General features: G+C 41.6%; 1 protein-coding gene across 1 annotated transcript; it reads right to left on the reverse strand.

The window, feature by feature from the left end:
- Positions 1-27,615: 27,615 nt before the first annotated feature.
- IDO2 (indoleamine 2,3-dioxygenase 2) lies at positions 27,616-55,120 on the reverse strand. Its single transcript, XM_075207216.1, has 10 exons — positions 54,987-55,120; positions 48,903-48,998; positions 45,559-45,678; positions 41,066-41,184; positions 40,780-40,794; positions 39,421-39,520; positions 37,029-37,146; positions 36,291-36,342; positions 29,412-29,560; positions 27,616-28,425 (listed from the first exon to the last, which is right to left on the reverse strand). The coding sequence occupies exons 1-10, from the start codon at positions 55,053-55,055 to the stop codon at positions 28,061-28,063; spliced, it is 1,203 nt and encodes a 400-aa protein (XP_075063317.1). The 5' UTR covers positions 55,056-55,120; the 3' UTR covers positions 27,616-28,060.
- Between the last annotated feature and the right edge of the window lie 5,828 nt (positions 55,121-60,948).

Here is a 60,948-nt window from a genome sequence, read left to right on the forward strand (position 1 = left end):
TAAATCATTTGATGGTTTTCATGTTTCTCACTTCCCGGGAATAGATTTCAATGTTCCAATGGATCGGGAGGATATAAACATGTATAAATCCCTATAACTAATAGGTGGAAACACACATGACATGAAACTACTTATAAATGTATAATTACTGTCTCCTACCAAAGGTGACTTTCCCCTAAATCCCAATATTGGGTATAATAATTGTGTAGACTAATAAATGTGGATGAAAGAAAACTCTTTTTAAAGAAAAGAGAGGTTGAAATGAAAACACAAGTTTAAAGGACTATTTTATTTATGTAACTTTATTAAACAGGAACCACATTATTACATTAAATACAGTTATAAAGATAATATAGAACTATAGCAATACAGGTTAAAGTTGATAAAGTATATGGCAATAACTAATACAATAAACTATAAACAGTTCATTCCGGGCGCATCTAAAGGTCTGATCTAATGTTAACTGAGCAATAAATTTCTCTCTGTTTTTCTGTTATCTTTTATTTTAAATATTTTGTCATTATAGACCTATTAAATGTGAAGATGTGTATACATAACCTCTTAATGTCATCAATAAAAGTGGTTTTAGAGTTTTATTGGGCTGGAATGCCTCCTTTTGCCCAACTCTAGTCTTGTAGTAAAGAGAATATAAACAATAAATTTCGCTGGGGCAGGGTCTGATGTGAATGATTAAATATTCTCTGTAAAGTGCTGCGGAATATATAGGGGCTATATAAACAATTGCTACTAAAATAATAAAGAAATAACATTTTAAAAGTGTTGAAGGACACATGTAGGCCCTTAGGTAGAATTTTAGATTCAAATGATTATAAAACACAACTTATTGTAGACATCTGTTGAACCATATTGTGGCACAAAATATATCACAATCTACAGGATGACCGTAGTCGGGTGGGTATCTACACTAGCAGTTTATTTCTGGAACAGGGAATTTTCCTTTGTCAGTGGCATTTTCATACTATAAATAATGCTGGTAGAAACCTGGATATAAGCTGCACTAACTATATACACCTATTTGTATAGCGTAAAGTACAGACACTCACACTGCGCATGCCCAGAAACTGTCTTGCACGTATTTGCCACTTGCGCTTCCTTACAACTGGAGAGGTGGGATGGCGGAGAGAAGGGGCAGAATAGAGTAAGGATGTGTCCACCCAAATACAGCTCAAGCAGACATTCAGAAACACGTATATAACCAGTTAGGCCTGTGCAAACACACGCTGATGATGATGACTTGGTATGTGTAAACCCGGTTAACACGCACCAGTTTATGCTGCCAATCCGGAGCCAGAAGCATCTTGAGATGTATACGACTCTGCATATGGCCAGAAATATGTTATTTTTGGGTGTGCTTTTTCATCAAGTAATTTGTGCCCATTTTACAATCAACTCTCCTGTATACAGTTGTTCTGATGGGCCTTTTTGTAAAAAGAAGACAGATTCTCAACTCTGCATCACAGAAATGTATATTAAATAACAATAGTAATAAATTGATGTTCTATTCGAAAATGGCCCAGCATTCACCACTTAAGGGTCCCCCATTTTGACTGACCCTGAACACTTAGTCTCTGGAGAACAGTTACATACCCTGGAGGAACACTGTCAGTCAGTGGAGAACAGTTACATACCCTGGAGGAACACTGTCAGTCAGTGGAGAACAGTTACATATCCTGGAGGAACACTCTTAGTCAGTGGAGAACAGTTACATATCCTGGAGGAACACTCTTAGTCAGTGGGGAACAGTTACATATCCTGGAGGAACACTCTTAGTCAGTGGAGAACAGTTACATATCCTGGAGGAACACTCTTAGTCAGTGGAGAACAGTTACATATCCTGGAGGAACACTCTTAGTCAGTGGAGAACAGTTACATATCCTGGAGGAACACTCTTAGTCAGTGGAGAACAGTTACATATCCTGGAGGAACACTCTTAGTCAGTGGGGAACAGTTACATACCCTGGAGGAACACTGTCAGTCAGTGGAGATGAGTTACATACACTGGAGGAACACTCTTAGTCAGTGGAGAACAGTTACATACCTTGAAGGAACACTGTCAGTCAGTGGAGATGAGTTACATACACTGGAGGAACACTCTTAGTCAGTGGAGAACAGTTACATATCCTGAAGGAACACTGTCAGTCAGTGGAGATGAGTTACATACACTGGAGGAACACTCTTAGTCAGTGGAGAACAGTTACATACCTTGGAGGAACACTCTTACTCAGTGGAGAACAGTTACATACCCTGGAGGAACACTGTCAGTCAGTGGAGAACAGTTACATATCCTGGAGGAACACTGTCAGTCAGTGGAGAACAGTTACATACCATGAAGGAACAATCTCAGTCAGTGGAGAACAGTTACATACCCTGGAGGAACACTCTCAGTCAGTGCAATTGGCGCTAGGTACAGAGGGGAAGAAGTCAGAACACACTGCTCACCACAGAGAAGAAACTGACAGCTGGGAAAGAGTGACATCAGACCTTCTCTCTGCTGTCATGCACTCCCATGGTCTTGTCTTCCATCGGCACAGAAGATGTGAACTCTGGTGTCCTCCAGATGAACAGTAAAGTTTTCAAAATGATACTAGTTCTGGATCCTCTCTTGAAATTGAAGAAGTAAAACATGTGAATGCAAAGAGTAAATTAAGGCTTGAGGTTGCTTTTTTTTTATTTTATTCTTTTCTATATGTTGATTTTGTTTATTAAGATATACGTTTACATTAAATTGATTTATTTGTTTTATTGTTCAAACTATTTGTCAGCCATAGTAATATTGGGTTAATACTGGGATGTTTCTCAGAAACCAAGTAGACCCATTGGGCAAGATTCATGTTCTTACGTAAGTCTGTTTGCGTGCCATATCTTGTCTGAAATAGCTCTGCACATGCTCAGAAACTGAAGGCAATTAATGCAATTGCATGCAAGTCATGTCCAAGCACAAATGACAATTAAGGTTGTCTACGTCTTGAAGGCCAGAACGGAGGTGGGAAGGACGGACATCGGCAATGTGCAGTAAGGGTGTGCTGAAACATATGCAGCTGATTCAAGTGCTGGTTTTCTCATAAGTCTGCTTGTTTCAGCCATATCATTTGCACCAACTACAGGTGTAGGCCAACTGATAGTGATGATTGACACAGCATAGTCTTTGTTTGGAAAAGTACACATTTATGTGCCACTAGCTAGCACAGGACATGTGTATGCAAGTAAGATAGATCTTGATTTATGTATTTAATGTAAAAAAAAAAATATATATTTTTTTAAACCAAACATATATTTATTAATGATTATACTGTTTAGAGTTGTTCATTTATTTTATTATATATTTTTTTTGTATGCATTCTGATCTGATATTGCACTTATGCTTGTGCGTGTCTTGCACTCTGTTCTGTCTGCTAATATACGGCAAGTATTGTTTAGGAGGAGCGTACTTACACCCAGATTGAAATCGAAACGCATCTTGAGATACGCTTGGATGCGTGCAGGTTGGGCTCCGATTTAAATCAGGCCCATTATCTTAAAATTAGCTGCTGGGTAATTTCTGTGTCCTTCTGTCTCCTAGATTTGCCTCCTGAATGTTACATTATTTTGTCCACCCCTTTCTTAATGTTGTATATTATTGGTATATTGAGAATTACACAATTACACTATCGTATAGACAAACAGTGCTGTCAGTTTCTAGTTTATAATCTCCATCATGTTCTGTTTCAGGCAGTAACTACACCCACAATAAGCAGTAGATTGATAATGTGTCTATGCTGAGTGTGTATAATATAAAGTCTCTCACAGGGCTTTGATTTTGCTGTAAAGTCTGTATAAACCTATGAACACCTTTGGATATAACCCTATGACACAGTCTGTCTCACTAACTTCACACAGGGTTTATACAAAAGATCATTAGGTTTATTATTCAGGTTTGACAGCAAAAGCAAAGCACTATGAGTGCTTATATTGCTGTCTGTATCCTTTACCTTATAAGGAGCCCCCAAGCCAGACCATTGTAATATGTTTTTTGCCATAGTTACACTTTCTACTTTCATTTCCCGTCTATGTTTTTTTGCCTGTTCAGTCCGGAAACAATCTTCTCACAAACTCTTTATTGTCTTTTTATCTATTTATTACAGTATTCTAATTTGCCAAATCTCCTCTACTACTAAGACTTCCTGTATAATCTGCCAGCACCTCTCCGTGAAAGAGAAGAAGGGGCACACCAAGGGCTTAGGCCTTCCTAGGCCAATACGTTCCCAGCGCTCCCTTGTCTTCCATGCCAGGCTAATATGCGATAGGTAAAATCAAACTTGTAACATAGTAACATAGTAACATAGTTGATTAGATTGAAAAAAAGACACCAGTCCATCAAGTTCAACCTATTTTGGATCTCCTGCGATCCCTCACTTATATTTGAAATTGATCCAGAGTAAGCAACCGCCAATCTGTTTCCAGTTTCAAGTCCTATTTTTACCCTATGTCCACTACTATCCTTCATTTTAATTAACGGTCGTATCCCTGGATACACTTTTCTGCAAAAAAAATTGTCTAACCCTTTCTTAAACATCTATTGAATCTGCCATCACAACCTTCCCTGGCAGTGAATTCCATATCTTGACTGCTCTTACTGTAAAGAACCCCTTCCTTTGCTGGTTGTGAGATTTCCTCTCCTCTAAACTCAGGGGGTGACCGTGAGTCCTGTGTATAGTAAACTTGACCTTAATTTAAAATCCCAGTTCCTTCACCCCCTTCCCCCACCAACCACCACCACCAATGTTTATGTTCCAGTGTTTTTGAAGCACCGCTCCACTTGGTTCCGTAAAAGGATCACTGCAATCTCTTCCACTCATGTTGTTACTTAGGGTGAAAATGGGGAGGGAACTGTGATGTCTGCATCTGTCGTCATCCTTGTCTCTCTTACTCGGTTATCCTCAAACGTCCACCCCAGGATGACTGACTTCAGCCTGTACCATGGGAATATGTCGAGTAAAATCTTACCACATTTCTCTTTCATGTTTTATTTTTACTTTGGAGAACAACGATTCTCCTATATTTTAAAATGAATTTTATCCCATACTTGCCAACTCTCCCTGAATATCAGGGAGACTCCCTGAAATAGGGGTGATCTCCCTCACTCCCTGAAGAGTCTGGCATTCTCCCTGATGCTGAGCCAGTACAAGACGTGGTTGGCTTCGCCATCTGTGGCATGGTGACACAGTTCCGAAATTGTGTCCTATGTCCATGTATTGATGCCTATGGAGGTGGCCATTTTCACTGAGACCTAGATTTAATCAAAGACTGACAGGTAAGACAATATGACTTCAGTAATGGAGACAGAAATGTAAAAGACACTTCAGTCTCTAGAGCTTCATTAGCTGCTTTTATTTAGGCATAGTTGCTTACTCTCACGGAATGTCCGGGAGACTCCCGCATTTTTGGAAGACCTCCCGGTTCTCGTCCCCGCAATAGACAAGTGGTGGGGGCGGGGCTTAATGGCACAAATATTGTGTCATATTAGCCCCGCCCTCTGCTGTAATTGGCCAAAATTGTGACAATCTTTTAGGGGGCCAAAATGATGCGATTCGTCAAGCTCTGCCCCTGCACGCCCACCTCCCCCGGGATCTCCCTGAAGCCAACGAGGAAAAGTTGTCGAGTATGATTTATACCCTATCCATGCCACAATTTTGCACCCTAAATAATGTTCCGCTCCCCGTTCAAAAGCCTTGCGCTCTAGGCTGCAGTCTAGATGGCCTGTTAGATAATCAAGCCCTGAATTCAATAAACCAATGTGTAAACTGACATAAATCAAATGAATGCAGAATAGAACTTCAAAGCCAGTAGTAATTCATCAGAAGTGTTTGCAGGAATTACAGCAATGCAGAAAAGAATGTTAGTGCAACACAGTTCATCCAGGTGTAAATTCACACCCCCTAGGTGTATTTGCTCCAAATTCTAACTGAAGCCCACAGTATATGGTTCAGGTTGTGGATTGATATAACTCCACCCTGCCCCCACTATATATAGGAGCCAACTTATTAAAATGCCATTTTATGTAAATACTGGTGGTGCAGTGGCTGTTGTACTGTCAATTGTAACTTCAGTAGGTTTCACAAAGGTTGGAAATGTCCACTAGTAACATACCATTTTTATTACATCAGTGGTTCAGTGGTTAACACTTCTGCCTCACAGCTGGGGTGATGAATTGGAATCCTGACCATGACCTTATCAGTGCAGAGATTGTATGTTCTCCCTGTGTTTGCGTGGGGGTGCTCAGGTTTCCTCCCACCCTCCAAAAACATGCTAGTAGGTTATTTGGCTGCTGATAAAATTAACCCTAGTCTGTATGTGTGTGATCTGGAATTTAGACCTTAAGATCCAATGGGGCAGGGACTGTTGTGAATAACAAAATTATTCTCTGTACAGCGCTGCGGAATTGGTGGAGCTATGTAATGATGACTAGTATTTTTTTTCTAATATAAGGAAGATTTGAGGCAGTTATCAGAACATCCAGTTCAACTCTTACAATGGATACATTTGTCATTTATAAAACTGCAGAAATAGAAACAGAATGTAATGAAGTTGTAGCATCTGAAGAGGAAGTTCATGAGAATTACACAATGCAATCGCATGATGCTGAATAAAAATGTCAAACTAAGCAGTAATAATAGCAACAGAGGCAGCAGTATACTATCAAATTCCATCTGGCTATATAATAATTAATATGTCTTTTACAGCCACATCATGTATAGGAAAGGTTCAGAAAAGCTCGGCCATGAGCAAAGCAGCAGGAATACAAAATAAATTGCAATGATGAGTGATGCACAGCAAGAAGAAATTCAGGTTTGATGGTAAAAAAGCCTTGTATCCAAATATATTGATGTTTTTGATATTGCATTGATTGGTTTGCATGACAGATATAACATTTACTTCTGCTGAGAAATTGAGAAAGAACCATTAGACAAGAGTCCATGAATAGCTTTACAATTCACAGGACATTATGACATTTTTCAGGTCTGATCCTTTGATTCCCATTATGTCTCCTTAGATGTTTAAGGTTATTCGACTAATTCCCACATTCCCACTCGCAACATGCACCAGAGAGCGGTCTTTCTCTGCACTACCCTGGTTAAAGACATTTCTCTGCTCAATAATGGCTCATGCAAGACTGAGTATCATAGCTGTGCTCTATACTCTGGCACCTAAATGGTGCCAGAGACAGATTAAAATACAGGCAGGGAACACCACATTGGTGCTGGAGGAATTGGAGGGAACACCTGATAGGACAATCTTGGCGGTCATTGATATCACTGACTGCTGACAGCACCGGAGAGCATCCCTACTGCTAAGCAACAGGGACGCAGCTGGCGTGCATGAGCGCTGAAGAGGACCAGGAGGAGAGACAGTTAGATCCTGTTGCTAAGCAACAGGACGCTTGTGGCCGCTAGAAGTCGGGCGTCCGTCCCCAGCAGCAGCAGTGGAACTGCAAGGATGGTGCCTGACACTTACCTTCCAACATTCCAAACGGCTAAAGAGAGACAATTACAGATAAAAGCTCACTCTACCATTATTAAATTTGTTGGCACTTGCACACATGGGTGGTCTTCTAACACTCGGTAGCCTACCTTTGTAGTAATCAAAAAACAGTTGTGCAATATGAGACATGTTTCCTTATAAATGTCCCCCAGTGTCTCAATTCCTAATAAAGTAACTCATTGGGGTAAATGGGGTCATTACACAGACAAAGGGGTTCTCATATGCATCAAATATTTAAATCTCTCCAACACCTGCTGTAAACGCAATTAACTTAGTTTCCTGTCATTGTGCTTCATAGTACTTTTACTTTCAGTTATTTCTTTCTCACAGATTGCACATCAGGGAATATAGAAATTTATTTCAATGCACTAAAAGACCCTATCTCACCCATCAGTCCATCCCTTATGTTCCTTTGTGATGGTCTCCATATCCCATCATCACTAACCCACACTACCCAATATTTCCCAGAATTACCCTATCCATGGAAAACATCTGTATCTGTTCTTGTCACGTAGCTCTCGTCCCATTCTGAATATTCCAGGATCTCTTCTCTCCCAGAGTAACTTGTGGGAAAAAATGCTAATCAGTTGGTCTGAAGACAGCGCTGAAAGACGTGTACCTCTAACACATCAAAACTAGTAACAGAAGCCCATGCAATTAATGGCACTGCCAGCTATCTTCCGCTTCAGCACACATCATCTATTATGTGAGCAACATATAAACGGTTTTACAGACATAACAACACAATATTGTGTACAGAACAAATCTCTCAGCCTTCCCGTGGTTCCGGCCATCTGCGGCCATCATATCCTGTAAGAATCCACTAATGCTGGGTGAGAGGTGCCCACTTCTGTAGCCAGACACGTGCCTATTCCTCTGAAGTGACTGGTGTGTGTATTAACATGCGAAATGCCTCCTGCGTACTGAATTCATGGCACAGCTCAGCGCTCCAACCGACCAATCTTTGCAGGTATCTACAAAGCAAATATTTAAGCCTCCCTTTTGGAGCCAGTTATTTGCAGCCACCATATTTTTTAAAAATATTTAATTTATATTAAAAATAATATATATATATATATATATATATATATATATATTTAAACAAGTTAACCCGTGCATAATACTCATGCATTCTAGTCAAATCAAGCTACTTAAGGTGTTAAAAAGGTTCTTGTCATGCATTTGGGGCTAGGCCAGGCCTCCTCAGGGGAAGAGCGTTACTTCCCGACGTTAGCGCCCTTTTTTAACGTGGTTTTGTCCACATGTCACCACCTCATCATTTTTCTCCATCACCTCATCCTTCATCTTTATCGCCACATCTATCCAGATGTCTATCCAGACACAGGGATCTCTCTCAGCGGTCCTGAGTATCACACTCCTCTCGCTCTGCCATCCCCGGCAACCACCAACCACTCCCAACTGTCACTTCTCCTTCAAGAAATATATATATATTTTTTTAAATCTTTATAAACACTTTTAACAATTAACAAATTAAATTAACAAATTAAAAACATCTTAGTATACCAAATTTCAGCCCTTTCTGAGTTTTTTTTCCACACACACTAAGAATTTAGTAGGTCAGTGTATAACTCCGCCCAGCAGGTGGCGCTGCAGCAAATTTCAGCCCTTTCTGAGTTTTTTTTCCACACACACTAAGGGGCATATTCAATTAGCTTTTGGATTCGCGGTAACGCGCCGGAACAGCCGCGAAACGTAATACACGGTACCGCAATAACGTGGATTTTCGTTCGCAGCCCATAGGGTTGCGAATGAAAATCTGCGTTAATGCGGTACCGTAATACCCGCAAGAACGCGCACTTTTCGCGGCAACGCGCGTTACCGCGAATCCAAAAGCTAATTGAATATGCCCCTAAGAATTTAGTAGGTCAGTGTACAACTTTGCCCAGCAGGTGGCACTGCAGCTTAGGGTTTTTTTTTCCACACACAGACACACGCCACTAGGCTTTTATATAGTAGATATTATTGATATTTTAAACAATGCCTAATTCTCAGAGCAAAGCATTTAATGATTTTATCTCCATCCTGAGATGATGATACTGAGATGATAGATGAAGGCAGGGATGGCATTGACGATGACAATGTTATCACCATGCATTGGGTGATACAATTCCTATCAGCTGTTTTTACTGGCAATTTGGCTCTTCATCCATTGGTGTATTTGTTCCATAGTCTTTTTTCCACTATAAATTAATTATTTCATCTTACTGTACTGCCCTTTCAATTGCCAAACAAACATTCTTCAAGTCTCTAATAACCACCCAGTCTTCTAACCCACATCGCCTCTTTGCCACCTTCAACTCACTTCTCTGCCCACCTGCACCTTCATCCCCTTCCTCCCTCACATCATATGATTTTGCCACCTATTTCAAAGACAAAATCATCACCATTCGACTAGATATTTCCTCATGCCAAATTCCACTCACTCCACCCACTCTACCTACCTTTACCTACACTCCCCAATCCACCCTTAATTCATTCTCTCCAGTAACTGAAGATGAAGTAGTTGAACTCATCACCTCACCCTACAACCTGTCCCCTTGACCCTATTCCCTCCCAACTTATCTGCTCCCTCTCCTCCACTACATGCCCACCTCTATCTCACCTATTAAACCTGTCTCTCTCCACTGGCACATTTCCATCCTCTTTTAAACATCTCACCAATTCTAAAGAAACCATCTCCCGATCCAGCCGCTCTCTCCAACTACCGCCCTATTTCTCTTCTCCCTTTTGCCTCTCTCACTTTCTCTCCTCTCATTCCATTCTCGACTCTCTGCAATCAGGCTTCCGCCCCCAACATTGCATTGAAACTGCTCTCACAAAAGTGATCAATGATCTACTTACTGCAAATTATAAGGATCATTTCTCCATACTCATTCTCCTGGACCTATCTGCTGCTTTTGACAACTATTGATAACCCTCTTCTCCTACACACCTTTCACTCCATTGGCCTTCGTGACACAGTTCTTTCTTGGTTCACTTCCTACCTTTCGAACCGCTCCTTTTAGGGTGTTTACCTCTAGCACACCCTCTCTTCCACTCCCACTATCTGTTGAGGTCCCACAAGGCTCTTTTCTTGGCCCTTTACTTTTTTCATTGTACACCTCTCCTCTTGGGGCACTAGTTCGCTCATTCGGCCTCCAATACCACCTCTACGCTAATGAAACCCAAATGTATATTTCTTTCCTTGACATTTCTCCTTCTGTATGATCTTTTGTAACCAATTGTCTTTCCTCTGATGGGGCAGTATTCCTCACATACAGACTCTCTCCCAGTCCTGTCGATTCCACCTTAAAAACATTGCCAGAATACTCCCTTTTTTTACTCAACATGCTACCAAAACTCTTATCCATCCTCTCATCACCTCCTGTCTTGACTATTGCAACCTCCTGCCATCTGGCGTTCCTGACACCCATATATCCACACTTCAATCCATCCTAAATGCTGCTGCAAGACTGATCTCTCTCTCTCATCTCTCCACATCTGCGTCTCCACTTTGCAAATCCCTACACTGGCTCCCTGTGTCCTCCAAAATCAAATTCACATTACTCACCCTTACCTACAAAGTCCTCAACAACACTACACCTGCATACATCTCAAATCTCATACTGTCCCTCTCGCCCTCTCAGATCTATCTCTGACCTACGTCTTGTCTTGTCTCTGGTAACTGCCTCTCACTCCCGCCTACAAGACTTCTCTCGTACGGCGATGTGGAGCACTGTTGCGCCTTACAAATCTACAATAATAATAATAATAATTTTATAATTAAAACAATCTAACAAAAATGCTTTTCGTTTGGTCTAAGGGAAAAATTGAAGACAAGTCCAGGGTTTCCCAACTCCATACAAATTATATTTTGATGGAATTCCTATCTAGCCACAGGTACATATGTGGAAATGCCTAAAGACTTGTTTATTTATTAATTCCCCCTAGTGATTCAGAGTTAAGGACCACAGTTTTGAAATAAAGCATCTGGAGGAATGTAAGAGGGATGTTGCAATATACAATTGCATATTTTTGGCTTTTTCTTTCATTGCAGTAATAAAGATGTTCCATGAAGTTTATGTAGGTTATATGATATTCTGCCTGTACTCTGAAAAAGTTGTAGGGGTAAATTTATCACACCTTCTCTAAAGGAAAAGTGGAGGTGTTGCCCAGAGCAATCAATCAGATTCTAGCTATTATTTATCTTGTACATTCTAGAAAATGATCTGATTGGTTACTATGGGCAACACCTCCACTATACCATTTAAAAGATTTGATATATATGATCTGCCCCTTAGACTAAAACCCTGACCAGAGGTGATTGTTCTCCATAGATTGAAAGATGTGCCACCTGCTATCCTAGTGCACTATGAAAATAAAAATAATAATATTGCAACAATAAAAGCCCAGGGGATGTCTTGAGTAAGATGACAAGCCTTTTTCTGGAACCAGTTTAATTGTTTGTGTGACAGGTACAGTGGAAATAACATAAGGTTTATGTAGGAAATTGGAAAAGCGAAGTACAAATGCTATTTTGTGACACCACAATTTTTCACAAAAATGCCATGTTTTTATGGGTAACTGCATGGACTTGTAGGCCAAGCTAGCACCTTATGATGGGAGATGGGCAGATTGGGAACCTTACTTGATGAGTTTGGATTAGGTGCATGAGTGAGCCTAGTTCTGTATCCACATGCCAAAATGAGACTTTGCAGGACAAGATTGTTTCAATGATGTACAGGGTGGAGAAGGTGCATTTGGATGGTGTTCCCTGCTTGGCGAGAGGGCACACAGATTTTATCTCTCCACAAAATTACTTTATATTTTCACTACCCAGGGACATTTCATGAACTTGCTGGACCCTATAGCAAAATTCAGCGGGAGGGGGACGATATGTGTCTATCTGTTCATAGGCCAGAGCTCTGCACTTCTGAGCATGCATGGGAGTCATTATGTGTGTAGTGAAGCCCCAAACTGAAAGCCCAAACGGGGGCATCACTGGGCATGCACCTGCCCCCCTTCCTTATGCCCAGAAGAACAGAGCAAGGGCATGCATAGCAATTGGACTGACATCACCTAGTCCTTCTAACCTCCCGACCAAACAGCCTTCACACCCCTTGCAATGGGTATATTTCTGCTCCTGCCAGCACCCATGAGGTGGAGGAGATTGGATCTAATCCCGTTCTTTCCATGTGATGCATTTTACCATTACAAGGACTAATATACCTCTCTACATGTTAGAGAGATCACCCAGATGGACTACAAAAATGTACACACACAGTACAGTATTTGTATGTATATGTGCTTCTATATACAACCCAAACTGCTCTAAATTCAAATAAGCACATGAAATATTGCACCAATGTTAGGGGATGAGCAGGGTAGACTGGTCTAAGCCATCCAATCAAGGCTGGATTTGACTGACCCAAAAGACAAAGGGCCTGATTCATTAAGAATCTTAACTCAAAAAACTTCTTATTTCAGTCTCCTGGACAAAACCATGCTACAATGCAAGGGGTGCAAATGAGTTTTCTGTTTTTCATATAAGTTAAATACTGACTGTTTTTTCATGTAGCACACAAATATCAACTTTAAATTTCAGTGTACAAATAAGCTATCAAGTATTTGTGTGTTACATGAAAAAACAGTAAGTATTTAACTTATGTGCAAAACAGAAAACTCATTTGCACCCCTTGCATTGTAACATGGTTTTGTCCAGGAGACTGAAATAAGAAGTTTCTTGAGTTAAGATCCTTAATGAATCAGGCCCAAAGACTTTATGAGCATGCCCTGCTCATTTATCCCCCTGGATTTGAATGAGGGCAGACCTCCCTTAAGCTAATAGGAGAGCTTACAATACAGTAATTATTACATAATAACGTTTAGCATTAGGGAATAGCTATAGTCACAGGGAGTAATGAATTATCTAAAATTGGGCAATTGGGATTTAATTACAATATACAGCAATCTGTAATTTAACAAATAGCTGTATGCGTCGTTATGGAGACATTTCCCAATTTTCTCTAACACACACACGCACACTAGATCGCTTACTAGAAAATGAATGCAGTTGACAACATGATACCTCCCCCTTAACCTAATTAACATGGAATTTCCTGTTTCAGTTTTATAAAAATATGCTGCCTCAAAAATGGTAATACCTTCATATGTATTGCTGCACCAAGGAGAAAAATACATTTATACAATAAGTAATTTCTTTTAATCTCCACGTTGAGATCTAACCACATGGATCTATAAATTTACAAACCCAGGTGTAGATTAATTAACATTTTTTTTTAGCAGTGCAGAACATCTGCTTTGAGCAACACCCTTTAGGCAAACCCATTCATTGAAATAACATATAATTTTATAAAAGAAAAAAATAAAACAGAAAAATCTTGTGGGATACTCTATAGTGTGGGATATCACCTAAACATTTTTTATGAACCACAAAACATGCAGGCGTGTATGCCTAATTGTCTAGCTCACTGTCAGAATTAGGAACAGACTCAGGTGTTCCAAAACATCTCCGGCTGTTTAAACTCTTTATAATGGTTGCCATGACAACCCACTGACTACAGTTACTCTGGTGCTTGGTATTACTATTAGTGCTGAGAGGGCTGATTGATCCACTGTAAGGATTGGTCTCTGCTGTTTTATAAGGCTGTCTGCAACATTGACTCATTGGGCATATTCAATTGTTGGCGGAAACGCCGAAAATCTCGCGGTCCGCGCACGATTACCATTATTACGGTAATCGTGCACGGAAAGCCATTAATACGGTAATTTTCTCGCTGGATTTCAGCTCGCAGCTCCCTGAGCCGCAAGCTGAAATCCAGCTAACTATTACCATATTAACGGTAATAGTTTTTCTACGGCGCGGAAAAAAACCAATTGAATATGCCCCTATTGTCTGATAAAATGTTTGCTCACTTTGCTCGCATTGTGCCCTGTTTCAGTTTGCTTGTGTTCCTGCTGCTTCTGATTTATTCTGTGTCTGCTGCCTGTGCTTTTTGTATTGTTTATGAGATATATTGCCTGTTCTACTACTGGTTCCTGTGGGTTTTTTTTTACCTGATATTTTCCTTGTCTCCACAACTATTAATCTATTATGTATGCACCAATATAAACCTATATTCATGCACACAAATCCTGGAAGCAACAGAGTACCAGTGAACACATAGCCCTCTATCATCATCACCACCATTTATTTATATAGCACCACCAATTCCGCAGCGAAGTGCATTGAATATTTTTTCATCTCACATCAGTTCCTGCCCCATTTAAGCTTTAAGTCTAAATTCCTGTTTTTGGGGTGTGGGGGGAAACCTACGCAAACACAAGGACAACATACAAACTCCACACCGTTAAGGTTACTGTTTAGGAGGAAATATCCAGAGGGCCTAGATTGCTGCTTCTGGCTCCTAGAACCAAAAATGTACCTCCCTGACCAGCTTACTGGTGACTGGAAAACTTTTAAAAAAATTAAAAAAGTTTTATTTTAGAAGTTATATTTTAAGCTCAGACCACGCTCCCTGGACTACAGAGAATTGGGTTCATCATTTCACTATTCCGGGATGATTCCCAATCGTGGGCATTTAGTCTAGCGTCCCACCACAGTGCAGTTTTTGAGCAGTTAGAGCTATTTTATGACGACCCTGACCCAGTAACCTCAGCAGAATTGCGTAGACCATTTCACTGAATGTGGTTGGAACAATCCAGCGTTTAAGAGTCAATTTTGTCTGGGTCTATCCAAGTAGGTTAAATAATTTTCGTTACAGCATCCAGCTCATCTGGGTGACCAGGTATTGGCCTACACAAAGAACATGCTGTTACTGCCTATCAAATTAACATTTGGGAAATTGTTGATAATGGTCTGTATCTTTCATTGATAGTGGTTCAGGAGGAAATGTTATGGACGTGACTTTAGTACAGACACTGAAGATAAGCACTTTACCCCTTGAGCCGGGTATCAGTCTATTTGGGTTGGATAGCAGCCCACTTTCTGGGGGTTCTATTGGTTTTTATACTACTACCGTTATACTTAATAAGGAAACTATCATTTTTCCTCTTGCATACTTCTTAATTTCCTGTTCTTACTGGGATTTCCATGGTTATATACATATAATCCTGAGATTAAACTGCAAAGAGAAAGAGATAGAATGATGGGGTGAGGAGTGTGAGAATGTATGTTTATCCCAGCCTGTCCAGTTCACTACTACATGTATTAAGAATGTTCCTGACAAAAGCCGAATTTAATTATGTGTTTTATTAAAAATCTGATAGATTGTCTCTACAACAAGACTTTGACCGTGCCATTGAACTCATGCTAAGCACTGCAAAAATAAGATCATTTTCTTTATCCAACCATGAGTTCCAGGACACAGAAACATATATCAAGGGTTTACGTGATAAAAAAAACATGAAGAATTGCACCTCTGTATTGATTACTGGCGGCTTAACAAAATCACCATTAAAAATACCCTATTCCATTAATGTCAGAACTCATAGAACAAATTTGGGAAGCTACTCTAAAAATGACCTCAGAAGAGCCAATAATTTGATGGAAGACAGCATTGAGCACTTATTGGACATTACAAGCACTTAGTGATGCCCTTCAGACTATGCAAAGTCCCAGCGGTCTTTCATGATTTTGTGAATGAGATTTTTAGAGATTATCTAGACAAACTCCTAGTGGTTTACTTGGATGACATTGTAATATTTTCTTCCTGTCTTGAGAAACATCATGATCAGGTCAAAATGGTACTGAAAAAAATAAATGAATATCAATTCTATGCTAATGGTCAAAAACAGCACTTTTTTATATATTTAATCGATTCAGGATAGATTACTATAAAAATATATTTTTTAACAAATTACATACATAGCAAAAAGTTGAACATAAAACTAAAAACTAAACACATCGAGAAATACCTTGAACTCGACTGCAGTTCTTAACGATTCTGGACCTATAAGTATATCAATACACCATTGGTTTATTTGTATGCATAAATAACCATTGTGCCAAATGTCTATAGTATATTTGACATTTGAAAATAATGACACTTTATATTGGTGTCACCAGACTATACATACTTTCTTCATTTTTACAGCTGTCGCTTTCAACCAATAGAGAGGATTTGTAATAGCAATGTCCTGTAGCGTGCCAATAACAAACTGGTTGTTAGAGCTAAAAGATTCAATAGACAATGTAAGATTACTGGTTTCTCTGCATTAGGAATGCAAGAATCCCTGTATCATTGGGTGTTATTGCAGAAAACAGGATAGGGCAATTGCTCACCAAACTCATCAGCTCCATATTAGTACCGTCCTCAGTCTCATGTTCGGTACGATACGATATATAATTAACTGGCCAATTTTCTTTTTACAAGAAATTCCAGCGCTATTAGGCCAGTTTTTAGAAGTACCAATTTTATTCGAAACCTGATAAATGTGAATTTGAAAATTTGAAAGTGGACAAGGTGGCTTTTCTGGGTTGTATAATTTCCCTTAGTGGGTCCACATACGGTTCAAGCTATTATCGATTGGACATTGTTCTGTAATCTCAAGGTCATACAGAGGGTTATGGGTTTCTTTAATTATTACAGACATTTTATTAAATCATTCTACACTATAGTGGTCCCCATCACTGCCCCGACTGAAATGGGAGCTGGTCCATCTGTGTGGTCATCCAAAGCTTTGGCAGCTTTTAAACTGCTAAAGGATAGTTTTATCTCAGCCTCTATTTTGCAACATCCTGATACCAGTTTACCATTTGTTAAGGTGGATGCCTCAGAAGTGGGCACTGAGGCTGTGTTGTCTCAGAATAGTGGAATTCATGGTAAATTATATACTTGTGCATTCATTTCTAGAAATGTTACATGAATTATGACATGATAACCAATTATTTGTACCCAAGAACCTGTCTTAAATGAATAAGGTTCCTAGAAGCAGACCAGCAGTACAGCTCATACCTTTGCCTACTAGACCTTGGACGCATCTGCCCTTGGACTTTATAGTAGACCTACCTCCCTCTATAGTTTAATTTTACTAAAGCAGTCTATAATAGTCACTTTTTACCTCTGCAGGTTTAATCATCGGCTGCGGTATTAGCCTCTGTGTTCATCCAGAATGTGGTCCGATTCCATGGTACTCCTCTTAATATAGTGTTTGATCGAGGCTCTCCTTTTGTGTCTAAATTTTGGAGAGTGTTCTGTATCAAGTTGGATATTCTTGTCTGCCTATCACCCTCAAACCAAAGGACAGACGGAACAAACCAATCAAACCCTTGAGCAACACCTCTGTTTGTCAATGATTTACAAGGCGATTGGTTTGAATTTCCATCATGGGCAAAGTTTGCTCATTATTCGTCTATGGTCCATATTAAATTATCAATCCTGTGGCTGTAAAATTGCAATTACCTCCATCTATGAGAATGCCAGACATTCGATATTTCCATGCTTAAACCAGTGATTGGGCATACTTGAGAATTTTATGACTCTTTCCTCTTGGAGATCTGTGAGGAGAGGTCAAGTGGCAAGTTCTTGGGGCGTGGTGTCGCAAATTACATCATTTTGGCCCATCTATGGTGAAATGGCCCATGCCGGTGGTGATATGTTGCCATAGCTTCATTGCTCTGCGTGGCTGGGGACAAAATGGCGTTATTCAAAGCAAATTACATTATAGCGCCGTGAGGCCAGATCAAAATGGCACAATTTGTGGCAAATTGTGTCATTCAGACCCCTGTACCACCTACTTCACTAGGATCTGGAAGAAAGTCCTGCTCTCCTGGGGGTCCGGGAGAACTTCCTGAAATTTGTAAGTCTCTTGGACATTCTGGGAGAGTGGGCAAGCATGCAGCTAAACCTGCTCCTGTTGTCATTGAAGGTGAGAAGGAATATGAGATTGAAAGCATATTGGACTCTAGATGGTCCAGGAAGTAGTTACAATATCTTGTATAGTGGAACAAGTATGGTCCTGGGTGAAACTCTGTTCATGCAGAGAGACTAAAAAGAGCATTTCATAGACATTTCCCTGAAAATCCTCATTACAGGGGTCAAGAAATGAATATTGTCAGGATTAGGATCAGATTAGGATCAGAGGCTGTAATAGAAGCAGTGGCAGACTCAAATTACTGGGAATGGGACAGTGTCAGGGCAATGTAGCAACCACACAGCGGGACCACACAAGATATTTAACAGAACTAAAATAAAATAACTTGAAACAGAATAAATGGAATCCAACCTCAAACTCACCTCATCAGATGCTATGATAGATGTATAATAGGACTGACTTCATACAGGGAGGAATCATTGGTAACACAAATCCAGGTTTATCCTTAAGGAGGACGCAGCTGCTGCCAGGCTTCCACTGTTCTCCACCTATATCCCCATGGTGGCATGTTATTTTAAGAACGTGGATTAGTAATGTTATATCAAGGCCATTTTCATGAATTGTCCCTCATGTGAAAGGTTACGAGTAGAGATGCTCGGGCTTGGTTAACTGAAACCCATCCGAACTTAGGGGATCGTGAGCCGGCTCGGTGTTTTTGCGTGTCCTCGGATCTGAATCGAGGAAAAACGTCATTGTTGTGTTGTCAGATCTTGCGGGTTTTGGATTCCATAAGTACCTCCCTCCCCAGGAGATTAAGCGCCACAGCTCGCACAGAAACAGGAGGGGTAGCAGTGTTCTTGTCACTCTCCAGTGACATTGCTCAGTGCCATTGCTCACACAGAAACAGGAGGGGTAGCAGTGTTCTTGTCACTCTACATTCTCCAGTGACATTGTTCAGTGCCATTGCTCACACAGAAACAGGGGTAGCAGTGTTCTTGTCACTCTCCAGTCTCCTGTGGCATTGCTCAGTGCCATTGCTCATACAGAAACAGGAGGGGGTAGCAGTGTTCTTGTCACTTGACAAAAATTGACTGGAAATGACTGGAAATTAATGTTATTCAGGTTAATAATAATGTAGGAACAAAAAAGAGCCAAATTATGTGATTTCAGCAAAAAAAGAGAAAAAAAATAGGGATTCAAAACCAAAACAGGCGAGGACGGTTTTGCCAAAACCAAAACACAAAATTAATCCAGATCCAAAACCAAAATCAAAACACGGGGGTCAGTGAACATCTCTAGTTACCAGCCAAGGTGAGCTGGAGTCTATGTGTGGATGACGAGTAGGAATAAGGAAAACAAGGAATTGATGGACTAATGGGGAAGATGAAACAGGTGGAGGGATTTTTTGACCATTGACCAAGCACGCTCCAACTCAGTACTGAGTAGGTTGGACTGTTCATTCCAGTTATCAGATGATCCATGGATGTGCTCCATAATCATGCCTGTGTGTTACCTATAGTCATTTTAATCCATGAATTGGTCCCTCCAACTACATTTCCTAATAGGGCTTCATACCCACTGCTTTAGCTATGCCCACCTATTAAACACACAGAGTGAGGTGAGATACCAGTCAATGCCAGTTACAGTGTTTTATGTGTCCTTCTTCACAGAAACACAACCAGTGTTATTTGACTTTGCATTCTGCAAGCGACTCCATAGGGCACAAAGTCACAGATGCTGGGAAGTGTCATGCGTGCGAAACCTGACCGCATCACAGACACTGTGTGTGTGCAGAGTTATGAGACATATCTGGACTCCAGCTACACGCTCAGAACTGCCAGGTCACCTGATTATTCTGGGACATGCTAAAAACACATGGATCAGGTTGTGTAAAACTAGCCCTGCATGCATCAATCAGACCAATGACTTCATTTTATATTGTATTGTTCAAAAATGAATATGGGTGAGTGACAATTGATCAAATGCAATCAATTATATAGGCGAAAATTGCGTATTGATCTGATTGTACAGAAATGCTGAGTAGTTAAAATGTGATCAGGTTGCATGCAGCCCTAGAAGACTGATCAATTAGTTGATCACAAAACGTTAATCTATTTACCTATGGTGTCTACTAAGAAGAACCTTTTTATGTATATTATTGGTTTCACATTCTACTAATAATACGTAAATGATTAGAGGAGTAATCTCTGGATCTGGGGAACCTTGACAGACACACGTTGATGTATTCCACACAGCATCACATATGAGGAAACCAGGGATAGCCTAGAGCTACAGATAATTATACTAATGAGAGATGCCATTGATGTATTGTGGAAAACCACAAACAAATCCCAATGCATTTCATGATCGCTTCCACATGGCGACAGATGCCATGTATTGACCATGGTGACCTGTTATGATGCATACTGGGAACAATTGCAGCAGTTTCCCATCGAACACCCCCGCGTATGGGAAACAGACATTCCTTGGCTCCACGCCATTCTATTTTTAGAGCAAGTACCTAAGACAGCAAATAAATCAGATGTGACAGACATTACTGGAGCTCCAGGTTATACAGATTGTACAGCTTACAAAAATAAATAAGTCAAATCAAAGCTTGCGGTAAAAAGCGATGAATCACTAATGATGTTACACAGAGATCCATTTATTACTAAACAACGACTACTCAATAATAAAACACTTTAGACTCGAGCCAAACACATATTTCTACAAATGTAAAATTTGGAAGTAAAATTCATAATGTCTCATTAACTGTAAAGAAACTACACACAATCTCTTCTATAAGAAATGCATACAAGATTTTTAAATGCACTAAGATGTTCAAATACAATTGTTCTTTGATGTTATTAACCAAGATCAGTAAAGGATTATTAGGAAATATAGGGGTCTGTTTATTAATAAGAGACAGATTCTGGTGCAAGCTAATATTTATTATCACTGACAATCGCAGTGATAAAATATAGCTTTGTCACTATTTAACAAAGTTTGCTGGCTGGGACAGCTGCAGTCAGGGCCTGATTAAGGGTTCTGGCCGCCCTAGGCTAATACGGCCGCAGCGCCCCCCCCCCCCCTCCCCCCCAACCTCCTTCGAATATATAGGTGTATAGGAACACTCCTGAATATGAATGTTCAGGTGTATTCTCCAGCATTCAAATTTAGACAGATTGTACCATTGTCTCTTACCTGTCCTTGCTCTTCTCTCTTGCAACTTTGTTATCCTGTCGCTGGCTTCTGGAAAGTTGGCGTCCTTTTTTGAAAATGCAAAAATGTATTATAATGCAAACCCTGAATGATTAGGCCCTTTAGTTAAAACAAAACACTCCATTATGGCCAGCTAAAAGTATCCCATTGGACAGGCATATATAAGCAATATCTGAATATTTGTTGTCAATCAAATACAAACCTCTACCAGCCCCATCTCACTAATATTTAGTATTCTAGTGATTGCTGAGACCACCCATGTGACCACCACACAATCATGAGATTCTGCCCCCCAAAGCTGCTCTATTTTTTAAATACCCCCTGCAGCCATTTTCCTTAACCACAACCCCCCCCCCACAGCCATTTTCCTTAACCCCTGCTGCAGCCATTTTCTTTACCTCCGACCCTGCATCCATCCCCCTTGCAGCTATTTTCCTTACCTCCACTCTGCTAGCTAGCTATTCCCCCCCCCGTAACATCAAAACTCCCCCAGTCACATATATCAACCCCCCTCCTCTGCCCTCCTTCATACATATCAACCTCTCTACCTCCCTATAGATTTTCATGGCAGCCCCCCCCTCCCACCCTATAGATTTGTATGACAGTCCCCCTCTCCCTCCCTATACATATGCATGACAGTCCCCCCTCTCCCTCCCTATAGATATGCAGGGTAGTCCCCCCCCTCCCTATAGATATGCAGGGTAGTTACCCCCCCCTCTCTATAGATATGCAGTGTAGTTCCCCCCCTCCCTATAGATATGCAGGGTAGTTCCCCCCCTCCCTATAGATATGCAGGGTAGTTCCCCCCCCCCTTCCTATAGATATGCAGGGCAGTTCCCCCTCCCTATAGATATGCAGGGCAGTTCTCCCCCTCCCTATAGATATGCAGGGTAGTTCCCCCCCTCCCTATAGATATGCAGGGCAGTTCCCCCCCCCTCCCTATAGATATGCAGGGCAGTTCCCCCCCCTATAGATATGCAGGGCAGTCCCCCCCCTCCCTATAGATATGCAGGGCAGTCCCCCCCCTCCCTATAGATATGCAGGGCAGTTCCCCCCCCCTCCCTATAGATATGCAGGGCAGTTCCCCCCCTCCCTATAGATATGCAGGGCAGTTCCCCCCCCTCCCTATAGATATGCAGGGCAGTTCCCCCCCTCCCTATAGATATGCAGGGCAGTTCCCCCCCTCCCTATAGATATGCAGGGCAGTTCCCCCCCTCCCTATAGATATGCAGGGCAGTTCCCCCCTTCACTTACCTGTAGTTGTGCCAGCGTCGCTCCTCTCCTCAGATCAGCAGATAGGAAGTGAAGACGTCCTGCTTCCTGTCTGCTGCACAGCAACAGGCAGCCTGGCGATTGGCTGTGTGTTGCTAACCACTGACCACCAATGCTTTTGATTGTCGAGCCCTCCACCCCCCCGCGGCGACCCCCCCTCCCCCACCCCGAAAAAAAATATGAAGAAAAAAAAAAAAATTTAAAAAAAAAAAAACAATTTAGAAAAAAAAAATAATAAAAAAAAAAAAAAAAAAAATACCCACAGTGCCGCGCCCCCCGGGACCCAGCGCCCCAGGCTGCAGCCTGGTCAGCCTAGTGGTTGATCAGGCCCTGGCTGCAGTGAAAACCAGCTATCCTGCGGGAGTCTTCCTGCAGCAGACAGAACCTCAGCTGCGATGTATACTGCTTGATACTGCACTAATAAACACATCACTGATCAATGATTTCTCCAGCGTTAACCTCTTGATAAATTGAGTGAAGCAGTAAAAGTGCCTTTCTCTAGAGAAAACAGCTGTTTTCAACAGAGTTTAGGTGTTTCACTGCTTAACAAATAAACCCCTTATCCAGAATACGAATGGCTATAGAACAGTACCTTTTACAATGGTTTCATACAATGGAATTAGAACTGAGGGATGAATTAAACCCGAGGGAGATTAAAAGCTGAGGTTTGGCCCATTAACTAACCAAGAATGACTGTACAGGTCATGGTGAGGGTAAGATAAAGGGACAGACCATATAAGGGTAAGCAGGAGTCAAGTAATTCTCTTCGGATCCAGACAAGCATCCCTCCCACCCATTCCCGACTGGTGGATCCAGTGTTATCGATGCCCGGGTTATAGTTCTGGTCCGAGGCTGTGTGCTTGGAGGTGCAAGGCCTCAGGCCAGAACTATAACCTGGGCAACGATAGCACCGGAGGTATTATGGGCCACTTGGTGCCAACTCGTGGTATAGTCCGGGTGTGCTGGTCTAGCCCTGGAAGTAATGTTGGGCCACATGGTGCACAGGCCAGGTATGGTACGGGTGCTGGAGCCCTGGAGGTAGTGGGCCACTTGGTGCGCAGGCCGTGGTATAGTTTGGATGTGCTAGTCTAGCCCCGAAGGTGATAGGCCACTTGGTGGACAAGTCATGGTAATCTTGCGCAGGACAGGTACAGTACAGGTGTGTTGGTCTAGCCCCAGAGGTAATGGACCACTTGGCGCGCAGACCAAGGTATTGTAAGGGTGTGCTATTCTAGCCCCGGAGGTATGTGGAACCATCGGGTGCACAAGATCGCTGCCGGGACTGGAGTCCTGAGACTGGAGCAGCTTTTGGAGTTGCAGGAGAACACTGTACAGATGATAATCAAGGTTGGTAAAGTGCACATTGATGCTAGCCAGGCGTTTGGAACCTGTTCACTTCAATAAGTCAGCTTAGGTTCGGTGCAAGTACAACTCCTCTGAGCTGGCTTGTGGTGTATTACGATTAGCTCAGAAGAGTTCGGTTTCCAGAATACCTGGGGATTATTGTCCAAGTTTAAGGATACACTACAGCTGTGCGCTTAAGTAAAATGGCTGATAATACGGATGTCCTGAGGATGGGTGACTCACGATGGGACATTCTGATTAGTAGTGATCAGTAGCCAAGGCTGAGTACAGTGTTCTCCCTCCACCATATCAGTGCAAGGTTAATTTAATAAACTGAGTTAATTACCAACAAGTCGGTGTGGTGTCTCCACATCGGTTTATGGTTATGTTATTAACCGCTAAGCATTTTAATAATTGACAGCTTATTTGTTCCTCCTCATTCCAATGTTTGCCACTTCGATGTTAAGCTCAAACATGCTATTCCATTAGCAGGGATAACCTGCCATTTGGTGAATCTATAGCTTGCTTGGTATATCCTAGAATTGATGCTGTTTTGAAGGCAAAGGGTGGTCAAACCAAATATTGATTGATTTATATTTCTCTTCTGTTCATTCCCTTTGCAAATTGATAAACATAAACTATTAACACTTCTATTTTTGAAAGCATTCTACCTTTGCAGTATTTTTTCCACACCTGCCTAAACTTTTGCACAGTACTATATATCTATACCAATCAAGCACAATACCGCAGTTAGTCAACCACCATTTGTGATTCAGCATATACACATTAGTGTAATGAACTTTATTACGGTTATCATGGAAAACTTTAAATAACTATTAAAACTCATTTTAGAATACATAATACAGACAGAATACAGATCAGACTTAGAAAATATATAAGAAACACTTTAAATATAATCGGTTTGTATATATTTAATCAATCTCTCTATATGACGTTCACCATAAAATTATTAACAATTAGCTCAAATGCACTTTCATACATATCCCATATGAAACGGGGCAATACAATCCTGTATGTTCACGTACCCAAATTGGATGTTTATATTACTAATACAATACTGATATTTATATAATACCAGTGGACAACCCCAATGTAAGTAACCTATGATCTTTAAGTCCACCATATTTTAATGAAATTACCACTATGTTCGATGCAATAAGCGATTGAACTAACCAGTGTTAAATCACCAATCACAGAAGATAGCTGAAGTAGAACAGCACTGTTTAAACCCTCTGCTAAGTCACCCACTAAACAGGACATTGAATATGTGCATATAAATTCCGATTATGTTGTTGCGTTCCAACTTCTCATGTAGCCCTTCTGGATGTAGTGTGCTCATTTTATACATCCAGAAGAACGGTCACCTCCTCTCACTGTATTTTGATGGCCACTATCTCTATAAATTTTAGATTTAAGAATATTTGTACGGTGCTCCAAGAACCTACATTTTAATGTTCTGGTGGTCCTCCCAATTTACTGCAGATGCAAACTATGACCATGTAGAGTATGTAAAATTGTGAGTGTGACACAGTTTGTCATTTATGTACATGGATTTACCAAACTATGAAAATCTGTAAAATGTCATCTTATATCTTCTATACCAATTATGTGGGAATAGAGAATTGCTTTGAGTGATATTATAAAACAATTTGAAGTATAAACTAGAGTTGAATTTAACACTAGTTTTCCTACACAATTTTGATAGGAGATTCACATCACTTTCTGTGCTGTTGGAGGACCCTGCACCTTCCACTATCTAACTCTCAGTCTGTGGCTTCCTGCTTGCCTCAATTCCCCTTCTCACAGGAGTCACTGTCACAGGCAGCTTTGACATCACCTACACAAACAGTGGCTCCCACAAGATCAGAACACTCATCTCATGAAATACTTTGTACTGCAGAGATCCTGACTACAGGTTTTCCTATTCCTGTCCACTTCAAAACTGATGATGTTTTGGTCGAGCCAGAATTAAAGGCTGGATACTATAAGGTGCTCAGACTCTAATCGACAGCTGCTTCACTATTTTAACAACTCGAGACAAGATGTGTTATACTTAGCCAACATTGCTATTCAATCGGAGTGGTTCTGTCATTTTTGGTTCTGAATTTCCTTTGATGTTAGATCCTATTGACTCTATGTATATTACTCCTAAATGATTACAGATTTTTTCTTACCTATTGGTGATTTTTAAACTCTTATTGGGAACCGTAGATACAACATACACAGCTGTCCGATACAATATATCTCAGTATATTCTCAGCACTCTATTTTTTTTAAACACGGTGCTGAACCCAGTTAAACCCACCTTAAAGAAGAGCCGAGAAAATGCAATGATGGGAAACATGACTGGGTTAGGAATAGGGTTAATAGTGGTAACGGGAATGTCAGTCGATAAGGTTAATGATGGGGATTAGTCAGAAGTGCTTGGGGATGGTTTTAGACACAAGAATATATATATATATATATATATATATATAGGGTCTAGGGTAGGTCTGACCCTAGGCAATAGTTTGCAAGGTGACAAGCATCTACATGGGCTAAGGCCTTGGTGGTAAAGTGCAAAATTCCAAGATATCTGACATTGAGGTGGTGCTGGCCCAACAGTGGGTCACTGCTTTAGTTAGAGGATTCAGAGCTACCTTGTGTGGATCCTCCAGGTGCACCTGCTGAACAGAGCATGGATCCAGCAAGTAAGGAGGGACAGCCTGTGAAGAGCCGAGAAGTGGAGAGCCCAGGAGGAGCCAGGAGAGAAGAGAGCCCAGGAGGAGCCAGGAGAGAAGAGAGCCCAGGAGGAGCCAGGAGAGAAGAGAGGCCAGTTGGAGAAGAACAGAGTGCCGATAGCGTGAGTTAGGAAGAGGGAAAAGCTTGGTGGGGGGATAGAGTCTGCAGCAGTTCTCTTAGGTCCGAGAAGGAGTCGGCCTCAGGCCTAACACTATTTTACATGAAATACATAAATCATGATTTTTTTAAAGCGTACTGTACATAAAATACATTTTTTTACAGTCTTTCTTGGAAACACATGTCCTAGCACGCATCTGTGTAAGTCATCATACCTCAGAGTTACCAGAGATTGAATACAACAGATGTTTCTGTGGTCGAGCTCAGCGCGCCCTTACTGTACATCGCCTACATGCGTCTGCACCATCCCTCCCCTGTACCGCTGATTAAATCGTAAGAAGTTGGAATTGTAATTTGCGTTTGGACATAAATTGCATGAAATTGCGGTCACTGGCGAAAAAGTCTGTTCCTGATCATGCGCAGGGCACCTTTGCGCAACATACGGCACACAACAGGACTTGTGGCCAAAGATGAATCAGGCCCTATGCGTGTATCTACATATAATAAATAATAGATAAAAGAAATAACACACATGAGGCATACTAAGTAAAGTAACAGTTTACTATATTACATTGATTACACTGAAAGACTAATAGTGTAATGATCATGACACATGGAGCTTTATCAGAATATCAGGTTAATGTCAATTTCTGTAGAGATTATCAACTCTTTTTAATAAATATGGCAGTGGTGCCAAACCTTGGGCAGTAAATCTTATAACAACATTAATACAAATAACCTCACAATTAATGTAACCCACCACCTGTGTATAAAGATTACATATCACCTGGAGAGCACAAGCTGCTGGCCTGTATTGGTCAATGGACATATGGTGAGTGCACTTGCAATAGACTATGAAGTTATTGTACATTGCCCTAAATGTGTGCTTGCCACTGCCTATAAGTAAGCCTTTCTCTGGTTCAAGGATCCATCATGCCATATTATCACTTTGTGAGCTACTGTAAGTGCTGCGAGATTCGGGATCACATCAGTGGTCCCCTGGATTACTGTGCCTCAGCATTCCCTCCTTACAGGTGTCACGGACACTCTTTAGGAAACTTATGGCGTGTGACCCGCCAGTACCCCTCTCCTGCTGTTCCTGCCCCTGTTGTCCATCTTGGCTCGTTTTCTGTCTTGACCGTATACCCGCTACGTTCACATATTTGGAGACAATGCGGATGTGGAGGGAACGGTGCTGTGTAAGGGCTGAGATACATTGATTGAAAGCTGTCAGGAGAGTAGGATCCTCAGATCTTAGTACGTACGCGGGGAGACCTGGCACCTCCTGAACCCATTTAATAAAACCCCTGTGGGCGGGCAGCATGTACTGGCGATTCTGCCGGAGAAAATCGGCTGCAGGAGGAAAAGAACAATATGAATAGGATACAATACTACTCAAAGCCCTCACTTATTAATCATTGCCGAAAAATCCAGGATTATCATCACTGCTCCTTTCTTTCTAAATATAGTAATCTCAAACTCCTGGGAGTTAGAGTATTTTAAAGGAAGTTTATTTGTAATTTAAGCTAATACAGCAGAAGTCTGTTGCACACATTACCCTATTATTAAGGATCAGTCAATAATCTCACAGATTATAATTGGATTCATCAGCCAACCAGATTTTCTATGATGCTAGATCATATCCTATCTGATTATATTTTAATTGTCTAGGACGGAACCACACATTGTATAATGCTTATATAAGTGCTTCAAAATGTTTGGTTGAATGGTCCAAATAGATGGACTAAAATCTTACTGTGTGGGAAAATTATACTTATTTTTATTATGAGATTCAATCAGAAATGAATTGAATTGCATCTAATCAAAAGATTAGCTCCACCACACACACACACAGAACTTTAGGAATATCTTGTCAGAACACTGTACACTGCAGTGAAACATTCTAGAATTATAGCAAACACACAATTTGATTGCATTAACATAAACATGTTCCAACTTAAAGTATATCAATTTATACAATGAATTCTGCACAATTTGGTTGTATCATTTTGATTAGATTTAATTGCATGAGCCATACAGTTTGAATGATTTTTGTACAATTCAAAATAAACTTGTATTAAAAAAAATGATAAGTGCTTGGGTGCCTCAAGCTTGTCACTAATATTAATCTTAGGGGCATATTCAATTAGCTTTCCAGTTCGCGGTAACGCTCGTTACCGCGAAATCTGCGCAGTATTTCTGGTAATTCGGTACCGCAATATCGCGGGTTTTCGTATGCAACCCTATGGGGTGCGAACGAAAATCCACGTTATTGCGGTACCGTGGATTACACCACTTTCTGCTTATTTATTGCATCCACTTATCAAACCCGCACTTACCGCTCTCCGGCAGGTGTTGAATTCCCAATAGTTCATCTAAAGCGTGATACACAGAGCTCTGTGCGGCACTGCCCCCCGAGAAGCATAAGGGTTCCTCTGATACACCTTCGTAGATCAGGCCTCCTGGCATGTTTGGATTATTCTTCCAACTAAAAGATGAAATACCATGGAAAATGTTAGCAGCAGATGATTCAGAACTTTGGGCATGTTGAAGCTAAATAATAGGTTTTTATTGTACAGCAAATCTTATAATCTACACTTAATTTTATATAAATCTTATAATCTACTTCTTACACTGCAGCAACACACATCTAGCAGTCGCTGACAACTAATTATCTTGTGAGTTCTATCTTGGTTATGAGTTCTTCAAGCTTGGATGGTGGTAGAGGATTTGTCAAAACATCAGTTTTAATGTTAAATTAAACAAAACAGTCCTATTATTATTATTTATTATATTATTATCATTAATAATAATAATAATAATAATAATAATAATAATAATAATAATATTACCCTTTAGTGATATAGCACCAACACTTTATTCAGGCGGAGAAGTCCACTGAACTGTACAATCTAATTTCCCTAACACAGACACACAAATGCACACACATTCCAGGATCAATTTGTACAGAATCCGATTAGCCTGCCAGTATGTGTAGAGCCCAACTCAAACCCCGATGACTACAGAAAAAAAGTAATACCCTTAAACACAATTACTGCCTGCTACACAGACATATCACCATGACTTTTGGTTGTTAGTGGGTCACATTATTTTTGGTCCCCATGGAAATATTTAGGATGTTTCCAAAAATAATCTTGTTTTCCGGGGGGCTTGAGAGAGGGAGGAGGTAGCTAAAATTATCTTGAAAAACAAAGTCTTACAGTTGTGTCTAATTAGTAAGGACAACGTGCCTGGATAAGGGAAAAGAGGAAGAAAGACATTTCTCGGATAGAAGAATTAGAACTGCCTTGAATGTGGGTCAGTCGTGCTACGCAGATGCTGTGCAGATCAAAACACTACCAATACTTATTTTCCCAAGTAACAGCAATGGTCTATCTAACTTGTTTGACCAAAAATAACCAAAATTACCTGCTGCTTTCACACAAACCAAAAATATTCTGTTCTGATAAGCTCCTGAAAAGTTTAGATCTGTCAATTTTACTAGTGCCTCTTTTATATAAGACAACTTGTACATTTGGTTTACTAGTCCTTTAAAAACTACACTTTTTTTTTTTAATGTGTAAAATTAAATAAAAAAAGTTTGAGTACGCCGCTCATAAGTGTTTGAAGTTCTTCCAAACCAGTCATTGATGAGTAATGGGAATTGTGCTACGCTCAGTATTTTTCCAGTCTTAATGTAACCTCTCATCCTCCTATATAATATGATTCGAGACGGACTATGATTATCTACTCTCCAAAAATAGAGGGGAGGATGGGAGCAGGATTTCTGCAAGACCCCCCCTTAACTTTCAAATCTAGTATCTCAGGCAATGTAGCTGGTCAGATCTTCAGTGAGAGTCCATACATTTGGGCCATTAGATGAATGCACTCAGAGGGGACATCCATAAAATCTGGCACGCAGGAGAATTTCGGAGGTGCACTGGCTTTGAGCCAAGACATCAAAAACTTGGACAAGCTGCAGCAAGCAAAGAATCTGGAGGGTACGTATGTCAGAACCAGCAGGGGTCTCGCAGGAAGGACCCTATAGTTCGGCTAGTGCATCCAGGTCAAACTAAATTAAGCTCTCCTTTAAAGTAACCAATAAACTATAATTGCATTAGAGGAATTATAAATAAAACAAGACATGGTTTTCCAGTTATAATTAGCACATCTTCCTGGGAACATTAATGTGGGTTATAAAACACATAACCACAACCATTGCAACTTATAATTAAAACTGAATGAGTATCTTAACCTTACAGAGTACATAAACTAAGCCAAAAAAACTGATTGTGGAAAAAAGTGTCTAACACATTCAGTTATTTATGGTCAAAGTGGGATGAAAACGACCAATGCACATTGTACTGTGGAAGAGTGGTCCTAAAAATGCTCTAGTACAGTGCATCAAGGATTGTCTGCAGATCCGCCTATCATACTGTGCTAACAGTGCCTATTCTGTGTACCACCGCACACCTCTATGCGGAGCTCCGTAGGAATAGGTCACAGTTTGCAAACAGAATTCTCTGACATTGTGAAAGAACTTGCGGGACATTTACACTGAGCCAATATTTGGGATATTACTCTCATTATATCAGAATCACCGTTTTAAAGGGATGACACATTTGATAAACAAGCTGCACACTGAAGAAGAAAAGGCGATTGTTATTTGAAATACGGGAAATAAGCATTTCTTTTATTATTTTCGTATTCCTATAACAAAGAAGAAGTAGTGCTTGGGTCTGAAACATCTCAATAACTGACAAGAAGATGACACACATAAGAATTACCATATTCTAATTGAATTTATTCTTCTGAAAACTATCTTAAGGGAACCAGCAAGACAGTCCCCTATACTCTCTGACTGTCCCATGGAATATTTTGTGCATGAGTAACTAATCTGAAATGTCCCTTATTTTACCAGGATGTGAAGAAATTCCATTTATAGAACTGGTCTGAAGCCTATCTCCATTGCATGTCATTTTGATGGAGTTCAAATCTCGGGCTGAGAAACAGGATTTCTAAGAAGCCACTGGATGATCCAGCACCAAGTAATACTTTCAGTATAAAACCACTTAACTAAAACTACTTTTACTTGAATAGCTTAATTTGAATGAAGACTCATCATCTGTCTTTGTTAAAAAAACAAAAAAAACACAATAAAAAAGTTTATTAAAAAGAGTGGTTGATGTGATTTAACAACCTGCCTGCAGGTCGCTCATCCTCATCTACATCTTCTGTTCTTGAACCAGAATAGTCCAGCATAATAGATATAAAAACAAGTTTTTGTAAACAGCCAGAAAAATGCACCATCTCTCAGTCAGGGAAGGTGCTGAATTATTCAAGCCTGAATAAATTACCTAATAAACTACCCTCTGATTGGTTGGTAAAGCCAACTAATCAGATACTTAGGAAATAGATGTACCACTATTCCCATGTACCTGGTTGGTATAAATGTACCTTCAAACAGATAAATAGTAAAAATTTCCAGCTAATTATAGGGAAGTTTACGTTTTTATCCCTGTTGAATAATTTAGTGCCAGCGAGTGGATGGTGTATTTATTGTTATTGGTTTGGACAGGGTTCAATAAAGAACAGAAGCACAGTCAGTTCTCATTTTATGTTGGATCAAGAAAAAATGATTTGCTTCTATTTATGATCTGCCTTGGTTTTGTATTGGTGCATGTGGATGAATCGCCCAACTCACATCAAGGTGCAGGCCTACTCTGCACCCCCCGGGAAACACCTTCAGAAACTATAGGTGCACCTAGGTGTGAGACGCACTGCGCAAAAGTGTAAATATGACGTCTAAGTCCATTCTCCTACCAGATTATCACCACCCCTTTCACTATATCAATCCTTTTGTCTCCTAAAATACTGCTTTGTTTAGTCGCATTTATGGATTAAATTAATCATGAAAGTTAGAGGTCACCGGGACTGTTATTCATATGTGTCACCTCAGATTACCTCAACAAGGAGGCAAATAATGGGTCGAAATTAAAAGAATAAGACGAGATCCAAAGACCACCAGCTCTGAGGTGACTCAGTGTTCAAGTGTTTATATGGAGTGAAAATATCCCTCCACCACTTTATCTCGTTGCAGTAATTAGATCACACAAAGAGCTGCCATCTTGGTCTCCAAACCTATACGTGTGGCTAAACTCTCGTCACTCTTACGCCAAAGCGGATTTCACACTGCGCCTCATATATTTTTTTTGCTTCGTAAATATCTCCCAATATATTTGAAAACATGTGGGCTCATTGACATTAACATTACTTTAGTACAATGGACTGGGGTATTATGGATTTCTAGCAGTATGACCACCAAAGCCCCCCCCCTTCCATTTTCTAAGTGCCTGGATTTAACTCCAAAATTAAACCCTTGTTAACACCTTTACATGGTCTAATTTTTCAAATGTGTTCCATTTGACAAGTTTGGGTGTTGGAATTTGATAAATAGATTAAGTAAAAGCAAAGGTGTTCAGGTCACAATATGGAGAAAAGACGCAGACTTACATTATTAGACCCCCTGCTTTACTATCACCTATTTTCCCCAGTTTCAAAGATATTTATGGCAATGCTGTCCCTCTGCAGTATGTTGGGTCTAGTTTCTACTCAGTACTACCTCTGTGAGTGGGGCTTATGCATTGATTGTCAGAAGGCCAGACAGCGCCACATACAGGCTGCCAGATGTCACTGCATACAGAGTTGTTACAGCCATTCATGGGCTCATTCTACAAAAGCATTGTAATAATGCATATGATGCACTGGTTCAGGACATCAGGGGTGGACTCTACTGGACAGAGTGCCTGTGATTATTTAGCCGTCAACAACTCTGCACTGTCTCCATCTACTTGCCTGCTCCAAGTCTCTGCTTTCTGTAAGGGTTGGACCAGTTACAGTAGTCGCTCTGTCCTACTTCTCTGTATAAATGTCACGTGACAGAGTAGCAAGTGTAGCTGGTTCCATAAGGAGCCAGCAGTTGAAAACAAATAGCTCATGATAGTGCAGCATTGCTGTGACACAAGCAATAGTATAGCCCAGCGGCTCCCAAAGTGTGTGCACCCTAGGGAGCCGCGGCGCTTTCAAAGGGGTGCCGCGATCGCCCAGGCAATAAAAAGTAGAGAAAAAAAAAACTTACCAATCATCCGGTGCCAGATCCTCCTCCTCACTGACTGCCGGGCGTGACGTCATCACGTCCGTCAGCCTCAGTGTGGAGCAGCAGCAGAGAGGACGTCAGGAAAGAAGGTAAGTAAAGGAGAGTGAAGGGGGGCACAGAGAGACACGCTGAAGGGGGGCCGAGAGACACGCTGAAGGGGGGCCGAGAGAGACACGCTGAAGGGGGGCCGAGAGAGACACGCTGAAGGGGGGCCGAGAGACACGCTGAAGGGGGGCAGAGAGACAAGCTGAAGGGGGACAGAGAGAGAGACGCTGAAGGGGGGCAGAGAGAGAGACGCTGAAGGGGGACAGAGAGAGAGACGCTGAAGGGGGGCAGAGAGAGAGACGCTGAAGGGGGACAGAGAGAGAGACGCTGAAGGGGGGCAGAGAGAGAGACGCTGAAGGGGGGCAGAGAGACACGCTGAAGGGGGACAGAGAGACACGCTGAAGGGGGACAGAGAGACACGCTGAAGGGGGACAGAGAGACACGCTGAAGGGGGCAGAGAGACACGCTTAAGGGGTACAGAGAGACGCTGAAGGGGGGCAGAGAGCCACGCTGAAGGGCGACAGAGAGACACGCTGAAGGGGGACAGAGAGACACGCTGAAGGGGGACAGAGAGACACGCTGAAGGGGGACAGAGAGACACGCTGAAGGGGGACACAGAGAGACACGCTGAAGGGGGACACAGAGAGACACGCTGAAGGGGGACACAGAGAGACACGCTGAAGGGGGACACAGAGAGACACGCTGAAGGGGGACAGAGAGACACGCTGAAGGGGGACAGAGAGACACGCTGAAGGGGGACAGAGAGACACGCTGAAGGGGGACAGAGAGACACGCTGAAGGGGGACAGAGAGAGACGTTGCAGGGGGACAGAGAGAGACACGCTGAAGGGGGACAGAGAGACACGCTGAAGGGGGACAGAGAGACACGCTGAAGGGGGACAGAGAGACACGCTGAAGGGGGGCAGAGAGAGACGCTGAAGGGGGCAGAGAGAGACGCTGAAGGGGGACACAGAGAGACATGCTGAAGGGGGACAGATAGAGACGCTGAAGGAGGGGGACACAGAGAGACATGCTGAAGGGGGACAGAAAGAGACGCTGAAGGAGGGGGACAGAGAGAGACGCTGAAGGAGGGGGACAGAGAGAGACGCTGAAGGAGGGGGACAGAGAGAGACGCTGAAGGAGGGGGACAGAGAGAGACGCTGAAGGAGGGGGACAGAGAGAGACGCTGAAGGAGGGGGACAGAGAGAGACGCTGAAGGAGGAGGACAGAGAGAGACGCTGAAGGAGGGGGACAGAGAGAGACATGCTGAAGGAGGGGGACAGAGAGACACGCTGAAGGAGGGGGACAGAGAGACACGCTGAAGGAGGGGGACAGAGAGAGACACTGAGGGAGGGGGACAGAGAGATACGCTGAAGGAGGGGGACAGAGAGAGACGCTGAAGGAGGGGGACAGAAAGAAGCTGAAGGGGGACAGAGAGAGATGGCGAAGAAGGGGACACAGAGTGTGAGATGGTGAAGGGGCGCAGTGATATGATGAAGGGGCACAATGTGATGGTGAAGGGGCCTAAATACATCTTACGTCATTTTGACCCAACTACTTAAAAAACGGGACTACCCGGTAATTATTTTGGCTATGGGGTGCCTTGGAAAGATTATGGTGACCCTATGGGTACCTCGGACTGAGAAAGTTTGGTAACCACTGGTATAGCCCCAATCTTAAATGGCAAAACCATGCTACACTTATCTGATGTCATGCCACGTTCACCATAAACTTACAGAGAACCTTTGAAACAAAAAGATAATAGACTTAGGGCTAGATTTACTAAGCTGCAGGTTTGAAAAAGTGGGGATGTTGCCTATAGCAACCAATCAGATTCTAGCTTTCATTTATTTAGTACATTCTACAAAATGACAGCTAGAATCTGATTGGTTGCTATAGGCAACATCCCCACTTTTTCAAACCCGCAGCTTAGTAAATCTAGCCCTTAAACTCATTCTAACACAGCACTGACACTCTTGTAGGATGTTACATATGACAATACATGAGGTCAGACTTACCCAGAGAGGAACGTGCGGATAGTATTGTAATACACATCAGAATCCACGTAATCTGAAGGAGAGCAGATGGCATGTTTAGGTGTAACCACAGAAACATGAGAGCACAGTGTGAGTGTGGTCAGGTATTAGTTCATACTTGCCAACTCTCCGGGCTGGATGTCCGGGAGACTCCCGAAAACCAGGTAGGTCTCCCGGACTCCCAGGAGAGCAGGCAAGTATCCTACAAATATCCCGCATACAGCAATTCGCTGTGAATCGCGTAATTTTGGCCCCGCCCCCGCGACAAAATGATGTTTTTGGCATGGGGGTGGGGCCAAAATGCTGCAAATGACCGAACCCCGCCCCCTCCCGCCCTCCAACCACGCCCCCTGCCCGTGATCTTCCAGAATTCACTATTCAAAGCGGGCTGGATCGGGGGGCAGGGGGGCCATGGGCACCCGGCCGCTCAGTCTAACGGCTGTTCGGGCCGGCCGCCTCCCCACATTTCTCCCCCGAGGATGCAATAATTTCTCTTAATGTTACCGGCGGCCGCATCGCGTGTCATGTGATGCGGCCGCCTGTGCGCCCCCCGGGCTGAAACCTGGCAGCCCGGGCCTGATTCAAAGGTTGGCAAGTATGTATTAGTTACAGGTGACAATTGATATACAGAAAAGAAAGGTCATTTACATTGAGAATGAGAGTCAATAAATGTTGGGTATGAGCAGAGGTAGGAGTACTATCCGTACACTACTCACTAACCATGCATCAGCTGCAGAGCCTCACTCATCCCGTTTATGGATTGTTCCATGTCTTGCAGAGCTGAGAGAAGTGCCTGTGTATCATCATGTTGTACGGCTCTCACTGCCTGAATGATAGTCTGCAACAGAGTTCGCCATTAACTAGAGATTAGTATAAAAAATATATATGAGAGGTAGATTGCGCAACAAATCAGCTGCCGCTAAATGCCTTAGAGTAATCACACAATATTCCCAAAACTAAATAGATGTATATATGAAGGTATTTCAGCACTGCTGACTGCAATCACATAGATGTGTTTCACAGTAAAACAATACGTATAGAACAAATCATGTTCTTGTCCACATATAAACATAAAAAATAAATAAATATATAAATAGATTAGATGACTGCATTTTGTCATCTTCAGGAGTCATCTGTACTTCCTTATTAGAGTTACTGGAATGTTCTTTTAGATAAAAAAAAAAACATTTTAAAGTCAGTTTGCGGATAAATTTTTGGATGTCAATATACATCTTAAACGGATCTACTGTATATGTCGGGGAAAACTTTAATCCCTTTGATAGCAATGATATTTCATCTTTAGTTAGTGTCTTTGAACTAAGATTATAGATCTTATTGGAATTACTTTCACTCTCACTTTCCTTGTCCAAATCAATAGACGTTTCTAACTTTTCAACTGGTTTCTTGCATCATTTTTTGAGGTGTTTTTTAAGATGTTTTTTAATGGATTTGTTTCCACCCCTTTTTCCCCTCTTTCTACACTTTTTTAGTATCGGGGATTGTTCCACAATTTTTTCCCCCTTCTCATAGGGATGTTGCTCTTTCCTAAAAAAGTATTATCTCCATCTTCCTCTGTCAGGAGGTCATATCTATTCCTAAGAGGAAGGCGGAAACAATCTCTATCCTGGTAGTTGTTCTGTTGTCTGAATTGATTCCTATAGTTAAAATGTTGGTAATTCCTTCCTCTCTCTCTGTACTGATTCCATCTATTACCCTGATATTCTCTAAATTTTCTGGGAGCTATAGGGCTTCTTTTGTAATCAGGAGAAGTCTCCCTGTAATGTCTATATGTTTCATATATTCTCCCTTTATAATCTTTATAGTCTCTGATATTTTCCTCATCTTCCTCTTCTGTTTCCTCCTCATATATCTTTTTCTGCATATTTCTTTGGGGTCTCTCCCTTTTTCCATCATTTTCTCCATTATTTTTAGATGATGATTCTCTGTCTCTTTTATACTTTTTTTGTTTTTTATGTACTAATTCTTTGGTATTTCTTTCTACTTTATTTTCTATTCTATGAATACTTTCCTTCACATCTTCTAGATCTTCAAAAGGTTTAATTAAAGCCTGTAGACTTTCTCCATATATTCCAATTCTGCTCTTCTCTCCGCCATGATCATCCCCATGGAGGACTTCAAAGATATTTGAACCCAGGCTTATCATTTCTTTCCATCTTGTAAGTGTTATCACTTAAGGAGTTGGGTGTAGATACTATATATCACGTTATATGGAATACATTTAAAATATTCAAGGCACATATATTTTGTATCTGGTGAGTGGATTCACATAAGAAGAGATCTTCGGATCGAAGTGGATCAAGTTTAAATTCACCACACATATGTCTACTGTTGTTACTATATTACACTATGTTATGATTTTGTATTTTTTATGGTACATCACTATATAATGGAGGAAAGATCTGAACAAGGTGACCCACGGATCTACCCCCAAATTTAAGTATTTTATTTATATTTTAATTTTTTATTTTTTTTTATTTTTATATGTGGACAAGAACATGATTTGTTCTATACGTATTGTTTTACTGTGAAACACATCTATGTGATTGCTGTCAGCAGCGCTGAAATACCTTTATATATACATCTAGCTAGAGATTAGTGACGTTACAGCAAAAATTTGCACAAATCAAATTTTGAGAAGCACCAGGCCAAGTGCAAAGTTCTGGCAATTAATAAGATATGTAAATAGATGCTCTCTGCTCCGTGGTGTGGTTGGGGTATGACTAGGATTCCAAAAGGAAAAAAAAAAATGGGGAAATTCTGCAGGGAATCAGACTGCTGTTCGATTGCATTTACTGCACCGTGCTGTAAGGTCATTGTACCCAGTCACACATAGAGGAAGCTTCAGCTTTGTTATTTAGCACTTAGTATAAAACAGTTAATAGAAGATAATTATCTTCATGAAGGCTGACGGAAACAAAAGCAAAAACACAGATAAACTGTATCCAGGCAGCCTACACTGTATACACGTCATCAGAAGTTTTTCCCAAGATCTGTTTACCAAACTGACTGCATAATACAACGATACTGACTCCTTATTGTATCAGTGACTGGGCTATAGTAAACCTTTCCCTCTCGCCTACCATGTACTCACTTTGACCGCAGGTATTGCTGCCACCTCCACAAGCAGTGTGACCAATACAAAGCCCTGCAGACTGTCACCTCCGGGGAGAGACACGATTGTGGTCATGTTCCTATGGAGAGGACAGCAGAGTCATGAGGTCTGCAGAGTATCTCAGCTGCCACCACTCTAACACAGTTACCGAGATATCAATACAATTTCCAGGGGCACTTTTCTGCTGAGTCTGTATCTATGCACAATACTTCACTCTAAATGGCTTCCAGAAGTGGCACTGCAACCCCTAAAACACCATGAACACTGCATATGATCAAAACTGAATTATACTATTTGTTTTTATTGAAGAACTTTAGACATGTACATAATAAGAAGCGTTTGCAACCATAAGGACATACAGAGTTTAAAGGTTCGAAACCAACAACACAAAGGGCCATAAAAGTCCATTCCTCACACTTCAAATGGTAGAGGAAACATCTCCTTTTGAAGACATCAATAAGGCATACTACAAAGACGGGCCTACAGAGTCTGAGGCGCGGAGAGACCGGGTCCTGAGAGCAATTAATCAGTGAGAGAAATAGATGGATCTTGTGATTATATTCTAGAATCATACCAGAGTGTCTGGCGAAAACACTCCTGCAGCTGTTCTCTCATAGGGACAGGCAGAGTGTGAATAAAACTCTCCCACGTCTCAAAGAACTTGTCTGTGAAATTTGTCTTCTGAAGGGAGGCCTCCAGCCAGTCCATCCTCATGACAAATAATAGCTTTTCCTTAAAAAGATCAAAGGGGTATATTTTCAAAACTGCGAGTCTGAAAAAGTGGAGAAGTTGCCCATAGCAACCAATCAGATTCTAGTTATCATTTATTCAGTACAGTATTCAAAATGTCAACTAGAATCTGATTGGCTGCTATAGCCAACATCTCCACCTTTTTCAAGCAAGCAGTTTAGAAAATATACCCTCAAGTGTGGGAGACGAGCCCTGGATCCACATGTATTATACTATATCTTAAATACTCCATCTTAATAAATCTGATAAGATGATGAGAATTATATATTCATTATACAGAACTAGGGAAAATATACTATGCATTTAGTTAGTCTTCCCTCATAGGGTAACAGAAGTTGAGCATCACTCTCTCACTTCATTTCCTGTCAGTCACCTGCAGAGCATCACTCATTTAGTCCCTATCATGTCACCAACCTGAATGAAATAATATATCTTTATACACATTTCTCCAGTAATCCTATCCCACGCTGTATCAAATATGCAAAAATATAGCACTTCCTCCAATCAGTACCCAAAAACCCAAGAACCAGCCCGGCATACCTTCATTATCTTCAAAGGAATGTAATAATATAATGGAATTTCACTCACTCTATTGTCAGAGGCCTGCACAGGAATCCCCAGGAGCAGAGAAAGGAAGGAAACAAAGAATTAGTATAGACAGAGGGTATCCCAGCCCTTGAAGTGCTTTCAATGTGCCCAGACCCTATTGTGTAAAATTTCACAATAGAAAATATGTGTATTGTATGATCAAGACAAAAATATCTTTGTATATTTAAATTAAAAAGCACTAGTTCCATACTTGCATGAATTTAAAAGCATTGGTTCTAAGGTCATGTGATACCCCTATGGACACTGATAGAAATACCGATCTCACCCCGTGGGGTCCTTCCGTCTCCAATTCGCCAGCGCAAAATCAGCATGGACCATAATCAGTGGCAGGCCGAGGGATTGTGATAGCTTGTGATAAGGGACAGCCAGGGTACGAGGCAGCACCTGAAGGACATAGAGGCAGTGTTAGTAGGGCCCACTCACTGTCTGCTTCATTGTACGTTACTGCATTGTTATATCATCATCATCATTTATTTATATAGTGCCAACATATTCCGTAGCGCTTTACAATTAGGGACAAACATAGTAAACTAATAAACAAACTGGGTAAAACAGACAAAGAGGTGAGAAGGCAATGCTCGCAAGCTTACAATCTATTGGACAATGGGAGTTTGACACATGAGGTTAAGTCTACATTTGCAGTCAGCCCAGCCAGACTACAAAGGTAAAAGTGACTCATAAGCTAAATGATCCTGTCACACAACAATGTTGGTCAAGGGGTAGTTGTATAACAGGTGGTAATAGGGTAATGTAGTGAAGTTAAGAGGGTGGTTGAGGAATATTATAAGCTTGTCTGAAGAGGTGGGTTTTCAGAGAATGCTTGAAAGCTTGTAGACCAGAGGAGAGTCTTATTGTGTGAGGGAGAGAATTCCATAGAGTGGGTGCAGCCCGAAAAAAGTTGTGTAACCGGGAATGGGAGGATGTAATGAGTTATATATGATGTTCAGTCTGCCCCCCTAATTGTCCAGTGTCAGTGAATAGTGTGATTCTATATAAAGGCTTATAATATTATTGATAGAAAAAAACAGACCCACACGGGAGAGGCCTTGGCTTGGGTTACTCTATCTTTTGAAAGCCAAGATCTGATTCCCCCCCCTATCCTTAGTGTCTTCAAGCATGTGATAACCTTGACCGGGACCCCCTCACAGAAGCCGGCTTTTCTAATCTAATATAAGGGCAACGATCCATACCGGACTACATCACCGAAGTCCAGCATTGGGTTTGTGATATGGATCGTTATATGGCTACCCGTTTCCATCAGTGTCGGAAGAAGCTAAATTAGGACATTAAAGACAGATTGGCCAACATGGACCTCCCACAGGGTCTCAGTTAATTGATTAACTGTTTATTCATTGACGCCTGGTGATAGAGTGGTAAAGGAGAAAGTGTATGGATTATTGCCCTGTGATAAGGACTCCTTCAGCTACTCTTCCTGCAACTGGTTCTAGTGCGTGTTTGGAGGCGATGGATCTGGAAACTATGCCCACTGGGTGTGCCTAGGACCTGTTTGAGATAAAGGGAGCCAGCAGCCATGAATTAAATCCTTGTAAGTATTGTCCCAGCACTACCCACTTTTATTCAGAATGTCAACTTAAATAGGCAACCAGGGGTTTATATGAAAACATCTTATGTATTCCTGCTTGACTTATATTAATTTGGCTTGTATGACTGCACCGGTTATGACCTTCTGCCTCTGATCCTATCTTGTACTGTCATTCCCGATAGTGTTATCTCCATTATAAACACATCTGACAAGTTCTGGGGGGCAGCAGAATATCAGGAAGCGCATCTAAAGGGGTCTGCTAGAGGCGAAGTGTACACTAGCTTCGGCTATTGTGGAATATCCAAGGGGAACATGATAGTTACATTATACCTGAACTGACGATTCTTCCAAAACAGCGCTACTTCCAGATGCAATAACTACTGTGAGTGAGCTTAAAAGAGCAAAATCTCCTGTAAATTGCACTGTTCCGCAACCTGTTGCTTAAGATCAGATTCCGCTGAAGAACTGTGTCAAACGCCGCAATCCAGGATAGAGCAATTATTCTGCGGAAGTTTACAAATTTGCTCACCTCTACCTAGTGTATAATTCTATAAACGCCTCTTCCTCATGAAACCACACTGATTAGATAATATTCTATTTCCTTACTCATTGAACGGAATCATGACTAAGTGTTAAAAATGCTTTTATGTTTGTTAATCTGTCTTTGAATTAGTGATAACACTGCCGCCTATTGTTTACCAGAATTGACGTTAACTCTAAAGACTAATCCAAAGGAGGAAACATATTGCAAAACTATAGAACACAAAAGACTTTGTTCAAATATTCCTAACAATTCATAAATACAGTTGCTTAGGACAATCTAACCTTAACACCAAAATATTTTGAATGTCAGGGGTATGCCTAAAATGGCAACCTGAGGCAGCGAATTTCTGCATAGAACTAGCAAAATCAAGTTGGGGATTTCACATAAATGGTCACTGCACTATTTCATAAATTGGCAGTCAGTGAAAATGTTCTTTCAGGAAAAAGTGTCACTTTCTGTACACCATGTCATATACAGGACTCGGATAGTCAGAATAATGAGAATGTGGGACAGAGTGGTACGTCCGCCAGTTTGTGCAGTGTATCTTGTGTGACATCGCTCTGCCCATGCTGAGATTGTGGGCACATGCAGTCTTGCCTGACTCCGGCACTTATGTCATCTGCACCTGGAGAGGTCGGACGGGGGAGGAAAGGGGTGTTCTAACATTGCCCAACTACAGTAAAAACCAACTCTGCATCAGCCTTTATGTGAGGAGGACTGTGACCGATAGGAGTGCAGGTTGTACAGGGAAGGAGAGCACTGCCTCCCCCTGCTCTGTATCGCTGTTGGTTCCTCTGCCAGTCTCCATGCTCTACATAGTGACTGCAAGAGTAGCTGCATCGGGGTCTGTATCACAGTGCGCTTCCTCCTGCACTCATTGTTTGTAGAAGTGGTGATTGTTAGCTGGGGAGGACAGGTGGCAGACATAAAGTGCCTCAACTTAGGGGGTCAGAGCCCTTCTGCCTAGTTGTTACATGTGTGCATACATTATTATTATTATTATTGCTTCATTACTGGAATAAATGTCACTAGAGCTGAACCTGTTACCACTGTGTGTTCTATGACTTTCTAACAAGAAGACTACCATCTAGTGGTTTCACTGACAAAACAGAAATATGAATCGGAGGCAGGACAATGGAGAATGTTCCAAACACACTCTCAATGGGGGGAGGGGGGAGCCTAGAAACACCTGAAGAGTCACCTGGAGGACATTCTTTCCAAGAGCAGCCTCCACATATTCAGTATGTTTAGTTTGTATGTGGGAACGAGCAGGTGGCTGCTCTACATAACTGGACTGCAGACTATGACATGCTGCCCATGAGGGACTGACCACCTTGGTCGAGTGTGGCCTCAGCCCAGAGGGGTCTGTATCTTCAGTACCAGGTGCCAGTACCCTGAGGTGCTGCATCCCCCATCCTTATCTTGTCTGACAGGCAGAGGAAGGGAAGGGGGGCCAGTCCCTGTGATGCTGCCGGCTGCTTTTCCGCGCCAGTGACTGGGGCAGTTGTGTTCCCCTATGACATCACAGCACAGCGCCATGCTCCCAGTCTATCACTGACATGGAGGCGTAACAGATGACAGCATCACTGGACAAAGTAGGAACTGTGCAGGGCACACTCAAGGGATGCCAGGGGGGAAAAAACACGCTAAATGGGTGACATTATGTAATTTTTTTAGGCACACTTGAAATATTGGGAGCACCAGCTCTGCCCACCACAGAAAAGCCCTGCCAGACTGTCTATGTCTCTTATAATGAACAAAGACAGCATTCAAGTGATAGAACTCCTGAGTCCAGGTATAGACACAGGAAGAAGATATTTTCTGAGCATGGGCTCAATAACTGGATAGCCAAGGTCGTTACTCCTAAGAATCATGGTTTCAAGAGCCCCGTTGTTAAAGCCAGATGTATTAGGCCCTGGTGAAAAAATGGTCCTAGGAATACTTGAGAGATAATATTGCATTTGCACAGTAACCAACTTAATACATTTGTTAAAAGTACTATAGCCATCTCGGTCAATGTGTGCGGTAATAAAACACTGAATTATCTTCAGGTATAATTTACCCACTAATAACAGTACCAGGAAGTTAATAAAAATTGAGCCCAGCAGTGTTTATTTGGGGTTGAAATTGCACTTGGTTAAGTCTGAGGGCATCCCTTGCAGGTTAGCAAAAGTAAAAGAGAAACTGGTATCCCCGATATTGTGATATTCTCTGACACCAGGGGGTAAATGTATCAAGCTGTGAGTTTACGGCAGGTTTGAAAAGTAGAGATGTTGCCTATAGCAACCAATCAGATTCTAGCTGTCATTTTGTAGAATGTACTAAATAAATGATAACTAGAATCTGATTGGTTGCTATAGGCAAATTCTCCACTTTATCAAACCTGCAGTTTAGTAAATATACCCCCTTTTAAAACCCGGCGGTAACTCACAGCTTGTTACATTTAATCCCAGGGCTCCAAACAATAATGTTAGCAAGTGGATCCGTACACACACACTTTCTGGCATACATTTGCTTTAGTTTCATAGTTCATGTTAACTCTTGGTACAAAAGTGTAGTTCTATGGTAGCGCTTACTAAGTACATAGTATACTCTGCTGCAGGAAGGCTATGAGAACATGCTTCAGTTACCTGAAGACTCAGGCCCCCTCTGTTAATAATGAGATTCTCACCTTCACTCCACCGGTCTCTCCGTTCTGCCAGACATGACCCATGACCATATGACTAAGGATCACACGGGCCAGACGCAACTGTCTGTGCCCTCTGAGGTGCTGTATATCCAGCTCTGGCATCTAGAGGGAAAGAAGGGGGATCCCAATTTATTTCACCAAGATATATCTATACACCTGTAACCATTAAGAATGAACAGCATAGCATGGTACATATTGAGAACACATTACATATTGATAATAATTTGTTTTTTATTTACTGCAAATCACACAAATATAATGCCTGGTAAAATGTAATGTATGATGTGTAATGTTGCAATATGATAGTAACCGAGGCCTTCACTGAAAACTGAACCATAATGATGGAATCAGCACAAAAGCATAATATTGTAATGTTGTCCTACCCTCTAGTGGTCAAAGTGGCTATTGCTCCTTGTTGTTAAAGCATAAAGGGCCTGATTCATGTAGGGACGCAATGTGAACGCAACTTACGTTTAAAAAAAATTGCACTAACTTGCATGCACATTCGCCCATATTCAAGTACTAGCGGATCTCAAGAAACGTTGCCATTTGAATATGGGTCTAAGTACATTCTGGTTATACTTTATTATTATTGTCGTAGATTTGTAAGGTACCACAATGCTCCGCAGCGCCGTACAGTAGAGAAAACAGTACACACATAAAACAAGGTAGACAAAATAAATGCAGACATGAAAACAAAGGATATAAGTGGAAGAGGGCACAGCTGAAACAACAGAAGCAAATGTGGCTCAGAGTGGAGATTGGGACAGTTGTGTGGGTGCATTCTGGAGCGGATCTTGAATTTTGTTTTAGGGAGGGTGATTCTGTCTCTGCTACTTTTTGACAGGTGAGACTACCTGTGGCAGCACACTATCTGCAGGTTCATTCAGCAGAAACAAGCAGGCAGAGCATGCTGTCGGCCGCTCTAATTGTATTTAAAACACAATCAGAGAAGCCGGCCAGGCAACATGCCCTGCTGGGGAAGGTGATTGCCCTGATCACCCCCCCTGGATCCACCAGTGGGTGCATTAGTGTAAATAGTGTGATCGGGGATAAGGGATGGGTTTACAAAGAGCATCTAAAGATTTTAAGAGAGTGGGAAAATCTGATTGAGAGTGGTAGGGAATTTCATAAGTGGGGACTGGGGAGCAGCATGGGAGAAGTCTTGTAGGCTTCACTAACCAGTATCGCTGAGGCAGCAGAGTATCACTCAGCTACCTCAACAAGGTTTTATGGATAAATTAGGTATTGCAGAGATTATTAATAAGTAGACCTTGTATACTTTACTTGCTGTATAAAGTCCCATCAGGAAGCAGGCAAAAAAAATAATCTAAAAATAAACTCTTAATACTATAATCATTAGTAAAAAAAAAATAATATGTAAAAAACTATTTTTTTTATCCATACTGTAGTCATCACTATCAGTTGACTCTTACACCTGCCCTGTAGCTGGCGCAAGTGATACACGTATCTAAGAGATGCCCGGAACTTGAATCAGCCATTTGCGTACGCCCTTCCTTGGCGCGCCCTAACTGTACATTGCCTACGTTAGTCCTCCTCTTTCAACCCTAGTTCCGCCCTTCCAATCGTAGGCACTCGGAAGTGTTATTTGCTTGTTATCGTGTATTGCATGCAGTTGCGTTCACTTGCGCAAGTCCCGTTCTGGCGCATGTGCAGAGTGATTTTATGCAAGATAAAGCACGCAAATGGACTTGCATTCGAAGATGAACCAAGCGCAGAATGAGTAATCAAAGAGCTACTAAACCTGAAGCACAAGTCAGCACAGCAGGCATCTAGTCAGTAAACCTGAAAGACATTGCAGCATGACTCTCCTACAGGTCTGTTTATTAATTAGAGAGAAGCCTTATCTCATCGGAGATGGCGCTTCTCCCTATCTATCAAGCCCTCCCTGCCAATGATAACTTTCGCTATGGGGAAGCAAATTTAACAAGGACAATGGTGGTACAAGTAGCAACCTTGTCCTCCTACCGCTATTTCAGGATGACGATTGCAGAGAAAGAAGGTGGGGGAAAAATTGTAATAAATTTTAAACATTAATTTGTACTATTCTTTTATTGAAAGTGGTACTGGAAGCCCAAGTTCAGTATTCCAGATCCACTGTGTATTCGGAAGCCATCATCCCAGGTCACGCATGTGCAGACCCCTCCTACTGGCCCTAGTGAAGCAGTAAGTTTACTCTTACCGCTGCTGACCATTATCACTGAGGCAGCGGAGTATCACACCGCTACCTCAGCAAGGTTTTATGGATAAATTAGGTATTGCAGCGACAGATATGAAGTCTTAACATTGAATAGACCCATTAATCTGAAAATGGCCGATAACGAAGTTCTTGCACTCAGATCCTTAGCAAATGTACACAGATCTCAAGTCATTACCTGGGGAGGAGGTCAGTTGCTTCCTGAGAGACACTGCAATGTATGACCAGTATCAAGGAATTCCAAGAGGCTCAGTGGAAACAAGAATAACACAGATAAGCTCATTTTACTTTCCATCTGGTACACTGAAGCACACTCACTGGGTGTTTTTGGTATATGGAAATTCACTGAATATAAAGGATATTACACTATTGTTGGTTTCCATATTTTCTATATATGCTCATGATTTGTTCTGGAGCTCCTGAAGAGGCCCAATGAAGGTGTGGACCAGTATAATGATACGCTGATAACAAGAAATGATTTGGTAAGCACATATAATACCACCGTGTGTTCAGGAAAATCTTTCTGACTACACTATTAGGCGCCCGGCTCTCTCCTTTTATTTTAGATCTCAAGAGCCAGATTTACTAAACTGCGGGTTTGACAAAGTAGAGATGTTGCCTATAGCAACCAATCAGCTTCTAGCTGTCATATTGTAGAATGTACTAAATAAAAGATAACTACATACAATGCATTTTATAGTTTCTCTTGTAAACACATGTTCTGGCATACATACGTGTCAGTCATCACGATCCGTCAACACTTATGCCTGCCTTGTAGCTGGTGCAGGTAATACCGCTAAAAAACAGGTACCACAGACATGCCCAAATTTTGAATCAGACAATGCGCTCGACCTTAGCATGCCCTTACTGTACATTGTCTATGTGCGACAACCCTTACCCTCCCCCATTCCGCCCTTCAAGTCTAAGGTATTCAGAAGTGTCATTTGCATTTGGACATGAATTTCATTTACGTTCACTGGCGTAAGGTCCGTTTCTGAGCATGTGCAGAGCAATGTCACCCAAGATATGGCACATAACCGGAGTTACGTCCAGATCCCCCACCCCAAATAGCACCTCAACATTGCATCTTCCAGGTAGACACACTCACACTTTTAATTTCATCTCGCAGTTTCTTTGTTTCAATCAAGTCCGGTAAATGCTCTGCAATATCCATCCAGGGTTTGTAATACTCGGGAAGTTTATCCTATACAAGAAATAAATGGGATTACATATTTAATAAAACCTATTTTACCAAAGCAAATTAAATAAATATATTTCTGTATCCTGATGCTACTCATAGAGCACTCACCAGAGTCAACAACATTAATGTACAAGAATACTATATTTTTTGTCACAAGATCTGAATGGCGTTGACCTGTTACTTGTACCAAGTAAACTAACACTCAGGTGATTTCTGTAAATATTACTGGTGCAGGATCCTACCCAATAAACATTTACACATTGATGGCCGTATACACAGTTAGAAGTAAAGCAAAAAAGAATCAATTTTGCTCCTGTCCAAAACATGTTACATTGCAAAGGGTGCAAATGCATTTAGCTTTTTAGCTTTTTTTTCTGCATGGCTACTACTGGGCAGCTTAATCTGCTAATTGGTTGACAATACTTTCTTCTTATAATCTTACACCTACAAGAGTTAACTTACCACTATAAATAACGGCACAGAGACTTGTTTTGGAGAAATGAAAGGACAGGAATTTTTGGAAAGATAAATTTATTGAAAAGAGGTGGCAAATATAAGCAGACCAATCAGCCCCTGGCCACACCCGTAAGGTGTAAACTATGTCCCAATTATTGGGACACTTCTAGGCATTGGATGCCAATCTACCCCATTTGGCTCATTACCTGAGGCCCGCCTGCCTAAGTGGAGCCCCATAACCCCAAAGGGTTATTCCCACTAATTGGCCAATCTCTTTAGGGGAGAGTGCCTAATACGCCAGTCGAATGTGTCCTAATGGCCGCTGATTGGGCTGCTTTCCGCCAACTGAAACCTCCTGAGAAAGAAAAAGTAGATCGACGAACATGACAAACACACGTCACAAGGACAAACCCAAAAGAAAAAGGGCCTGGGTGGGCGGGGGAACTCTCCAGACCTGCAAGAGGAAGTTAACTGTTCTTCCTAACCCTATAATCCTTCCCCAGGGATAGTCCCCTCCCCACTGTCTACCCCTGATTGGCTAAGTCTCGACCCCTTCCACCATGCTAATTTAACTCTTGCTATACACAATACTTATCTCTTTCCATGCAACCTCACCGTTTATGTTACTTCTGGCCAAATCCACCCCTCTGTCATCCTTCTTTTACGTTGCACTGTGGAGTTGAGCTAAGACAAGCCTCCTCTCAACTCTAAGGGGTATATTTACTAAATTGCAGGTTTTAAAAAAGAGGAGATGTTGCCTATAGCAACCAATCAGATTCTCGCTATCATTTATTTAGAACATTCTACAAAATGACAGCTAGGATCTCCACTTTTTCAAACCTGCAGTTTAGTAAATATACCCCTAAATCTGTCTGCACATTTTAAATCATCACTGTGCAGTGCAACATGGTTTTGCCAAGGTGCTAATTTGCTCCTAAATCAGGCCCTTAGTTCTGAATACAGACTATGTCCCAGAGAGAAATCACATATACACGCAAATACAGGTATACAAATTCTATGCACACGTTTCCCAAATAATGGGAAGGGGAGAGGGACACAGCTTATGTTGAATGACATCAAAAATGCCCTGGGTTTAAGCCAGTGCCGCACGCAGGGGGGTTTCTGGGTCTCCAGAAACCCCCCCCCCCGCGCTAAAAAGTGCCCTACAAGTGCCCTACTGTAGTATACAGCAGCCGCGGCGCTGTCTAAGAAGCGTCCGCGGCGGTGCTGTATTGTATACAGCACCGCCGTGGACGCTTTTTTGACAGCGCCGCGGCTGCTGTATACTGCAGTGCAGCCGAAACGGCGCTGCAGCGCATGTGCGGCGGGTCTCTAGATTTTTTTTTTTTGCGGGGGCGGAGGAAACCCCCCATGACAAATCCTCCGTGCGCCCCTGTAAGCATATGATAGTTTTGATTTGGATATACTATATGTAATATAATTAAAATGTATAATTATAAAGAATGATAGGCAGAAAAAGAAAATCTATAAAATACAGCTTTCCAAAGACATCAAATCTTCAGGGGGCAGTTGATGCCACCTCTTCACAACAGCCTGTTATTGCCCCTGTAGCCCTGACCACTGACTGACAGTGTACTATAGAGCTCCAGGGACCATGCTCATAAATACATTATAACTGGTTACTGGGAGGAAATGTAGTTACGAACACTTGGGGAAATGGATTTAAGCCCCTATAGAGCTTCATTTTTTTTTATTAGAAATGGAGACAGATGAACAGGCAGCAGGGTTAGCGGGTGGGGTACAACTTTCTGAAGAGGAGAATTGCAACAAGATAGATTTAGACACAATAATGCCACAGTGATACTCACTTTTTCGACTGCAATATTCCCAACAAGAGTTAGCCCGACATAAATATTCCGAATAGTATCAGACCGACAAGGATTACATACAGACATAACTGACATAGAACTTTTCCTAATTTGCCACCAGATATAAAATGCGACTGTGTAAAATCTCTCCATGAAGAACTGACGTCAGTTACAATGGCCAGAGTGAGATTGCTGGTTTTAAAGTGGCAATGGCCGGACCCAACGCCTGTATAATGTAATCCATGAAATCCTTCCATTTAATCCTCGTCAGGCTGATACTATCCGGAATATTTATGTCAGGCTAACTCTTGTCGGGATTATTGTAGCTGAAAATACGTACCCCACCCAAATACCAATGGTTGTTATGGCGACATGTATTAAATGTCCAAAAACAGAAATAAAAAGTGTAGGGCTGGTTTCTATAAACACTATTAACTTCGGCAGCGCTACAGTTAATAGTGCTTATAAGACAGACCTCTACACTTCTTATTTTAGGTTTTGGATTAACAGCTGTATCGTATCCTGGAGCTGGGTGGTCGCATCGCTCCCATAAGAGCAGCAATCTCACTGTCAGAAAGTTAAGTGAAGTGAATTAATGTTCCGCCATGGAGTCGAGTCGCAAATGTTTCCTTTCACTGTCTCTGTAAGTCTACATTTAATATATGTCGCCATAACAACTATTTTTGGATCTTAATCAATCTTGTCGGGATTCCCCTCTTCGTAAAGATGACTACCACCGGGGTTAGCATTAATATGTGTACTAGCCTAGGTTTATGTTTTGGAACGTTACATTAGTAAATATATTACCAGTTATAGCGGGGATTTACTTTCTGATTAGGATATTAGAACGCTAGCAGCAATGGGTGACATAGAGTCCTATTTATCAAGCCTTAAGTAATGCGGAAACGGCTTTTTCTGCATGGTATATGCATTTTTAAGTAAATTAATTAGTTAACAAGAGTTATCTCGTGCATTAAGCACCACAAATTAGCACATAATACCACAGTCCCCATGATACTCAGTCGGGACTGCATGTGGGAAAATGTATCAAGCTCCAAATAGCTCAAAACTTGACCCTGATGGCTAACGCCATTGAAGATGGTGTTAGCCATTCAATCCTATGGGGAAACATTGCGGTACAGTGATCTTTGGATCCCTCTCCTCAGCCTTCCTGCACTCCCCTGCGTTCATTTATATAAATCACCTAGGGTCACGCCTGCGCAGTAAAGACTCCGGGTCAGAACACAGAGTTAACTTTAGAAAGAAGTCATCGCAGGGACGCTACAGAATTTGCTGACGTCATATAAATAAATGATGATGATTACAGCCTCCTATTGGATGGGCTGTTCCTACATGACTTCAGTAGTAAATTGCCATGTTAATTCATCTGTCACCGCTGTGATGACAGCATTTCATTATCACCCCTAAATTCCCAACCAATTCACTGATGTCATATAGCAGATTTAGATGGACAGAAGTACAGCATGATCACGGGTAATGGCTGTATACAGACATGATTAGAGTGTCAGAAAATGAAAATGCTACTTATTATCATTTATTTATAAAGCACCAACATATTACGCAGCACTGTACATTGTGGAGATCATGATACAAATTAATGATATAAAATGACATGAAACAGAAAATAGGGCAGCACGGTGGCTCAGTGGTTAGCACCTCTGCCTCACAGCACTGGGGTCATGAGTTTGTTCCCAACCATGGTCTTATCTGTGTGCAGTTTGTATGTTCTCCCCGTGTTTGCGTTGGTTTCCTCCCACACTCCAAAACCATACTGGTCGGTTAATTGGCTGCTATCAAATTGACCTTAGTCTCTCTCGGTCTGTGTGTGTATTTAGACTGTATGTTCCTATGGGTCAGGGACTGATGTGAGGTCTCTGTACAGCGCTGTGGAATTCGTGGCACTATATAAATAGCTGATGATGAAAGATATTAGATGTAAGGTCTATGTCCTTCCTTCTCCTATGTATTGCCGCTCACCCAATACCTATGCAGGAGTTAGTAGAATTTTTTTTGTTTGTTTTGCATAAGCAACTCAATTTCCTTGTACATGGGTCAGTGGTGGCACAGGGTATGGAGCTTGCAACAGCAGTGGCGTTGGAAAGTGGCTTTCAACTGAGATTTATTGCTAAAAGGAAAAAAGTGTGACTGCGTTCATGATCTCTGAATTAATAGAAGTATTCCCTCTTATATATAAAAAAGAGTATTCAGAACGTATAAAATTATTAAAAAGTACTGTTTCATAAAAATCACTATCACACAACACTGAGTTAATCTGCAATCAGTCTGTAAATGTAGAATGTTAATATATAGACAGTTCATCTCCTGTTAGAGCCACTTCTGATTAATGCTCAATGGTTGTGTCATATACACTTACGTTCTTAATAAATACCTTTTTAAATATAAGAGGGAATACTTCTATTAATTCAGAGATCATGAGCGCAGTCACACTCTTTTCCTTTTAACAATACTACTGTTGAGATATCCCACATATCTCAGTGACTGTAGCTGTTATCTTTGTTTTCATTTGAATAATGTATTCCTTTAATCTCAATTTATTGTTAATCAGCACAGAAAGAGGTGTTTTCTGGGTTGTTGTGTGTTATATGGTCAGCTTTCATGTGCTTTCCATTTTTCCACATGGACACCTCAGATTACTATTTTTTTATTTTAACTGAGATCACCCCAGTGGGACCCAGCCAGCGCTCAGGTCCGTTCACCCACCCATTCTTTTTAATTGAAATTGTGATTGGGACACACAGTGTTACACAACAAGGCTCAAACTCCAAATCTTTTGCAACAAACAGAATGAGCAACTCCCAATTTTTGTTGAAATACACAGCAAGACCTTCATATGCAACATGCATGATCCTCAGCCATCAAAAGCAAAAATTACACAGCTCAGACCCAGATTTTAATCAGCCATTCCTATCTGTTTCCCTTAATCACTTAAGCATTGTCAGGGCTTCTCAGCCAGCTTTAAATATGTAAGAATATATATTTTATATTGTTTTAAAAAAAAAACAGTTTTATTATCAGTCAATATGGCAATAATTTTGTTTTTAATATATCCTTGGCTGCAAGACAGTGATGTATATTTAAATAGCACCTACATATTACACTGTACTGTACAGAGAATATTTTACGAAACACATCAGTCCATGTCCCATTGGAGAATGCCGTCTGTATTCTATACCACATGGACATAAATACATTAGGGTTAATTTCACCCTATTAAAGCCGGAGCACTTAAAGGAAACCCACACAAACAGAGGCAGAACACACAACCTCCACCCAGATGCTAACCACCCTGCCACCTATAGCTCTCAAATAGCCTGGCCACGTGTTCGTAATGTTATATCAGAAACTGAATCAAATCTGCAAACTATTTAAACAATAACTAAGAAAAAGCTCCCATATTTGGGCTGAGCAATCTGATCTGTGTCCAATTTGATACACGTGGATGACCTGATTAGATTGATGTAGTTGCTTGATGGTTAAAGATAGATTAACCAGGATTGCTGGTATGAAGTTGATGTAAAGTAGAATATAAAGACTGGAGAACACTGGGTACTATAAAGTGATTAGGATGCACCAGAAACAATTGCTCATTGTTGCATTTGGAAAATACTAAGAAGTTGTAACGTTAAGAAGTGAAACTGTAGAACTACAAGTGAATTTATCTCACCAGAGGGTCCTGGAGTATGAATCCATATTCCTCAGAGATGTAGCAGTCCGCCAGTAATTGGTTCTCCATTTACCTCTCTCCAGTTCAGACACCTCTACTCCAAATATCCAGAGCACTTGTGACTGATCACCCCCCTCCTCCTTTGTCGCTTTTAAGAGAGGCTGATGATACTGCAGGGTCAGAGTCTAAACTAATGATCCATCTGACTTGCCAGGTAGGGGAGGAATTTTTCCCCCGGGGGACAAAACTCGACTAATCAGCCTATTTTAAAGGGAAAAAATGCAGGTGGCCCACTATGGGACCGGTCTGGGTGGTGGATGCGCCCTGCCCCCCAGCCCAGCCTGCAGCTACTGATAGGGGTCTGACACTGCTGAATTATCATAGATGTACATGTGCCGCAGTATACATTGGACGGCCAGGTATAACATCATTTTCTCTCAGTTCTTGCCGCAAATGGACAGCACATGTAGTACAGCATAGAGATCATTGGATTCCCTGCTTACTGTAATTATCAAATGATTTACTTGTGTTACATTCCATTTGGAACACAACAAATTGGACATCTGGACAAGCCGTAAGTGACACGGACACAGGAGTAGAAAGACAGTGAAAAAATTATTTATGGCTGTGAAGTCCTGAGATCCACATAAAATCCCTGAGCCTCTGGGTTAGATAGCAGGAATATCTGTGATAGGGAAATCATACACAGCTGATAACCTGTATTAGAAGTGGGATGAGTTTTTTTGTATCCCATTGTCCTCCTTCAAGAGTCATTTATTTACCTTTAGATACCAAGGAATTAAAGTAAAGAAAAGTAAACCTAGGTGTAACAAGGGTTGATGAAAGACAGTAACCTGCCCTTGTTGAAAAGTTATAGGTGCAGAAATAGCTTGAAGGAGATGAACAGCCAAAATCATTACTTAACAAATGATACCTCCTCTGACCTTCACTTCTCTCCTAATCTCGACTGCAGAGCTTGATCTTATGACCAAATCCACAGACTCTAACCACAATTCAGTCCCAGAGAAGACCTCCTTTTCCCCAATGGTTGTTTTACTGAGGCTCCACTTTTTTCCGAGTGAAGGAACAAATCTTTAGAAATGCGAGAACTACTTCTTCTGATGATGGCAGGTACGCAAAGTACATTTATTAGATCAAACAGATTCTAGATCAGTGGTCGTCAACCTGGTCCCTACCGCCCACTAGTGGGTGACTCAGTTTTCATGGTGGGCGGTGGGTTTTTTAGCAATGTTCCACGATACTAAGTGTTAGATGTTAGAATCAGTGCCGTAACTAGACATTTTAGTGCCCTGGGCGAGAAAGGGCATCGGTGCCCCCCATCTAAGTGGGAGTGACATTTGCCAAGTGGGTGTGGCCAACCTAATGTGTGGGTGTGGCTAGCACTTTGCTGAAAGAATTCTGTTACACATATTTGCAAATGCATGAGAGAAAGAGAGAGAGAGAGAGGAGTGTGTGTGTGTGTGTGTGTGTGTACGTACGCACAAAAGCTGTCACGCTGATAAGAGGTTAACCCCCCTCCCCCACAGTAGCACAAAAGGAAAAAAGGGGGATAGGAATCCCCTCTTGACACCTCTATTCCTCCCCACCCCATAAGCAGTCACTGCGTTCTCCCCACCCCACAGATGTACGCTTACCTGTAGCATTTTGGGTCACCGCAGGGTACCAACTGGCTCCCACATTCTTTCACACCTACATGACTGATGTTATTGAATTCCTCGCATAATAACAAAGGTCAAGTTTTCTTTCCATTCCAGAAGCTACTTGTCGCCTTAAGTTACCTGTCAGAAAAAAGAGGGTTTTGTTTTAATGGATTGGTCTAAAAGACTGCCAGCACAATAGGCAAGGAAAGAAGGGTGCGTGTACAGTTTATCTCCTTAAGGCTGTCCGTACTAGGATTAGGAGACTGAGCATGGTAGGGGCTGAGCAACTGCTGGCATAGGAGACGGATGAAGTATAAACATGGGAGAGTGCCAGCATAAGGTGCAACGGTAGAAGACAGCAGGAAGGGGTGAGGGCAAGAGACTGTCAGTATAGGGTGTGAAGGTAATACAGTAGACATGGGGTAGGGTTAGGAATCAGTATAGAGGATAAGTCTACAAAACTGCCTGTACAATGTGTAGAGGAAGAGGCTGCCAGTATAGTGGGTAGGTGAACTGGCAACACAATGAGGAAGGGAGGGTGACTTACCCATCTTTCAAATGCCACGGTCCAGTAGATGAGTTGCTGCCCATATGGGTCACTAGACCCCAGTTTGACATAGAGAGAGAGAGAGAACGCATGTGCGTTCCACCGACAGGAAGTTAGCGGGCGACTGCTGCGCCCCCCCCTGGGCTTGCACCCTGGGCGACGGCACTGCCTGCACCTGCCTAGCTACGGCTCTGGGTGGAATGGGAGCACCACGCTCCGACTCCTACTTGTCAGACGAATCTCCGGTGGTCTAGCGGTAACAGGAAGTGGGGCAAAGAGAAGAATGTCCAAGATGTGCTACTGCGGGTGCACGGACCGCCGAAACCGGAAGTTTGGTTATTCGTGCCGCTTTTCCATGGAGCCCTGCTGAGACACGGATGCACTAGTTAGTAACTGTGTACCGTATATCTAAAAGGCCCTCATATAGGGTAGAAAAGTGCCCAGAGGCTCCCTAATGAATATAGGAGAGTCTGTATGTCCACAAGATTCCTGCAGGGACGGGCAGAGTTACAGAGCACAATAACAGCCTGCATCTGTATAAGATCCTGTCTGTATGCATATATTTTAGTACTAATACAAGTGTATACCACATATACAAGTGTGCATTGCCTGCTGCTGCTGTACTGTACTACAGAACTGCATGAACCTGTTGTCTGCTGTTCTAGTACAAACATTACCAACTGTGAGTACCTGCATAACAAAGTGTTGTTACCAAGTTCAATAAGCAGCAATCTGTTTAAGTTAAAAGCGTTTGTGGCTTCACACCCACCTAATACCGCTGACACCTGTCACAACACCAAAGGTATAACCAATATTAGAAACAGGAGCGCTAGACTCCGTTTCCAAGGCAGCCCGATCCCCAGTGGTCTAGTGGTAGGAGGAGTGGGGCACGACTCCAGTGTCTGAAATGTGCTGCTACGCATGCTCCTGAAACCGAAAGATCGGCTTTCGCGTCGAGTCTTGCAATAGTGCCCGTAGTGAATGGACGCATCTAGTAGCTGCTGTGTACATATTCCTTAGGACTGGGTTTAACTTAATTTACAGTTTTGGAAGGATTTCCCCTTAACTAGTGATAGTCATAGGTACAGACTGGAGGCACCTAATAAGTATATTATATTTAATACTTAATATAAGTATAAGAGAGCCTGTCCACCACAACAAGAAGTGTATCCTGCATAGACGTGCAGAGACCGTGTCACAGAGCGTTACAGTGTATACCAACAACCTGCACCTGCATGTATGTATGTCAATATAGTAAGCTGTAAATGCAAGACAGCAGAGTTTGCCTTTTTCAAATAGGCCTTTACAAGTAGCTGCTGCTTATATAGTTAAATACAATAACCCTCTCCTCTAAAAATTACTTGGCACTTAAGTTAAAGAAACACAAAAAGGAAAAAAGTAACATTGCAAATGACACCAAAAATAGATATAAATACTTAAAAAAAAATTTTTTTAAATAAATCTTATTCAAGCAGCTGTAGAGGAGGCTGCAACCTCCTAATTAGTGACAAAACATCACAGAGCTAGAAACCTGTATGCAGCAACATACTATATGCAGATAAATAAAGATAGAAAACATTTAAGAAACTTCATGGGTCACCAGATAATGTTAAAATATACAGATTTAATAACAATAAAGCAAAACACAAACATCTAATCTATAAAGATAAAAAACAATGATGTATCACGAATAAGAGACTACCCTGTCAAACATTGAAATCACGTCATTAGTTAACCAATCAATGCATGTATAGTTTACTGAACCTTTAAAAATGTCATATGGAAGCAAAGTTCTTTTCTAGGACAAAAGTCCATCTCAACCAAGAGATAGCGCTGATAGAGGATATATAGTTAGATTTAATTGCTCCCAATAGATCACTGAAGATATTAGTGTTGTGATTAAGTTTTAAGCATAGATTAGTAATCGTGATGCGATGCTACACCATTGTTTATTGATAGGCAGCAATTGTTCGTGTTCTATTGACTTGCTTATATGTGTTATGGCCACCAGTGCGGCATAAACTCATGGAACAGGTAGAAGAGGTCTTCAACTTTAGCAGCCGCCTTTCCTGTAGAGACTGGTTATGCTCACAGGTACTCGGATGCCCCCAGGTTTTATGCTTAGAGTAGTATGAATTTATGCTAACACGGCAGCGTACAGGTACAAGAGGTAGCACACGGAGTAGCGGCAGGCCAGAGATCAGCGGACTGGACAGAGCACCAGAGAAGATGTCAGGTACAGGCAAAAGGTCAAGGTCAAAGGCAGTGGTTCAGAATCCAGGTACAGGCAATTGGTCAGGGTCACTAGCACAGGTTCAGAATCCAGGGACAGGCAAAGGTCATACACGGGTAATCAATCTCAGGTTCAACACCAGACAATAGTACAGGAGCAGGCAGCAATACTGGAGACAGAACGCTATAACCGGCAGTGAGGCTTAGTCCTCACTGCCTTAAATAGTCCAAGGAACCAATCAGGAGAAGCCCTCAAAGTATCCCCAGGTTCAGCCTAATGGGAGTAGAGTTGTTGGCCAATAGAACTGCAATGCTCAGCTGCATAATACTTAAACTGATATAGAGTGCTTCCAAATATACATCTGCTTAGCCAGGATTGGTTACACCTTACAAGCCCTGTGCGCGTGCGCCCGCCTGTTAGCCAGCTGGCTGGGCGCGGCGAGAGGGAGCCTTGAGTGTCCCAGTTGTTGTCCAGGCAATCGGGATGCAGAAACCGGAAATGACGTCCCGGTCGTCATATCGACAGCCGGGATGCCAGCAGGAGGACACAGAGAGTCGCAGCGGTGCCCGCGGCCTTCCGCGACTGCTAACAATATGTGCTTGATTTCACTGTTTGAGTGGGTAGTCTCTTCTTCATACACTTGAGCTTAATTGAGTTACTGCAGCACCGGTGGGCGGTAAGGAAATTTTACCATCAACAAAGATGAAAAAGTGGGCGGTAGGTAATAAAATGTTGAAGACCCCTGTTCTAGATTGATGGGGTTATCAAACCTAAGTGGTAAGTGTATAGAATGGCTGCACACACCAGATCTCCTCGCTTCTCTAAGGCCTCCAACTATTGAAAAAGTGGAATCTCCCCTCTGAGTCAACCACTCCTGCTCTAGCACCGCAGATCTCACCAGATTGGATCCCCATCCACCCATCAGGCAAGAACTGTACCTATGACCGCATTCTTTAGGTTGAAGGTCTTAGACCCAAAAACACTTTTGCAGTCTTTATATAGTGGGAACTATTTGTGACTCAGTAACCCCCCTCCCCCTCTATGTTGTTATACTTGTTGGTTATGGGCTGTGAATTGAAACCGTATGCTACATTACTACATTCCAACATAGTGTTATATATATATATATATATATATATATATATATATATATATATATATATATATATATATATATATTAAGAAATGTCCAATATTATGTCTGGACATGTCTCCCCCAATGTGTACGCCCCCGGCAGTGACCTTTAAATCATTTTATGTTTTATGTTATCCAGGACCAGTTGAGATCGACCATTTAAAATGTCTTTCAGGAAACCAGTCCTAATAACATCTCAACATGCAGTGGGTGGTGTGCTTTTAAAACCATCACTAGGGGTATAGCAATTCAATTGGCCAAGAGACAAAATAAAAAGTAGCAAATCTCATTCCTTACCCTGCAGGATCAAATAACCTCTCTTAACAAGATTAATAAAACTGCCTCAACTAAGAAAAGTATCAAGGAACTGAGTAGGAAGGAAGGAA

This window comes from Mixophyes fleayi, chromosome 4 (assembly GCF_038048845.1).
Source record: "Mixophyes fleayi isolate aMixFle1 chromosome 4, aMixFle1.hap1, whole genome shotgun sequence".
Lineage (NCBI taxonomy): Eukaryota > Metazoa > Chordata > Amphibia > Anura > Limnodynastidae > Mixophyes > Mixophyes fleayi.

Bases quoted from the DNA above. Each gene is read 5' to 3' on its own strand.
- IDO2 (XM_075207216.1), bottom strand. From the start codon at position 55,055: ATGGAGAACCAATTACTGGCGGACTGCTACATCTCTGAGGAATATGGA. The intron at 36,343-37,028 runs GTTAGTGAGTAG...GCTCTCCTTCAG, and splicing joins GGCTCTGCAGCTGATGCATG to ATTACGTGGATTCTGATGTG. The intron at 28,426-29,411 runs GTAAGTGCGGGT...TTCCTCCTGCAG, and splicing joins TCAACACCTGCCGGAGAGCG to CCGATTTTCTCCGGCAGAAT.